The sequence below is a fragment of the Cibotium barometz genome, chromosome 37 (assembly GCF_041138505.1).
Source record: "Cibotium barometz isolate CiBa-2024 chromosome 37, ASM4113850v1, whole genome shotgun sequence".
NCBI classification, from domain to species: Eukaryota; Viridiplantae; Streptophyta; class Polypodiopsida; order Cyatheales; family Cibotiaceae; genus Cibotium; species Cibotium barometz.
The window spans coordinates 5,357,254-5,429,342 of record NC_141082.1 but is presented as its reverse complement, the minus strand read 5'-3'; the positions used below and the strand labels follow the sequence as shown (position 1 = coordinate 5,429,342).

General features: G+C 42.0%; 1 protein-coding gene across 5 annotated transcripts; it reads left to right on the top strand.

Annotated features, from left to right (window-relative positions):
• Positions 1-26,693: 26,693 nt before the first annotated feature.
• LOC147616855 (uncharacterized) lies at positions 26,694-69,429 on the top strand. 5 transcript variants are annotated; one of them, XR_015262339.1, is made up of 10 exons: positions 26,694-27,705; positions 27,852-28,341; positions 28,425-28,584; positions 28,664-28,754; positions 28,835-28,906; positions 28,980-29,295; positions 29,371-29,552; positions 29,717-29,747; positions 64,320-64,387; positions 68,658-69,429. XR_015262339.1 is itself a non-coding variant. In XM_086776495.1 (9 exons), exons 1-8 carry the CDS (start codon positions 26,884-26,886, stop codon positions 29,732-29,734), a joined length of 2,142 nt encoding a protein of 713 aa, XP_086632621.1. In that variant the 5' UTR covers positions 26,694-26,883; the 3' UTR covers positions 29,735-29,747; positions 62,052-62,448. The 5 variants fall into 5 exon arrangements, 2 of the variants coding, with proteins under 2 accessions (XP_086632621.1, XP_086632619.1); XR_015262338.1 differs by having other exon boundaries at positions 29,717-29,790; XR_015262340.1 differs by lacking the exons at positions 64,320-64,387; positions 68,658-69,429 and adding an exon at positions 62,052-62,493 and having other exon boundaries at positions 29,717-29,790.
• The last annotated feature ends 2,660 nt before the right edge of the window (positions 69,430-72,089 follow it).

Sequence of the window (72,089 nt, the reverse complement as noted above, 5' to 3'; positions counted from 1 at the left end):
GGGACCCAAACCCAAAGCTTCAATAACCATGGCCAAGCGGACATTGTTACGAAAGTGCTGCTGACCCCAGGGTGTTACCCTAGTTATGTCTTGATAGGTCCGCCATTTGGTCTGAGCTACAGAAGTTCCTAGGTGAGGAAAAGGTGAGCGCTCATACTGTTCTATAAAATCTTTCTTCACAGACTCGCTTGCGTCTTGAAGGTGAGAAATCATCATGGATAAAACTAATTCCTGTTGCCAAGCCATGAAGGAGATTAAGAAGAAGGGAGATCGATGGAAGTAAGATTACTGTGAGCGACAAGTAAAAGTTACGACTTATATAAAGAAAGGAGCTAGCGTAACTTAGAAGCCAACGGTATCTTGTCACTGAAGTTTTACCGTCTTTCCATGATTTGGGTTTGGCACATATTTCTATGAAATACATTAAGAACTTTGAGATGAGGAGGTAAAAGAAGCTTGTAGGCTAAGTCACCTACTTTCATTGAATTCAGATATAAGGCTCACAATACCTGGGGGATAACTTCTTATACTCCCCAAGAGATAAAGAACTTCTTTGGGGCCGTACTCGAATGAAAACCAAAACCTTAGTATCCAAAACACCGATTTTCACTTTTGAACTCATTGTTCTGAATCCTTAAAATAGGCGTGACTCCTAAGAAGTATTCTAGGGAAAGAGTCTTCCTTTTTTAAACAGAATCTTTTTTTTTTAAAGAGAGGGAATAATTATAAGATCAAAAAGGGAGATTCTTACTCCTGTATACCTCGAAGGCTGGGAAGGAATCTTACATTCTACCCCACTTAAAAAGTACGAGATGTCCTTATCTCGCCAAGTAGAGGACAACTCTTTTTCTTAAGATCCAATTTATTCTAGGGTTCCTTATATTCTGGTCAACCCAACAGAATACGGGGATAATTATCCCTTAAATAGAACTCATCATTAAATAACAATTCATTCAAATCATATCCTTCCTATCTTTAACACGATAATGGTCCATTAGACCGAAAAAATTCCCTTCTGAACATTCCTCTACGGGAATTTCAGTTAAGCTAGTCCTCAATTTGTCATCCCTTAACTTGATCCACCGAGTCAAGTATTAACAATAGCAATCTGGCAACACAATCTACTAATCTCATAGGGATTTGCTGAATTCATTATTATTATTCCAGTTATATGAATATCATCACAAGGACTTGTCCCATTCATCCTCATTGTGGTTTCGTTCCAATTATTATATTGCAACTAAATTTCAAAAATCATCATTTTTCAATCAGAATTTTCAATCAGAATCCAAATCAATTCATCAATTCTCAAACAGAATTAAAAATCATATCAACCACATTCGAAATCATTATCTGGATAGCATTAACGCTTATAATTTCAAGTCTTAGATTTACTCGTATATACTGTCAGTAAAGAGCTACAGTTATACTCTCGGTATATACGGTAGTCACGGCCCTTGGAATTATAGGGTAAATACCATCATGTCTAGGCCTCAAGCAAGTCAGAGATTCTATATAATTGCAGTACTTCCATCTGAAGACCCAATTACCAAATTATGAATTTCAGTTTGAATATCAAATTGTATGAATTATATCACACAATTATAACCTTTTTGTGTTTCTAGATAAATTTTTGACATATTTGTGTTCTCAGTTGATCTTTATTAACCAAACGCTCTGATACCAACTGTAAGATCCCTGTTCCCACCGAGCAACGGATTCAGGTACTAGCAGCGAAAGTAGCACTTCTCGCGCGGGACAGGGGTCCCACACTCGGGGCCTCGCCCACGGATATCCGGACAAGAGACTAATCCGTCGGTTTATCCAAAACCGAACCCGAAAAAACTTCCTTTACCCGGAAAGCACGGGCGATTCCACCAGGATAAAATTTACTCTAACGTAGTCAAAACCCTTACTGATCAAACAGATCCGACTGCATCTATAAAGATACTTGGTCAGATCAAGGAAGAAACTTGCACTTGGATCATTGGGATCAACACTTTTTTCCCCACCAAGGAGGCATAGCCGTTGATTCCTATCCATAGAACAATTACTATCCGGATCGTAATAACAGAAATTGAGTCTCGATTTACGGATCCATCAGTCCAGCCTAACCCCATCCAGTCCCATGGGTTAGCCAACCACCCAACCACTGTAGTGATGGGATCCAATTAAGAATTTGGTTAGGTTTTGTCCCGGGTACCAAGGAAAAGAGTTCCAAGGCCCCCTAGCCGGAAGTTCATGCAAAAATAAAACTAGTCACACCACTTATACACCTAATATGAAATTGCCTTTTCACAGATTCAACCAGTTTTAAAACAATCCTTTAATAAAACCATAGTATCACTGATCACCATCTTCCAATTTATCCGGTTGATTCTTAATTTCCCATCATTCCTTCATCAAAGTATCTATGGCATCATTGGCAACTAGAACGCTCACCACCTGTCCACTCAGGGGCCGTTTCTATAGTTCCTAGCCCATAATACTCGGCAATATAATCACTTATCAAGATGGACTCTCGTTGAAGATCAGCAAGATCAACCAACAGATCCATATAAAAAGAGCCATGGACTCATCCATTGAGGACCAGCAAGGTCAGTCAACCAGATCCATGCCCGGTTGCAAAAAACAACTCTTACTCCTTGTTCCAATATCTTCCTCGATGCACGCGTGGGTATCCTGGGCGACCCAGAGCCCGAGCACCGTATGGTCAGCACCCTCTAGGATCCTTCGCAGGTGACCTAGCGCTTCACTCATAGGCCGCTTCCTTGGCCCCTCATCCACCGTACCGGAAGCTCACCATTTTAATCGCACACACTGAGGGAGGCTGGTAAAGACCTCGGCCGACCTTGCTACGCGAGACGTCCTCCATTGACTCTTCGTCAGCAGTTGCAACTTTATCAGTTAGGTCTCCACGACCTTAATCACAAGATGGTCAAAATGCTTTCCCAGCATTCTTGACATAAAACAGTCATTATTTACAAACAGTCATAAAATACAGTTTCTATATTAACTCTTATTTTTCCACATTATCCCTCATCAATCCACATTGCTTATTCCACATTCCAGTTATATGTGTACTCATCCCATCCCATCATTTTCCATCTCATCACTTCAGATTCCTTCACATCACATATCATATATTCACATCCATATCTGTATCCACATTCACATCTACATCCATGCATCTATTTTCACATCCACATCTACATGCACATTCATGCATCCTCATCCATACATCCACATCTACATGCACATTCACATCCATACATCCACATCTATATGCTTACATTCACATCTACATGCATACATCCACATCCCATCCATGCATCTACATCGACATCCTCATTTCCATCCATACATCCACATTCACACTCACATCTACATGCATACATCCATACATACACATCCACATTTACATCCATATTCTCACCCTATCACAACCCATATACATCTTATCCCATCACATACATTTCTTACCTCATCCCATACACATCCTATCACTTCTTAACTCATCTTATCACATCCTAACTCATCTCTTATGCATACCTCTATGCATGAATTTCAATTATGCTAAAAGTAACTCTTTTATAATAAAATATTCATCTCTTATCCATACCTCTATGCATGAAATTCAATTATGCTAAAAGTAACTCTTTTATAATAAAATATTCATCTCTTATGCATACCTCTATGCATGAATTTCAATTATGCTAAAAGTAACTCTTTTATAATAAAATATTCATCTCTTATGCATACCTCTATGCATGAATTTCAATTATGCTAAAAGTAACTCTTTTATAATAACATATTCATCTCTTATGCATACCTCTATGCATGAATTTCAATTATGCTAAAAGTAACTCTTTTATAATAAAATATTCATCTCTTATGCATACCTCTATGCATGAATTTCAATTATGCTAAAAGTAACTCTTTTATAATAAATTAATCATCTTCTATGCATACCTCTATGCATGAAATTCAATTATGCTAAAAGTAACTCTTTTATAATAAATTAATCATCTTCTATGCATACCTCTATGCATGAAAATCAATTATGCATAATATAAAAATCAATTTCTCTAGGATTACAATGTATATCTTTCAATTAATCTAGGATGATAATTCTTAGAAAATGGTAGGAAATCCTCTTTTCATGCTTTGAATGAAATTATTTTATGTGTAAATTTTTATAAAATTTTGTCATAGCTCCGCTACTATAACTAATAAATCTCAATTATTTTAAAAGATAGGTTATCTTTAAGGGAATGATTAGAATGATCCCTAATTGGATCATTAACCCTTAATGGATTAAATCAAAAATAATCATAAACTAAAAGCATAGATAAAAAAAACTATTAATTTATTCTCAAGCATAGATTAATCTTGGATTAAGAAAAAGCTTTATGAAAAGCTTCCTTTGGATTAAGAATGGGTCATGAGTATGACTATTTCTTAAGTGAGAGAGAGAAAAAACCATTAGAATTAAACATAAATAAAAATTTATGTAATTCTTTACTATTATTAATCAATTAACTTCAATAGCATTCAAAAACCATACCAATTAAGCTTCTCAAGCTTGAGAGGGGTTGAGAAGAGAGAAACATTGAGAAATTATAGAAAAGATCAAAATTCACCATACTTACCTTACAATTTGCTTGATTATTTATTCACGGTAGAGGCCCCCAACCAATCAATTGGTTTAGTATGTTGATGGAGCCACCAATGGGAATTGAAGAAAGAGAGAAGTGTCAAAAACTAGTGAATTATTAAAGAATTCACAGTTCTTGGCTTAGGTGGAGAAGAGTAACAATGCATAAGACACTATATTTTTTTCAACAAGGGGAGGCTTCTATTTATAGGAAAAATTGAGCTCCTAACCAAACAAACTGATTCTAGAATTTTCCAAGTCAGTTTGGTTGAATTTGGACTAGATTTAGACCTAGTTTGGTTACTTTTTGATTCGGTTTGGTTCCATTTTGATTTGGTTTGGTTCAAGAGAGAGGAGAGATAAAAATATCACATTATTTTTGAGTTTAAAACTCATTCAAGCATGTGAAATATGCACCTCCTTTAAAGAACTTCCCTTCCTTACATATGTGTCAAAATGGAATGATTATACCCAAAATATCTCATATTTTTAATCTTGTTCATAGTTTTTTTACTAATAAACCTTGTACATTTTCAACTCTTCATCTTATGTGAGCATTTACTCATTTTTGGATACTCAATTTATCTCATTTTTTTGATATTACTCATAGTTTTTTACTAATAAACCTTGTATATTTTCAACTCTTCATCTTATGTGAGCATTTACTGATTTTTGGATACTCAATTTATCTCATTTTTTTGATATTACTCATAGTTTTTTACTAATAAACCTTGTACATTTTCAACTCTTCATCTTATGTGAGCATTTACTCATTTTTGGGTATCTTCTTTTACAAATAGGATTTATCTCCTCCCTACACATGGATTGATGCTATTGGCCCATAGAAACCTTAATTGGACCATAATCCAAAAATTTCTAAAAATCTAGACCCTTAGACTAAGGTTCTTTATACCTATTTCCAAATAATTCCAATTGCACATTGGAAAGTTCTTTTTGAATTTCTGTTTCAGGGGAACTTATTTTAATAAGATGAGATAATTTTATATCCAAAAATATTAAAAATCTAAATATTCTCTCTCTAGAATATTTTCTCTCTCTATGTCAAAACAGGCAGAGACGAGATCTCTTATAATTCTGAAGAGGGAATTGATTATAGGGAAAGATGCTGGATATCTTGAGAGGCTGGGGAGGAATCTTACATTCTATCCCACTTAAAAAATGCGAGATGTCCTCATCTCGCAAACTGGGGTAATTTTGCAAGAGAAAAATTTTAATCAAGATTAACCAACAAGAAAAGTCTCAAGAGAGCAAGATTCAAAGTAAGAACAAGATTTAAACTTTATTCATTCTCGAAACATATACAGTAAAGATAGAAGAACTCTTTACACTTCCATAAGCCCGTCCATCATATGGTCACAAAAGCAGCACTCACAAGCTGCGCACGTATAAGGTCACTCATTTATGGGAATAATTCTGTTGGTTATTGTCGCACCTATCTCAGTGGTATAAGGTGATCTAACAAAAGGACCTCTGAGAGGCAAGCCAAAAACGGGGTAAAGGCATATCTTCTGATGAGGAAGAAAACACGCCAGTAAGAAGACCCGCTCAGAAAACCCAAGATGTCTTGATCTCATGACGCAGTAGTATCGGGGACCCAAACCCAAAGCTTCAATAACCATGGCCAAGCGGACATTGTTACGAAAGTGCTGCTGACCCCAGGGTGTTACCTTAGTTATGTCTTGATAGGTCCGCCATTTGGTCTGAGCTACAGAAGTTCCTAGGTGAGGAAAAGGTGAGCGCTCATACTGTTCTATAAAATCTTTCTTCACAGACTCGCTTGCGTCTTGAAGGTGAGAAATCATCATGGATAAAACTAATTCCTGTTGCTAAGCCATGGAGATTAAGAAGAAGGGAGATCGATGGAAGTAAGATTACTGTGAGCGACAAGTAAAAGTTACAACTTATATAAAGGAAGGAGCTAGCGTAACTTAGAAGCCAACGGTATCTTGTCTCACTGAAGTTTTACCGTCTTTCCATGATTTGGGTTTGACATATTTCTATGAAATACATTAAGAACTTTGAGATGAGGAGGTAAAAGAAGCTTGTAGGCTAAGTCACCTACTTTCATTGAATTCAGATATAAGGCTCACAATACCTGGGGGATAACTTCTTATACTCCCCAAGAGATAAAGAACTTCTTTTGGGCCGTACTCGAATGAAAACCAAAACCTTAGTATCCAAAACACCGATTTTCACTTTTGAACTCATTGTTCTGAATCCTTAAAATAGGCGTGACTCCTGAGAAGTATTCTAGGGAAAGGGTCTTCCTTTTTTAAACAGAATCTTTTTTTTTAAGAGAGGGAATAATTATAAGATCAAAAAGGGATATTCTTACTCCTGTATACCTCAAAGGCTGGGGAGGAATCTTACACCTAACCCAAACAATTCAAGCTCCCATCTCAAACCCATGCATTCATGTGCTAATTTCAATCAACCCATCAACGACAATACTACCACTAAATATGCTAATGTCCAAGATGGTGGATTTACTAATTCTCTACTTTCACCACCAATAACTTTTAACGATTCTATTCAACTTCTTGAGCAACTATTTCAAGATAAACAACAAAAGTGTCTTGTCCTCGAACAACAACTTGATGATAATGAAGTCTTTGCTTATTTTGAAAATGCACATATCACCAAGATCATCAAGGCTACTTTCAATGCTCAACGAACAAAAAAGGACAGTAAGATAAGCCTTCGTACATTATCTTTTATCAAATTAATGGAAAAAAGGATGAGCGTGTTGTGCTTTTGTGGTTAAGTCAATTGGATTATTATTTTTATGAGGAGACCAAAGGGATAAGATAAAGTGTGTTGCCAACCACATGGTTGACCGTGGTGCATCATTATAGTAAAATGTTCTTTGTAAACATCGTGCAAACCACCTACTTGGGTGAAATTTGAACATAATGTGAAGTCAAGCTTTTTGCAACCCTAGTTTACTCTCAAGTCATGTCGTGAGAAGTACCTGAACATACAATTTAACGTCGTCACAAATTAGGACTCATATCCAAGTAGAGGTAAACATGTTCAATCCTACTTCACTTGATGAAGCTATTTCTTTAGCTTATGATGTGGAATGCAAAAGAGGTTTGCATAAACCCTCTCGTTAGTTCAATACTTCTTTATCTACAAACCTTAGGTTTCAACAATAATCAGCAACCCTTCTCTCGTCATTATGGTGCTCCTACTTTTGAAAGAAAATAAATTATATGCTAATCCAAATAAAATTTCTTTCTTTCAAAAGAAAATTGAATAGATAGGTCACATTGTCTCAGTTGAAGGTATTAGAGTAGATCCCAAAAAGGTTCACATTATTAAATCTTGGACTACTCCAAAGAATGTTACTAAGGTTCATTCTTTTCTAGGTCTTTGCAATTATTATATTCACAATTTTTCTATGATTGCATTGCCCTTGACTATGCTTCTTTGCAAGCTGTTTTCCGTTAGGGTGAACACCAATAAAAATCCTTTGACATGCTTAAGCATATTTTGACACATACACCCGTCCTTCAATTACCTAATTTTTCTAGATCTTTCTTTCTTATCATCACTAATGTCAATGGATCTGGTATTGGTGCATTCCTTATATGAAAGTCGTAAGCTTAAACCCTCTGAAACTAAGTATAACACTTATGATAAAGAACTTCTTGTTGTTATTCCCGCACTTCGTATGTGAAAACATTATTTAATGGGTTCTGAGTTTCTCATTAAAACAAACCAACAAAGTATATGACATCTATTTACCTAACCTTTGATATTTGATCGTCACATTAAATAGGCATTATTTATTCAAAGTTTTCATCCTCTTGTTCAATATCAACTAGGAAAAGAAAATATTGTAGCTGATGCTTTAAGTAAACATTCTACCATTGTAAATATTTATGTTCTTGACATGCATTCTTTTAATGCTATACATGGTTTAAAAAAACTGCATTCTAACAATTATTTGACTATTGATAATTATTCATATCATGATGGATTTCTTTTCTTTGAAAAGCGTTTATACATAATTGTTTCCTATAGACAAATGATTCTAGAAGAATTGAATTATCCTCCTTACATTGGTCATAGAAACATCATTACTACTCTCAAAGTAATAATTGATGAATTGCATTATCCTCCTTACATTGGTTATACAGATATCATTACTACTCTCAAAGTAGTAATAGATGATTTTTATTGGTTAACACAAAGAATAATGTTTTCAACTTTGTTCTAAATGTCTTGTTTGTAAATGAGTCAAGCGACATTATGGAAAACAGCATGGCTTACTAATGCCTTTGTTGTTCTTGATGGTCCTTAGGAAGAAATATCTATGGACTTCGTTATTGGTCTTGCATTTTACTTTTCTGCATGTGATGATTTGCTTTGAACTATTATGGATAGATTTAGTAAGCAAACATATTTTATTGTATGCAAAAACGCATTGTCTACTTCGAAAGCTGCACATCTTTTCATTGAACATGTCTTCACATATCATGTTCTACCTATTCTTTTTGTATTTGACTTTAGATTTTGTAATCATTTTTGGATTGCAAAGATTTTTAAGTCTTGGATCTAAAATTAATTTCACATTTGCTTTTTATCTTGAAAGCAATGGCTAAACCGAAGCAATTAAAAGTAACATTTTAAATTTGTTAAGGTCCTACACAATCTCTACATTAGCACTAATTAGGATGAGCAACATCTTCATTTAGTACAATTTTGTACCACACTCTACTACAAGAAAAGCTCCTTTTTGAAGTTGTGTATGGTAAGAAATTATCGACACTTGCTTCTCGACTTTTAAACACTATCCCTATAATTGATGATTTCACTATAGACCATACCCATATACTATAATAAGTACATGAAGCTATTGCTAGATCCCAAACATAATATACCAACCAAGCAAAAAAGAAACGTAAGTTTATCACTTTTATGAAGGTGATCGTGTTTGGCTCGTGTAGAAAAAGAAGAATCAAAAGTGTAGATAGATTTTTAGCCCATTCAAGATCCTAACAAAAATCGATGATAATGTTTATCATCTAGATATTCCATCACATTGGCATATTCATAACTCCTTTCACATTAGTATACTAAAACCATTTACAAGATCCAATATTATACAAAGATTTTGAAATCATCAAAAAAAAAATTTAAACCATGAGCAAATGACAACAAGAAAAGGTAGTTTTATCACATTGATATTTGGTCAAGCATAAAGGACACCCCATCAAAGATTATTAATGGCTACCTGATCATACCTTGCCTATCCTTGATTGCATCTTATATTCATACTAGCCCATGATAATTATTCATGATTTTGTGACAAGCAACTGAGGAGTAAATTCATAAAATATATATTCTTCAAATTTTATTATTATTTATGGATTAACTCCATCGAATATATATGGGACCTTTTCCATTTTTATAAATTCTCCTAGATGGGTTTAGATTGGGATGACTTTCTAAATCCAATCAATTATAGCTTACTTTATGCGTACATGGGTGAATCTGTATATGCATGGAAGTATTGATTGCATCATCGTCTTGATGATATGAGTTTTGTATGGTTGTTTCTTTTTTTAATTAATTTATTTAGTAATTGATTGCTTTAGTTGATGTAAGTGCAAATAATTGGATTGGATAATGGAGGTGAGATGTTGATGGTCAGGAATATTTTAAGATGATCAATTTTGAGTGTCGATAAATAATATTCGATTTTGTGACAACGAGCGCCATTAATTCATTTTTGGTGCCATCCATATTTATTGATGATATATATATCATTTGGGACATACGAAAACTCCCTTGTACATATTTGATTTTACAAGATATGTACACATCTAAATGATTTTAGATTCACATCCATTTTTGAAGTAGATTATTAGTTTGCACGCTCAAACAAGCTATTTTTTAAAAGCAAGCTAGTTTTGAAACAAGCTTTTCTTGAAGAAGTCTATATATTTGTAAAAGCACACTACTTTGAGTCCCAAAAAATTATCTCAAGAAATATACTTGAGCACACCAAGAGGAAGCGCGGGCTCACTCTTGTGTGGTGGAGGCAAATTAGACCCAATATTATGTTTTGAGCAATGGTTTATTCTATTTATGTTGGTATTGAATATTATGTTTTGAGCAATGGTTTATTCTATTTATGTTGGTATTGAATATTGTTACAATCAATTATCTAGACCCATGTCAGTCTACACTCTTTTCATGTGGCATTGACACAAAGGTTATCCATGAATACTTCAAGGAATTTTTTTAAATGCCCATTCATGCCTTGAGTCATTGTTGAGATGAGGTAAATGTTAATATTCTTTAATTTATCATACGCCCATTAGGATTATTTTTTATATTTCCAAAGACAATTAGTAACTTGTATAAAGCTCATGTCTATACAACATTTAGCAAGATGAATCTCTTATAACACCCTACATGTACCATAAATCTTTGTATATATATTTTTAGCTTAAAATCTTTGTATTTTTTTGAAAGCTTATCAATGGTGGAAGTTTCAAGATTGATCTAATTTTGTTGCCATCGAAAAGAATATCATCGTTGCACTATGTGATCTTTGTGTCCAAGGACACTATGTGATCTTGGGACACTATGTGCCTCAATATGACACCATGCTTTACATAGAATTAACATTATAATGGGTTTAACTAGGTATACAATTTGTACCTCTTGACGCAAAGGTTATCCATGAATACTACAAGGAATTTCCAAAGATAATCCGTGTAGGCTGTGCACATTAGCACTTCAAAAGTGGCACAAGAGTTAGCTAATATGAACGGCATAAGATGATAAGCATCAGAGAATGCATCCTAGAAGTTTTAAACTTCATTATAACCAGCACATAATCTATGTATGGTAACAATGAAATTGTAGATAGTAGTGGTACCATTAACCTTTCCAAAGTTGATACATACTCTAAATTTTTTGTTCCCAATGCCTAAATCTTTATACCACCCAATAGCATGACAAAAATTGTACATTGACCAAGGATGGATTAACCCCCAATGCCTACATCTTGAAACCACCGTATAGCATGACAAAATGCCATTTTTGGCTCAGAGCTTTGTAGTAGTAGCACTAGGGTATGCTAGACACTAGACTAGAGAATAAGTGAAAGTTTTGGGTGGTGAATAAGTGTAAATTCCCATAACTTACGTTGTCGATAAGTCGAAATCTCTCAAAGCTCTTCAATGTTATTTTGAGCTTTGGAGCTTTCACTTTCTCTTCCCTCTTGTTAATATTCTTGTTTTTCATGCTTGTGTGCACGTCATTGTACTTTCACATGTTCATTATACTTATAGCTTCTAGGGTTTCCTTATAGCTCTTGTGTGTGTTGTTTACGCTTAAAGAAAGCAGTACCAGATGAAATGAGAAGCTTGTGGAAGTGATGTTTTTCTTGAGTATGTGATTGTTTGGACTAAGAAATGAGAACATGCGATTCAATGTGATCCATAAGAGATAAGAAGAGGTAATGAACATTAATTTCTAGTACTCCCCTCCCCTCTCAAGGCCACCCAACATTAAGTTGATAAAGATTCCACCATGGAAAATCTCTCCCAAGAGCCTTGGTGAAGAGATATCTGGATAGTTCTCTGTTGTCGATCGTATACCATCTTGACCTCTCCTGAGATCCATGATAAAATGTGATATTCAATCTTAATGTCCTTTGTGTGCAAGCATGAAACACAAGATTATTTACAATAATCATGCAATTTTGGTTGTCACATTGTAGCACTATTGGATACTCTTAGATTGTGCCAATGTCCCTTTATATTCTCCTCAACCACATAGCTTTGCATTAAGCAAAGCATGTTGCTTTGTATGCAATCTTTGTAGGAGAAAGAGAAATTGGGGTCTGCGTACTGTGTGACCTAACATACCCAAGTTGTAGCTCATATCACACTTGGCTAGCTAAGGTACTACTTCTTGGGTATCTTGGCTACCCATATAGTTGCCTAGTTGGCTGTCTAATCAATCTATCCTCCTATTGAGGTGGGAAATCAGCTATATCCTTAAAATACATAATTGATTTGGGTATAATGATAAGACTACTGATGTTAGTTAGTGCTACTACCGACATTCGTTAGTTAAAAAGATAATGACTAGAGAAAAGTAATTTAGTGTGTTAATGGAATTGATCGCTTTAGTAAGTTATAAGTAAATGAATATGGTACAGTAACTTAGGTTAAATATATTTTACTCAATTAGATATGTTTAATGACACTTTCATCAATTAAGAGAACTCATTGGAGGTCAATACCTTAAGAGGTTCATATACAATTGAAGGCTAGAGAAATGGTTCCGCTGGTTTCATGTGAGGAAACGCAAATGAGAGGTCATGGTGGCTATCGTGGGAAGGCTCCCAAGAGGAGTGATGGAGGTTAGCTTGCCCATCCACCCCTCGAGTCATTGTTGATGAGGAAAAATGTTAATATTACTTGAATACTAAACCATGGGCAAGAATTATCTCTAGTGTTTGTATAGTTCTATTTATCCTTATTCAATTATTGGATGGAAAATCCCACATAGAAGTTTAATTTGTTAGCATTATGTATGTTATGTCAATTGCCAAGGCTGAAGCATCAATGTGGACATGAAATAACACGTCCCATCTTGCAGCTCTTAGTCTTGGCTAATACCTTATTTAATTTATCATATGATCATTAGGATTATTTGATCTTTCCAAAGACAACTAGTAACTTGTGTAAAGCTCATGCCTCTGCAACATATAGGAAGAGGAATCTCTTATAGCACCCTATATGTCCCATGAATTTTTGTACATGATTTTAGCTCATCAATGGTGGTAGTTTCAAGATTAATCTAACCTTGTTGACCTTAATAAAAATATCATCCTTGGACACTATGTATCCTAATATCACACCATGCTTCACCTAGAATTAACATTAGAGTGGGTGCGGCATATATAGTGTGCACCTCACGAGACGAAGACTTTATAAGATGAGATAGGCTCTTTCCATGTGGCATTGACACGAAGGTTATCCATGAATACTTTAAGGAATTTTTTGATAATATTCTTTACCATATGACCATTAGCATTATTTGAGATAGGCTCTTTCCATGTGGCATTGACACGAAGGTTATCCATGAATACTTTAAGGATTTTTTGATAATGTGAAATCGTATATAATAATGGTACCAGTAACCTTTCCAAAGTTGATACATGCTCTAAAGTTTTTGTTCCCAATGCCTAAATCTTGATACAACTTAGTAGCATGACAAAAATTTCTACATTGACCAAGGACAGGTTAACCCCCAATGCCTAAATCTTGAAACCTCCCAAAAGCATGACGAAAAGCCATTTTTGGCTCAGAGCTTTATGTAAACAAATATATGTACAAATAGGCTCCTATGGTAGCAGTTTGGTATGCTAGTGACCAGAGTAGAGAATAAGTGGCAGTTATGGGTGGTGGCGAATAAGTGTAAATGCCCATAACTTACGCTGTCTACTATAAGTCAAAATCTCTCAAAGCTCTTAGATGTTATTTTGAACTTGGGAGCATTCACTTTCTCTTCCTTGTTGCTAATATTCTTGTTTTTCATGCTTGTATGAATACCATTGTACTCTCACATGTTCATGGTACTTATAGCTTCTAGGGTCTCCTTGTAGCTCATCATATGTATTGTTTATGCTTAAAGAAAGTGGTACCAGATGAAAGTAAAAGTGTGAGAATATCATGTATTTTTCTTGAGAACATGACTCCTTGGACTAAGAGATGATGAGAACATGCAATCCAATGTGATTCAAAAGAGAGAAGAAAAGGGAATCACTAATACTTGGGACACGCGGATGTTGTGTGGGAAAACCAATGGCAGCATACTAGTGCACATCATCTCTGAAGTGTGAACAAGTAATGTTCATGGGTGATGGTTGTAGCCAAAGATCCAATGATGTGTAGCATGGGGGTACTAGCGGCCCGGGGACATAGGGGGCACGTGAGTATGGTGTGTGGCTGGTAAGCTACACACCAGATGCTCGAGGTCAAGTTTAAGTATGTTAATCGTAAGTGGATAGCTTGTTCTTTTAAAGGAAGGAAAAAGTGTTTCTACTTCTTCCTTGGAGAACTGAGATGCTTCGTGTAGGTAAATCTACTAAGTTATCACCTAGATATTATGAGTGGTGGAAGATTTTAAAACGAGTCGGAGATGTGGTTTATAAGTTAGACTTACCACAAGACTATCGTGTCCACCCAGTATTTCATATGAGTCAATTGAAGAGTTATCTTCACGATAATGATAATTTAGTTGATGGTATGATTGCTTTGTGTAGGAGCGTGATCTTCTTAGATCATGGACTAAAACAGATCCTAGAATGAAGAGGAAGACGATTATGAAATCATACTCTTCAAGAATTCCTTGTAAAATGGAAAGGACATCCCTTGAGTGACAGATGCAACTTGGAAAAAAAAATAGTTTTGTTAGTGTTATCCTCAGTTTGTCATCGAGGACGATGATTCTTACATATGGAAACATGTGGGACTTACACGTGGCAACACATGGGATGTGTACACACTTTTATGCAGGATTTCATGCAAGTACTGCGTGGGAAATCTGATGGTGGCATACTATTACACATCATCGTTTATAATAATAAGTGTGAACGAGTACCATTTTTGGGTGATAGTTTTGTAGGCCAAAGACCTATGATGTGTAGCATGGGGATACCAACGGGGGATACAAGGGGCACACGAGTACGGTGTGTGGCTGGTAAGGTACACACTAGATGCCCAGGGTCAGTGATATATATAATGGTTGGGTGGTTAAACATGGTATACCAAGCTAGGTTTCTTTTTGTTATTCTTGAATTCATCTTCTTTCTCTCCATGTGAAACTTCTGCATCGATTTAGTCCATCGACGGCCTCTTAAATCTGGCTAGTTATACAAAAATAATTTAGTGTATCATGATCTGTGTATCCTTTAATCTCAGCTCCATACATACAAGTAATGCCCACACCTTTAGTGCATGTATAACAATAATGCATACAATTCAAGCGATACAATTCAAGCTCATGTGTGGGCCACTTGTGCTGCAAATTATTGAGCTTCTTACTTTCAAAAGAAACTGGTCAGTCTTCTTGGCTCAACATAGCTCCAATGACAGAAGGTAATGACGGATCCATGATCTTCAACATAGGTGTAGTTGCAACCGGCTACTTTAACTTATCAAAACTTTACTATTGAATGTAGTTCCAGACATAAACGACATATAGAAAGTTTATTATTTTCTATTCTAAACTAGCGACTCCATACTGACTTGTTGCAAGTTACCGTTGTTTATGTCTATAACAACATTCAACACTAAAGTTTTGATAAATTAAAGGAGGTGGCTACAACTGCAGCTGTGTTGAAGATTATGGATCCGTCATTACCTTTTATCATGGAGACAAATACTAGTAGCATTGCCATAAGAGTTGTGTTGAGCCAAGAAGACCAACCAGTGGCTTTTGAAAGTAAGAAACTCAATAGTTCACAATGCAAGTTGCCCACACATGAGCTAGATTTGTATGCAGTTATATATCCACTCAAGATGTGGAGGCATTACTTGTATAAAGATGAGTTTAAGGTATACATAGATCATGATACAATGAAGTATTTGTAACCAGACGGATTTAAGTGGCCGTCAAGATGGGCATAATTGATTCAAGAGGTTTGTATGAAAATCTTATATAGACGCGAAAAAGAAAATGTTGTTATCGATACATTGTCTCGTAAATGTATCAGATGGGTTTCAGTATAGTCGAGAATGAGATCATTCATAGAATACATGAAGCTCAAAAGATGGATCCGTATGTTCAATCATTATGGAATAAAGCTGGCCAAATACATGAGGAATCAGCTCCGTCTGATTTATGGTCTAGTAAATGTAGATTTACCATTGAGAATGGAATTCTCAAGAGGAACAACAAGGTATGCATTCCGGACTCAAATAAATTACAAGTATTAGTGATGCATGCATGAATGTCACAATAGTTGTGGATTACAAGCTGGAGTTCCACTTTCATGCATGTTTATAACACTTGGAACTTTTTGAACCCAACCTAAAAAAAGAGACTTACAAGATATTCTTAGCAATTGTGTACTGGCAATTAATGCATTATTGGATAGATTTGGCTCACTTTTTATGTGATGTGTCCTCTACTCATGCATAAATTGATAGACATGCATTGCAAAGTGGATGAGAGACTTCTTCCATGCATGCCATTCTTTCCCTAGCACAACATCAAAATGTGCTAGTCGAGTAGGATTGAATGGTGAGATCAAGAGCTACAACCTGTTGATCCCAAACCTCGATTCCTTTGCCATCTACTAGCTCAACTATGTATTGATATGGTGAGGGTTGAGTTTTCAACTTTAACTTCTTGACAAGTTGAGAACTAACCACATTATGACTAGAGCCTGTATATTCCTAAACAATGAGATTCTTTTGAGAGAGAAAAAAACTAAGTATCAAGTGCTCTACTCTACTAAGGGAGAATGTGTTGTATGCCAATAAGCAAAAGAATTTTCTATGTCAAGAGGAAGTTGAGTATTTTGGACACATTATATTAGTGCTAGGTGTAAAGATGGATCCAAAGAAAGTTGCAATAATCTTGGCTTGGCTTGTTGCACAGGATATTACTCTGCTTAGATCTTTCTTAGGACTATCTAGTTTTTATAGAAAGTGATATGCAAGTTACCAGTGTTTATGTTTGGACCAACATTTAACAGCAAAGTTTTGATAAATTAAAGCAGGGGGTTTTGCAACTGCACCTGTGTTGATGATCATGGATATGTCATTACCTTTTGTTATTTTAAGACAAATGCTAGTAGCATTGCCATAGGAGTTGCCATAGGAGTTGTGTTGATCAAAGAAGGCCTATTAGTGGCTTTTGAAAGTAAGAAACTTGAGAGTTCATAACACAAGTGGCCCACACATGAGGAAGAAGCTAATGGAAGAGGAAGATCTACAAACAAACCTATCTAGCATCCATTCATACAAACAAACTTATCTAGCAACCAAGCACGATTCAATGGCATCCATTCATACAAACAAACTTATCTAGCATCCATTCATACATACAAACTTATCTAGCATCCATTCATACAAACAAACTTATCTAGCAACAACCAAGCACGATTCAATAGCATACATGCAAGCAATAATAGAGAAGAGAAGACCTCACAATATTTTATTCCAAGGAAATGATTGTGTATTGCTTCTTGAAAAAATGGGTTATTCAAAAGTGACTAGTTTTCATACTAGGCTGAACAAACTATATAGAAATGTGCCCAAACAACTATCTCTCATCATGAGACTTAATGCATGTTCTAGAAAGAGTGGTGTATCCATTACGTGCCCATATATATATTGTAGGTGTCTTACATAGGCATGGGGCTAAAGGTGTGCCTATGCAGAAGCTCCTTCTGATGAAAACTCCAACACAATGTATTCAAATTGTATAATTTCATTCCAAGCAAGCACTAAAATCTAGCATGTTAAGAGGGTACCCTTGGCATTGGTGGAGAGGTCAAGGGGGGAGCATGGCTTGAACTCTCCTTATCGTGAATGCTTTTGGAAAAGCGGCAAGGAGGGGGTTTAGGTACTTGGTGATCAAGACATGGCCTCAATACTTGCCATTGGATTTCAAACTTTGGTAAGGGGGTGAGAAGGCTTGGCTGGGAGATCGGCAACCAAAATCTCTCCATCACCTTCCTACATCAAATCAAATGGGCAATGGGTTTATCCATACAAGTGACAATGATTTGAAATGTAATTGATAATCAATGGCATTTTGCAAGGATGCATAGTTGGCATTATTGGCCACATTGGTATTGATATATAGAGATTGAGATTGGCTCATAAATGCACCAAGGTCATGCTAAAATTTTGTTAAAATGCCTTAGATGGATGCATTACAATGCTTTGGATATTTCAGAATGCATACATGCATTGGTTTACAAGTTTGGTTGCTTTGCAGACAATTTCACATAATCTGTAATTTTCAAAAAAGTTTGATTCAGTCTGAGAGGTTTTAGAATGAACATAAATTGAATATTGGGGTTATTCCACACAATCAAGGCTTTCCATAAAGCCCTCAATCACCCTGTTTGGTTTCCAAGTTAAGGAGTTATGCCCGTTTCTCTACCACATACCTTGTTTGAACAAAATTTGAACCAAGTCTTCGATCATAAATTTTGGCTCCACCATTGTGTTCTCCACTTTCCAAATACCTTAACCACCAAGTTTCAACTCATTTGGAGTATGGGAGTGCAAGCGGTGGACCAAACTATCACTATTTGACTTGCAAGAAAAAAAAGTCAAAACAAAGGCATTATAAGGGGGTTAATTGAACCAAATTTGATATCATAGGCTTACCCCTTATCCTAATACCTTCCCATAGAGACCTAGAACACCCAAATCGGACACTCCTACATCATCCTATTGCAAATTTACCAAAATAGTTCTACTATGGCCGGTAAGCCGAGAGGTAGACCTAGAAAGCTATCATTGGCAATGAAGGATATGGTGTATATATGTCATCATCAATACCACATACATCATCATCAATACCACATACATCATCATCATCATCATCATCAATACCACATACATCCTCATGTGCATGTGTCATCATCATCTTCATGTGTATCATCATGTGCATATGTGTAACAATATCATCGTGTGCATATGTACCAATATCATCATGTGCACGTGTATTAATATCATCATATGTGTGTGTGTGATACATCACCGTGGAAGCCTAGGCATGAGAGCTCTAAGAACACATTAAGTGATATGTAAGAAACGTCTAAAATATTCTAATATCCATGTGCCCTATGCCATTTATCTCCCAAGGCCTAGTAAACCCACTATGTAAATGACCCCAAGCCCAAAATACATAGGTCCATTCCCCATGTGAATGTGCACCCAAACCCTTATATTGCAAACCATCCCTTCCCACAATGATTTCATCCTGAAAATAAAAGGGTGAAGGTACGTACACACACAAAGTATACAAAGGCTATATACAAAAGACAAAATTGGTCATGTGACCTCATAGATGCACCAAGGCCACATGAGTCATAAATCATAATGGGTATCTACGAATCCATGATCCCATACAATAATCTATATCACCTCCTGGATCAAATGGGAAACTACATAAACGGACTCCCAAGCTGAAAAGCATAATACACCTGGATAAGAAATGTGGTGTAGCCATGTATCCTCTCGATCATCACCTAATCTCCTGGGTCAAATGGGAATCCCAAGTCCCATGATCCATATGCACATATACATGACCACATGTCTTGAAGCAAAGTCCGTGGTATGATCCACAATCCAAATGACTGCCTGAATCAAATGTGAAATACAAAGAATCCTCATCTCTTACAAAGCTAGTCATGTGTCTTCCATAGGCAATACAATCCAAATGGCATATGACAGATCCAAAAGTGAATGCCCCACATCATATTGACATCCGCAAGACCCAAAGATACACATCTCATAGTTGACATCCATATGGGCATGGGTGTGATCATTCAAATACACATGCCCGTTGTAAATGCAAACCCCAAGCTCACCATAAGTAACATGTGTACCAAGCATAGTTGACATCCATATGGGCATGGGTGTGATCATTCAAATACACATGCCCGTTGTAAATGCAAACCCCAAGCTCACCATAAGTAACATGTGTACCAAGCATACGAAAATATCTACTAAGCATAGAGCATGCATTATCATAGTGGGTATCTCCATCATCGAGACTACAATTACATGCTCCAAGCATAGAGCATGCAATCATCCACAGATTGATGATCAGACACTATGAGATTCCACCAAGTCTTGGAGGATAGGTTAAGAGCTTATATCAGAGAACGACAAAGCAAATGGGAAAAGTATTTGCCTTTATTAGAGTTTGCATATAATTCGTGCAAGCATTCCTCTACAAACTTTTCTCCATTTGAATTGAATTATGGGTATAATCCATTGATGCGAGGTAAAATTAGATTACCTCAGAAGACACCCAGTGTAGTTGAATTTCTATCTTAGATGTAGTTAAATTTAACTAGAGCTTGAGATTATATCCGTTAGACTATGGATCGAGTAGTTAAGTATGATAATCCCAAGAGGATAGCTCATTCTTTTAAAGAGGGAAGAAAGTCTTTCTAGACTATGGATCGAGTAGTTAAGTATGATAATCCCAAGAGGATAGCTCATTCTTTTAAAGAGGGAAGAAAGTCTTTCTACTTGTTCCTCGGAGAACTAAGACACTTTGTGCGGGTAAATCTACTAAGTCGTCGCATAGATATTGTGGGCCATGGACAATTTTGAAATGATTCGGACATGTGGCTTATAATTTTGACTTACCACAAGACTATTGTGTCTACCCAATATTTCATATGAGTTGATTGAAGCATTATCTTCATGATAGTGATAATTTAGCTGACGGTATGATTGCTTTACAAAAAGAACGTGATCAAGAAGATCATGGAGTAGAACAAATTGTGGAACGAAGAGAAAGTTGATTGTGAAATTATACTCTTCTTTGAGTTCCTTGTAAAATGGAAATGGCATCCTTAAACAGATGTAAGTTGGGAAACAAAGGTTCAGTTTCGTAAACTTTATCCTCAGTTTGTCATCAAGGATGATGATTCTGAAAAGGGGGAAAGAATGTTACGTGGCAACACATGGGGCACCTACACACTATTACATAGGATTTACACGCTAGTAATGCATGGGACAGGTGGATGTTGTGTGGCAAAACTAATGGTATCATACTATTGCACATCATCACTTAATAAGTGTGAATGGGTAACGTTCGTGGGTGATCATTGTAGGCCAAAGACCAAGTGATGTGTAGCATAGGGGTACCAATAGGGACACAGGGGGCACATGGGTACATTGTGTGGTCGGTAAGGTACACACTAGATGCCCGCCGCGCCGCCGGTGTCACTAATATATATAATGGTTGGGTGGATAAACATGGGATGCCAAGCTAGGTTTCTTTTTGCTATTCTTGAGTTCATCTTCTTCTCTACCACATTATTTGCATAAGGCTAGATACAGAGAACGTTTAGACCTCCATGTAAGGCAACCAATATCTCTGTATCTAGCCCGATAGATATAATCTCGAGCTCTAGCTAAACTTAACTGCATCTAAGATAGAAATTCACCTCCATTGGGTGTCTTATGAGGTAATCCAATTGCACCTCACATTAATGAATTATACCCATAATTCAATTCAAATGGAGAAAAGTTTGTACAGGAATGCTTGCACGAATTATACGCAAACTCCAATAAAGGCAAATACTTTTCCCAATCTCTTTATCGTTCTCCGACACAAGCCTTAACTTATCCTCTGAGACTTGGTGGACTCTCTCAGTCTGAACATCAATTTGTGGATGATCACCCCTGCTCATATAGAGTTTCCTGCCAAGTTTACGAAAAAAACACGCTGCCAACCGCGGATCTCTATCCAACACAATGGATTTTGGCAAGCTATGCAACACATTGGTAATAAATAATTCTAAGAATTTTGGAGCTTCAACTTTGTTTGTAGTAAGAATATCCACAATGACAAAGATAGCATTAAATCCTTTCGTGGTTCTAGGTAAACCCATAATGAAATCCATGGAAATACTCTACCATTTCCTCTCTAGAATAGGCAACGGATGTTACAATCCAGATGACTTCACACGCTCAAATTTAGTTGCCTAACACTGTAAACAATGTGTCACATAATGATTAACATGTTTCTTTAATTGTGGCCACTAGTAGAAACATTGAATGTGCTCAATTGTTTTCTATATTCCCGAGTGTCCAGCACATGGACTATCGTGAAATTATCGCATCACTAATACCCTCAAATTATCTAGCCAAGGACTATTTTCTTTTTTTAATGGGTGGTTATATTGTGGGCCCAGGATAAATTTGAAACGAGTTAGAGATGTTGCTTATAATTTAGACTTACCACATGATTGTCGTGTCCACCTAGTATTTCATGTGAATTGATTGAAGCGTTATCTTCACGATGGTGATAATTTATTTGATGGTATGATTGCTTTGCAAGAACTTGATCAAGAAGATCATGGACCAAAGTAAATCTTGGAACAAAGAGAAAGACGATTGCGAAATCGTACTCTTCACTAGTTCCTAGTTCCTTATAAAATGGAAGGACATCCCTTGATGGATGCAACTTGGGAAATAAAGTTTTAGTTTTGTAAGCATTATCCTCATCGAGGGATGATGATTCCTAAAAGGAGGAAAGAATGTTATGACCCTTACATGTGGCAACATGTGAGACACATACACATTAATATGATACTTCAGTGTATCATGATCCCTGTATACTTTAAACTCAGCTCCATATAAATAATGCCTCTACACCTTGAGTGCATGCTCATGTGTGGGCCACTTGCGTTGCGAAATACTGAGTTTCTTACTTTCAAAAGCCACTCGTTGGCCTTCTTGGCTTAACAACAGCTCCTATGGCAAAACGACAAAAGGTAATGATAGATCCACAATCTTCAACATGGGTGCAATTGCAGCCACCTTCTTTAATTTATCAAAACATTTCACATTTAAGCTAGTAGATGGCAAAGGAACTGACGTTTGGGATCAACAGGTTGTAGGCCTTAGTCTCACCATTCAATCCTACTTTGAGGAGCTCAATTTTGATATTACTTGACTAGCACATTTTGATGTTGTGCTAGGGAAAGAATGGCATGCATGAAAGAAGCCTCTTATTGACTTTGTAGTGCATGTCTATCAATTTATGCATGAGGGGAGGAAGCATCACATAAAAGGTGAGCCAAATCTACCCTAGAATGCACTAATTAATGTTACAAAAATGCTAAGAATATCTTGTAAGTCTCTTTTTTTAGGTTGGGTTCAAAAAGTTCCAAGTGGCAAAGATACGCATGAAAGTGGAACGCCAACTTGTAATGCCACAAAATCTTTGTAAGAGAAAAATTTGATGGAATTTTCTGATGTTTTCAACTTTGACCTGCCCTCTTGTTTGCCTTCGTGTAGAAATGTGGAGCATCGAATAAAGCTTGTGCCCGATGTAACTGCGGTCAATAGATCTTCGTATCGGATGAGTTTGGTCAAGAAGAACACGGTGTCTAAGGTGATTGATGAGTACCTAGCAAAAGGACTCATTCACACATCATTCGCTTCTCCGGTTTTGCTAGCAAGAAGAAAGATGGTTCTTATCGAATGTGTATCGATTCTAGAGTCTTGAGTAAGCTTACTATAAAACATCAATATCCAATGTCAAGGATTGATGATTTGATAGACGCTCTAGTTGGAGCTAAGGTCTTTAGTAAGGGACACCTGAGAATAAAGAAAACAATTGAGCTCATTAGACGTTTCTACTAGTAGCGGTCGCAGTTAAAGAAAACATGTAAATCATTATGTGACACATTGTTTATAGTGTCAGGTTACTAAATTCAAGTGCGTGAAGTCACCCAGATTGTTACATCTATTACCTATTCCAAAGAGGAAATGACTGAGTATTTCCATGGATTTAATTATGGGTTTGCCTAGAGCTAGGAAAGGATTTAATGCTATCTTTGTCATTATGGATAGATTATCTAAGATGGCACATTTTGTTCCTACTACGAAAAAAATTGAAGCTCCGCAAGTCATCGAATTATTTATTGCCAATGTGTTTAGATTGTATGGCTTGCCAATGTGTTTAGATTGTATGGCTTGCCAAAATCCATTGTGTCAAATAGAGATCCACGATTTCCAAGTAATTTTTGGTAGTATGTTTTGAGCAAACTTGGCACGCAACTCTGCATGAGTGGCGGTGATCATTTGCCCACAGAGTGATGGTGGTCAGATTGAGAGAGTCCACCAACAGTTGGAGGGATATTTTAAGAGCTTATATCTAAGAACGATAGAGTGATTGGGAAAAGTATTTGCCTTTATTGGAGTTTGCATATAATTCATGCAAGCATTTCTCTATAGACTTTGATCCGTTTGAATTGACTTATGGGTATAATTCGACCTCCGTATCGGATGAGTTTGGTCGAGGAGAACGAGGTGTACCTAGTGAAAGGACTCATTCTCCCCTATTTCTCAATGTTTCTTCTTCAGTTTTGCTAGTTAAGAAGAAATATGGTTCTTATCTAATGTGTATCGATTACTGTAAAACATTGATATCCAATGCCAAGGATCAATGATTTAATAGACGCTCTAGGTGGGCTAAGGTCTTTAGTAAGATAGTTTTAAAAAGTGAATATCATCAGATTCGTATTAAAGATGAAGATGTATCTAAGATTGCTTTTTTGTACTCATTTTGGTCATTATGAGTACCTTGTTATGCCATTTGGGCTTACTAATGTGCCAACCACATTTATGATTACTATTGCCCATCATCGCTTATAATAAGTGTGAATGGGTAGCATTCGTGGGTGACAGTTGTAGGCCAAAGACTCAATGATGTGTAGCATGGGGGTACCAGTGGGCTAGGAGGTTAAACATGGCATGCCAAGGTAGGTTTGTTTTTGCTATTCTTGAGTTCATCTTCTTCTCTCTCACGTTTTTGCATGAGGCTACATACAAAGACCTTGGTTGCTGCCATAATAACACCTATAGTACCCTAGCCACCGCCTTCGGATACCCATCCCTTGGGTAATCGTGAGGGTACTCCAGAAAAGAGATTAAAGCCAAAACTTGCATTAAAGGATTTGAAACCACCAAAGTATACTAGCACTTTACCTTCTTGCATAGCTGATGTAGTAGATCAGTGGCTTTCCAAGTGGGAGCAATGCTTTACTTTATGTGATATCACATATGAGCACATTAGAATCTAGCACCCTGCATAAATAAACCTAGCTTGCTAAACCATGTTTAACCACCCAACCATTATATATACCAGTGACCCCGGGCATCCAGTGTGTACCTTTTCGACCACACACCATACTGTCGTGCCCCTTGTGTCCCTACTGGTACCCTCATGCTACACATCATTAGGTCTTTGACCTACAATCGTTACCCGTTCACACTCATTATTATAAGCAATGATGTGAAATAGTATGTCGCCATTGGTTCATGAGTTCCTTATAAAATGGAAAGGACATCTCTTGACAAATGCAACTTGGGAAACAAATTTTAGTTTTGTAAGCGTTATCCTCAGTTTGTCATCGCGAGGACGATGATTCCTAAAAGAGGGAAAGAATGTTACGACCCTTACATGTGGCAACACATGGGATGTGTACACATTAATACGCAAGATTTACACGCCAGTAATGCATGGGACACGCGGATGTTGTGTGGGAAAACCAATGGCGACATACTACTACACATCATCGCTTATAATAATAAGTGTGAATGGGTAACGTTCGTGGGTGGTGGTTGTAGGCCAAAGGCCTAGTAATGTGTAGCATGGGGGTACTAGCGGGGACACAAGGGGCATGAGAGTATGATGACATTGAGATCGAGTATCACATTCTATGTGAGTTGATCATGGATGGAGAGGTCAGTTTGGTCTACTATTAACAACAGAGAACTATGTGGATATATCTTCATCAAGGTAGGTCATGGATGCTAAATTTTGAGTGAATGAAAGCCTCAAAGTGTTTGGAGACATGTTAGAGGTTAACAATCATAAAATAAAAAGTATAAGTTTGAAGTTGAAGGGGGCTTTTCTTAAAATTCAAGGAAGGACTTGTCCATTTTACACATTTAGTAAGGCAACATGACCTTTCATGTAGAGATATTTCAAAGGTACCCTCTCATGTAGAGTTAGAGAGTTTAAGTTTGCCATGTAGAGTCCCATTTCCACTCATTGCTTGCACATGGTTTCCATGAGAGGGATTTGTATACTTGCCATGTCACTGAAGAGGGGGAATATCTTTCTAGATGGAGATACAAGGCTTGAAGAAGTTCCCTAAATTAGCTAGAATAATATCCTTTTAATGTCTATATGGTCATTTACTCTAATTAACAACCTTAGACAACAATCAAATTTAATGAAAAGTTTTTAACTTGGAGAGTTATTATTGATTAAGGTTTAGCATAGAACCGAGGATAGAACATTGTCATCTTTTTCATTTCACGCCTGCTTGCACGCACATTCGACTGGGCCGACTTGGCTATGGCGTCACCTCTGTCCGCAAATCCTCTATAAAGCGGTTAACAGAGCCTCTTTGCACTCAGGTCTCTTGCCCTGCTTTGGCTATGACGTCTGCACAGCCCCTGCAGACCAGCATTGGTATTTCGTCATCACCATCGCCACCATCATCAGTGGTATCTCCCCCCTTGGATCCCAGCGAAAGACCGGTCCCCCGCTTGAAGAATGCTTGGTCTCAGATCGTGCGTGGGGATGCCGAGGCACTTCGAGCAAAGGCTGAGCCTTCATGTTCCAAAAGGCAGCTGCAAGAGCAGCAGGAAAGGATTCATCATCAGCATCGTGTTCCTTCTGAAGCAGATGCTAGGGTTAGGGCTAAGGCACATCCGAGCTCTATGTCTCTGACTGCCATAGCCCTAGGTGCAGAACCTTCCTCTTCTCCCGTTTCTCCCAAATCGCAGTTGCAAGAACAGCAGCTGCAGCAGCTTCTCTCTGAAGTCGACGCTAGGGTATGGGTTAGGTCAAATCCAAGTTCTGCGTCTTCGGCAGCCGTATCCACAGGTGCACCTGCTTCTCCTCCCGTTTCGCCTGGTTCTTATTCTGATGATGTTTGTTTGTCTTCGCAATTAGAGAGAAGTCAGCCTGCCTCTGATTCGCTTCTCAAAATTTCCATTGCGTCGTCTGATGGATCTGCGATTGAATCTGCCCCCGTGGAAAGCAAACCCGCACAGAGTCCGGCCAAGGCCCAGAGGCCTGCATGGGGGAAGCCTGCCACTAATGCTGGACGCATCTCAGAACCAGCACCTGTGATGGGGGCTCTCTCTTGGCCTGCTCTCTCTGAAGCTCGTAACACAAAGCCATTGGAGCCTTCTAAGTCAGCATCAGCTCAAAGAGCAGCTCCAAAGTCATCCTCTGCCCTAGGGGAGAATCAGGTATTGCCTTTGCACAATGCAGTTTTCGTTTGAAAACATTGGCCACTTTCTAAATTCAAGGTTTTTGTCATCTCAGTTTACATGTAATGCCACGTATGATGAGACAACATTTTACTTTGCATATATTTTCCTGCATGAGAGCACAGGCACCTTTGTCATCACATAAGGGGGCTGGTGGGAACATTGGAAACTACTCAACTGCAACAAGTCTTAAGCCATCCAGTCAGCCCAATATTGTTAAAAATGGCATGAGTTTACCAGCTCCCACGCTACCAGATACAGGTACTCCAATGGCGGTTGGGGATCCTGCAGATGCCAATCGTGCGGATGAGCCAGGAAGGAGTGGTGGCAGGGAGGCCGGAGTTATAGGCGTTCCCCACAATGGTGGCGGAATACTTCACAGAGGCAATGCAGCCAGTCATGTGTCCAACAGTGTGGCAGGAAACAGGCGCAACTTCCCGCGGGATCAAGGCAGGGGAAATTATGCATGGCATTCTCATGGGAGAGGGTATGCAAATGGGAGGGACAGTAATATACCATTCCAGCAACAACGGGTTGGCCCTAGGAATCTGCCACGGCCTTTTCTTCCATTCATGAACGCTAACCCGAGTTTTGTAAATGCACTTGGATTTCAAAGTGAGCATCCTTACCCATTTAGTATGCTTTTTATCCATTACAAAATCTCTTGCATTTTGTGTTGAAGGTGGTGGTTGGTGTAGGTGTGCCAGGCAGTATGTACTACATGCCAGTGCCTCCCCCAGACCCTTTACTGGGTGCCACGTATTTTGGCCCTCCTGGAGTACAAGGAGTGTTAATGCATGGCTTGAATCCCATGTCTTTACAAGGAGTGTTGGTGAAACAAATTGAATATTACTTCAGGTGTGGATTTTTTCCCCTTGGTATAGGATTGTTTTTTCAACAAGTGCGCATGAGCTGATGTATCCTGTTTACTGTGTAGTGTTGAGAATCTTTGTAGGGACATCTATCTAAGGTCAAACATGGACAATCAAGGATTTGTTCCGGTTGCTGTAATTGGGAATTTCAACAGGGTGAGCTTTCTTAGTGATACTATCATTTTCTGCCCTGATGATCAGGAGACTGGTTTGCTGATGGAAGTTTCCCTGATTAGGTTCGGATGATGACACAAAACCCCTATTTTATCTTGGAGGCTTTGCGAATGTCAAATGTTGTAGAAGTCCAGGTAAATGCTAGTTTCAAGTTTGCGTTAAGTTTTTTGTTTCTTCACAGAATGACAAATTATTGGAGAAATGCAGGGTGACAGGATACGAAAACGAGATGATTGGGCGAATTGGTTATTACCATCTGGTCCTCGATCAGCTGGCTCTAGTGTTGTTTCAGAAGAAAGAGATCAAACTGCCAGGCTTTCTCCTTCCTCTAGAAGTGCAGAAGATGACCATTCAAGGTCTGGTAAAGCCGATTTTTATAGCAGTGGTGCAGGTCATGCGAGCACAGGCACTCAAGTTGGGGAGAAATCTGGGCGACATCCTGTGTTAGGATCGGATGTGCCAAGTGTGTTGCAAGATTCTTTTTTGCAGCCCTTTATACCTGAAGACACCCATGGCTATGAAGGTAAAGGTGCAGGTGCAAGCTTCAGAGGGAGGTTTATCAATTCAGGAGGAGAATTAAGTGTTTTTCCTTCCTCAGGTGCTCTACGATTGGGTGCTGAATTCAATGTCAGCATTGTATCTGATGACAATAAAGGTGATTGCACAAGGTCAAGTCCACTTGAAGGAATTAGCAGGGTGTCTGACGAGAAACCAGGAAACATGCAAACCGGGGTGGCATTAACTCCTTCGGTTTCAGAGGCGCTTTCAGTAGACGGAAAGGTTGAATGCAAACATTCTACTACACAGTTGTGATATTGAAGACTCTTCCCTGATCCTCTTGTCCAACTTGTCATATACGTAATAGAGCAGTGTATTTTTTCGTTGTCTGGACTCTGAATGTTGCAAAGGTCTTATGCATTTCGACCTTTTTGTGTTATATGCAGTTGCAGTCACAACATTGAATAGGAGTGAGAGGTAAGTGTCAGACATGTACAAACTGCTCATCCTAATCACCCAGGTATATTTAGGTCATGCATGGTTGTAAAGGGCTTTCCTTTTTTAGAACAAAAAGCACAGGAATTTGCAGATTTCTGTATTTGCATCATGTGAGAACATAGTTAATTAATTGACAACTCTTTCACAAGCGTTTACGCTCAAGCATGTAGGTTGACAAGGAAGATTTTTCAAGTTGTTAAGCTGAAGCTTGATGGGGACCTACTATGCAATATTTTTTTGCATGTCATATTTGACCTCGTCAATATAGTTTTTCTCTAGAGAGTGAAGTTTTTACTCGAGCAGGGAATGCACGCAGCTGAACTGAAACTGCAACCACACAATCACCAAGTAGACCTAAACCCACTGTTAAGTAATGTTCAAGAAAAGGTTACAATAAATGTCCTCAAGCACAAAATACACATGCAGATAAATGTGCTGCGGATTTGAACCAGCTCTCATGCATGTGTTGGCAGTAGAATTCCTCAGTTACAATCAGTGATCCCAATCGCTCTTTATATACTAGTTGGAGGGGCAAGTCGTCTTCTCCATGCAGCCGGCCTGTAGTGATCAGCCCATGACCTTGTATCAAGGCCCTATATTATAATCGACTTTGTAAAAATACCTTAGGCCAGCCACGACTTCATAGTTTCCATAAATCTTTATTATGTGGAGGACGACTTGCTGCCCGACCAGCTTCAGGGCTGCCCACCGCATGGCCCAAGTTACTTGCCTGGCTGCTTATAGTGCCCATGCAGGCTCCCAGGGCCTGCTAGACCTGTTTAGGACCTGCTGGGATGACATGAAGGTGTGATACACGCTCCCCCAATTGCATCGCAGTTGTCCCAGCTACATTGCCCCCTGGTAAGTCGTTAGTCGTGATTCGTTTGTGAACTGATCCTCATTATAATAAGAAAAAAAATAGCAAGTGGATGAAAATCACCTTCAGGCTGAGGTACGCTGGGAAGAAAGGACAAGCTCAACGGGTAGCGGAATTGGAAAGTCGCCTGTTGGATTGGATAGCCCCTTGACTTTGAGCCTTGAGGAGGCACTAGAGCTGCTTCTGACGAGAACCCCTCTTTTATTGGTGCAAAACAACTTGCTCTGGCATTAGCACCTCTGTAGTCCTCTATCATCGGGTTCATCCTCATTCGGCAGAGCGTCCGTGCTGGCTCATGGTACTCCACAAGATTTCTAGAATGGAACACCAGATGTAAGCTCAACGGAGCGTGTAGTGACAGATTCAACCATGTGTCCAACAGAGAGAGATAGAGAGGAGGGGGAGAGAGCGAGGGGTATAGGGGTTGTACACAGTACACCGCATTTAGCGGGGAACAGGCCCCGCCCCCTTTTCATGAATGTATTTTAGGAGCAATCCATGGGCTTTTCCAAGCCAGGACCAATACAAGCAAATGAATACAATATTAAACAAATATGTTGATGACGAGGTTGGGCTGGTGTCGGTGTCGAGGCACAGGATCTCCGATGCCGAGCACATGACGAGGATGACCCACAAGAGTCTGACACCGGGCTAGTACTAGAATCCAATATCCAAACCTAGACCAAAAGGTCTCCAAGTTTGTAAACAAGTCACACAGTAGGTGTGTGTATTTGATGAAGTTCTTGATGTTCTGATGTAGGGAAGGTGTCAAACTTTGGTGTAGGAACAATCCCCAACAAATCTGTCCAAACACTGGGTGGCGATGCTGGAGGAGGGGCATGGGTTCCTTTCAGAGGACAGCTGACACAAAAGTGGAGAAGATGCTGTCGACACAGAGGGCAACCCGGTGGTTATGCTAGGCTGGCGGCTGGCGGGCAGCAGAGCGTTGGCGGTGCTGCTATCTGTAGGCAGTGCTGCTGCTGGCAGCTGAGCAAGAGGAGGCAGCACAAGTGGCGCAAGGCGGCGTAGATGCAGCAGAACTGGTTGCTGTAGGGGCGGAGCTACAGGCCAGTACAACGCAGGCATAGGGTGGCAGCGGCTGCGTTCACAAGCAGTAGGCGACGGCGGTGCTTTAGAGCTGTGCGGGCACAGCAACCGGCGGCGGCGCTGTAGGAGACGGCGGAGCTGCGATCTCAAGCCCCATATACAAATCTTGCTCTTTGGGCTTTCAGGCATCGTTGCCACCTAAACTAGAGCATATCCAATTGACCATTACATAAGCAAGATAATGATCAATTCCATTTCAGTATAAATATATACAATGAAGAGGGCTTAGAGGTACAATCCTTCCCTCTTAAATCTATCTTGATCATCACAAGATGTTTAGGCGTGCACTTCAAACACATCGGTTCCAACTGCTGCCTCATAAGCTCGAAGAATATCTTGGTAGTCATCGAAGTACGCTTTTGGCATCCATTTCGCATCCATAGGCTTTTTTTCTCATAGAATGGACTTGAGCACGCATCTGGCTGTTTCATGATCGTAGCCTCAAACCTAGCCAAAGAACAAATCCACAATCTAACTGTCATGTGCACAGTGTGTATCTACCGTGTGCTATATGCATGCAAGACTAGTTTCGAGGCTTGGGGAAGCTTGGAACTAGGCAGGCTGATTGACGAGCTGAGTTAGGGATATACTAACGGGCGGGCACCCAAGTATGGACGGGCGGACGCCCAAGTGTGGACGCCCGATGACCGGCCAAGAGCCTATAAAAGGGTGGCCAAGGTTAGTTATTGTAGTATAGAGAGTCTCGCGAGTTTGTGAGAGCTCTATGGTCTTGGAGCCTGGATCTAGTGCAGACGTGCACCTGCTTTACGCAGTCGAGGCCGACAGCAGTCTCGAGGCCCGTGAGGGCAGCTTCGTGGCGGTATGGGACGTCGCGAGGAGGAGATTGGTCGGTACGTCATCCTAGTTAGCTCAGCTCGTGGCTCGGTGGGGACAGCCAAGACTGTGGGCTCGCCCACGGCTGTCATGGTTGGGAGGTGAGTCAGGCCTGCACCCCCTTGCTTGTTTGTTTGTTTGTTTGTTTGCAGGATTCGAGTTTCGAACCAAGATCGATCACGAGGGGATCCGTGGGGATTTGACAGTGGTATCAGAGTATACCTCGTGAGCGAGCAAGTCGGTAGGTAGAGAAGATGAGGTCGAAGAACGGTATGTGTTAAAAAGCTTGCTGTTTTTTCTGTGCATACTGCAGATTTCAGATTTAGTATGTGTTTTTTCTTCATCAAAGAAACCCATGTTGATGGGGGGGATGGTAGTTAAGTAGGGTCTTTTTGCTTTGCAAGGAAGAGGTGAATCGTTGTGCGGTCGCATGAACTGCAGGGAGAGAAACAGAAAACGAAAAAAGCAAGTTTGCTTTTCGTTGATTGAACGAGAGAGAGAGAGCGAGAGACGTGCTGGAACGCTTATACGCGGGCAGATTGATGCGTTGGCACGTTTGGAGGCAGTGGTTACCGGTGGGCTGAAGGCGCCTAAAGGCTAGGCGGCCAAGCGACCAGGCCACGTGGCCTTGTGGCCAGACTAGCGCAGCCAGCCCAGGCGGCGCCTAGGCCAAGCAGGCCGGCGCCCAGGCCAGACTGCGTCGCCAGTCCGGGCAGCACCCAGGCCAGCCCAGGCCTACGCAGGCGCTCCAGCCAGGCAGGCGGCCGATTCTGTGTTGGTAGGCGGCCCAGCGCAGGTGACGCTAGCAGCAGCCGCCAGGTGAGTTGGCCGACGGGAGACGCCTGTAGCCCAGTGGGTGACGCCAGCAGATTAGGAGGGAAGCGGAAAAAAAAAAACACAAGAAAAGCATTCGTTTTTTTTTTAGTGCTTTCATTTTTTTTGGAGAGTTTATTTTTTTTAATAAAAAAAAAGGTTTAAAAGTCCTCTCCTCTCCAAGGTTTCCAAGGTGTTTTATTTTTTAAGACAATAGAATATATATATCCATATATATATATATATATATATATCCATATATATATATATATATATATATATGGATATATATATATATATATATGGATATATATATATATATATATCCATATATATATATATATATATATCCTATCCATATATATATATATATATATATATATATATATATATATATATATATATATGGATATATATATATATATATATGGATATATATATATATATATGGATATATATATATATATATATGGATAGGATATATATATATATATATATATATCCATATATATATATATATATCCATATATATATATGGATATATATATATATATATATCCATATATATATATATATATATCCTATCCATATATATATATATATATATATATATATATATATGGATAGGATATATATATATATATATATGGATATATATATATATATCCATATATATATATATATATATATATGGATAGGATATATATATATATATATATCCATATATATATATATATATATATATCCATATATATATATATATATATATATATATATATATATATATATATATATATATTCAAGAAAAAAAAATCACAAAAGCTAAAGCAAAAGCTAAGCCTAGCTTTTGGAGATTTTTTGGCTTTTGGGAAACCTTTATAAACCCCTCAAGTGGGCTTCTTGCCACACATCTCTCAAGTTCTCAAGTTTTCAAGCTCTCAAGCTCTCAAGTTCGCTCGCACTTTTGTTGTGCAAAGATCGAATTTTCTCTCCACGTACTCTCTTCATGATGTCGACCCAAGAATCTGAGTTGGAGCCCCTCGTGGAACACGAAGGCTTGCCGGCTACGAAAGGTACCAATGCCGATCTTTTTGACGATTTTGTGTCAAAATTAGATTTCCAAAAGATGAGTTGGCTAAACAACTTGAAGATTATATGAGGATGGGCCAGATCCGTCCAAGTAAACCACCTTGGGGTGCACCTGTGTTGCTTAGGAGAAAGAAGGACAATACTTGGAGAATGTGTATAGATTACAAGAGATTGAACAAGCTGACCATTAAGAACCGTTATCCCCTCCCTAGATCAGATGACCTGATTGACCGGTTAGCAGGAGCGAAATATTTCACGAAGATAGATTTACGTACTGGCTATCACCAGATACGTATTCATGAAAGGCATGTCGAAAGAACCGCCTTTCGGACTAGGTATGGCCATTACGAGTTTCTCGTATTACCTTTTGGGTTAACCAATGCTCCAGCCACTTTCCAGCAAATGATGAACGATCTTTTTCGTGAACATTTGGGGAAATTTGTGGTGGTGTTCCTGGATGATATTTTGATTTATAGTCGTACTCTTGAGGATCATGTCAAACACCTCATGATTGTCTTATCTATTTTAAGACAGAATCGACTATATGCTAAGTTAAGTAAATGTGAGTTCTTTATGACCGACATCATTTACTTGGGACACAAGATCACTAGAGATGGATTGAGCATTGACTATGACCGAGTTCAGAAGGTTTTGGACTGGCCTATACCACGAACAGTGAAACAACTTCGTTCTTTTCTCGGTTTTGTTGTTTTTCTTCGAAAATCTGTACGGGAGTACTCTCAGCTCACACTACCGATGACCGACTTATTGAAAGGTCGTGGACGTAAGTCAAATCAGCCTATCACTTGGAATAACGATTTGGATATGGCCTTCAGACTTTTGAAAGATAGTCAAGGAAGCACCTATCTTAGCATTGCCTGATCCTAGTCGGCCTTATGTTCTTGAAACTGATGCCAGTGACTATGCTATCGGGGCTGCTTTATTTCAAGATGGTAGACCGGTTGCTTTTGAAAGTAAAAAGCTAGACGACACTCAATCTCGTTGGCCAACCCTTGAGAAAGAGCTTTATGCCGTGATTCATGCTCTCAAGGTTTGGAGACATTATTTATATGGCTCCAAGTTTGTGGTATTGACTGATCATCAGTCAATCAAGTATGTGTGTGATGCGGATGATTTGAGAGGAAGGAAAGCTCGTTGGGCAGAGTTAATGTAAGATTTTGATTTTGAGATCCGTTATCGGAAAGGGTCCATGAATAGTATTGCAGATGCGCTTAATCGGATTAGAGAGGTGAATACTTTGTCGTTCACCGAGATTTCTACCGACTTATTTTAGTCATTGAGAGGGCTTTGCAGGACTGATAGTTATTTTGGTCCATTTTGGCAGAAGATCCAGGACGGGAGCTCATTGATTGACCAAGACTCGATGACTGAGCAGTGTACAGAGAAATACCTTCAGGCAAGGGCAGCAGGCTTGGAGCAGACAAATTGAAAAAGCTTGGGCGTTGGAGAGAGTCGTTGCAGCTGGAGACTCAACAATGAGAAGTACACGGAGCTGCAGGCGGGTGCGTGTACCTGGCAGCCAGCGAGGTGTGCAGAGGATAGATGCGCTCTGGGCGGTGTCGGGCCAGCCAGAGGTGGGCGCTGGGCGCTGCAGTCGTGATTCGTGAGTTGACGGAACAGCTAGAGGTGGGCAGTGCAGCAGCAGTGAGTCGACGGCGACCCGAACAGAACGGCTGTCCACGGAACAGCAACGGGCGACGGCGACTGGAACGGAATGGAGGGGCAACGCCCGACGTGGTCGGCCGGAATGGAATGAAGAGGGCAGTTGGTCGGGACGGCCCGTCTGTGAGCGGCCCGACAGGAGCGTCGTTGGATGCTGGCGCCGGCTACAGGAGCGGTGCCGCCCGCAAGGCTGGGCGGAGGTGGTGGGCTCCCCACTAGTGCCGCCCGTTTTTGGCGGCCGGACGGTGGAGCAACGACGGACCTGTCGGACGGACGGCGACGGAAAAACGCAGCGTCGACGGAATTTCGCAGGTTTCTTCCAGCAGCAGAATTTCAGGGCCAGCTCCCAGCTCCCAGCTTTGATACCAAATGTTGGGTGTTGGACTCACACACTCACACACACACAAACCTGCACATTAGGGTTAGGTGCAGGGTAGAGAAGCTCACACGCAGAAATGAGAGAGAGAAAGAAAGATATATTAATGTCTACGAGAGGCCAAAGTCAGTCTACGAGACAAAAAAATAATACAACTGTGTTCTTCCGGTCATCGGAAGAAAAGAAACAAAAGAAAAAGTGTGCATGTGTCTGGATACAACTGTGAATCATCATGGATCGGTGGAGCCCATATACAAACAATATAAGGGGGGTGGGGATGTAGATGGAGTGCTAAGGCAAGATGCATCTCTATATGCTGAAGGGGTAGTACAAGCATGCCATGCAGATCTATGTCTAACTCCATCTAGTGCCATAAGAGGGATATAAGATATCATACATCGCCGATATTGAGGCTGTGAATGGCATGAACATGTACCCTGAGTCTGAATGAAAGCGAGCTAAGCCTCTCTTGTGTCTCCATCTGGTGTCTCATTCGGATAGCTGCTATCTCTCGGTGACGGAGTCGGGGTGCTCTATGTCCAGTCTGTCTAGGTCTCCTCCTGGCTCTCAATTCCTCTGCTCTCTGTGCGGTCACCCCAGTGGTACATTAGCTGGCACTGGCATAGCTCTCTGGAAGAAATCTGTGAGCTGGGACTGTCTCCCACCCCTAGTGGGAGCGGGTGTCTGGAGGAGTCTCTCTCGAGAACTATGAAGCTCTAGTAGTAGTCTGCCAAGCTGTCGCTGGTCTGAGGCCTCCATCAACTGATGTAGTGAAGAGTGCTCCTCAAACAATCCTGCATATCTATCTCTGACCCCCTGGTGGGCTCTACATCTACATACAAAGTGATCCTCAGTCTCCACCTCCTCGCGGCACAATCTGCATATCCGCTCAGCTCTAGGAACCCGTGCCGCTCTCCCAGCCTCTATCTCTAGCTGATGTGATGAGACTCGTAGCTGTCCAATAGCAACGCGAGAGCTGTGTGGCATGTATACATCCATGTACCGCGGTCGATGTATAAACCCATCCCCTGAGATGCTCATAAAGTGGTCTCTGTAATACAGCATCTTCAGTGGTAGTGGGCTCTCTGGTGCTGTCCATGTCTCCTGTATGTAGTGCTGCCGTATGTCCTGTCTCATCACTCTGTTCCTCTCATTGAGAGAGAGGTAACCCCGTGGAGCAGACTGATCATACTGAAAAGGTGCCCTTGGTTAAGCCCTGTTCACACATAGCACTACCATAAGTGAGCATATGTCTACAGTGAAGAGGTCCACCGCACTGTCCTCCGTTGAACAGAACTCTAGCAAGATGTCACCAGCAACAATCTTTTCACGAACAAAATGCCTCTTGATGCCAATCCGCCAAGTAACCTCTGCAACCTCACCACCGCGCAAGCAGCACCACAAGCAGCCCGGTACTCTGTCTCAAGGTTCTCGTGTCTGGCTCTCCTCCCCAAGCTGAGTCACTCCGACTTTGGAGTTTGACTCCATCCATCAATCCCCCTCTTGTGTAAAAGAGTCCAAGATCCTTCGCATGCTGCAGAAACCACAAGATACGCAATCTTGCCTCCCAAAGAGTCCTATGCAAACATGAGCTCAACGGCCTCATCAGGAAGCTCCCGTCCAATCTGGTATGCATCAACCAAGACAATGAACCATTCTGCTTCCGAGTCAAGGAGGCATCATACTGCTCACAAGGATCAATAACTGTTACGGTGGGATGCCAAGTCCTGGAAACATGTTGAAGAAACCTATGCTCTCATGTCTCGTAGCATTCTGGACAAAGAAATTCCTATAATTGAAGAAGCTCTTTCCACAAGGACCTATCGGAAGGCCAGGCAAGTGGCAGTTGATTACTTGCAGGAGGAGGTGGATGTTGCACATTCTCCAAGCTTTGTGGTTCCGGATTCAGAGGGGGTAGTTTACAGGTTTTCGAAGGCCTTGAGTGGACCTGTAAAGTTTCCTCTGACTGCCCGACGAACACATGAACTACCAACATCTCTATTGGACAGTTCCTGCCAACTGCTGCCATCAACTGGCAAGCCATCCACCATCTGGTCCGGGAAAGCCTGCACCTGCAGGGTATCCACACTTAAGTGGCCATTATGAGACTGCCACTCTTCACAAAACTGAGGACCTGGGAGAGAGTGTTGAAAGTTTGTGAACCCCATTCTCCACTCCGCCTTCCCAAACTACCTGGCCTATTGCTTTGTCCTGGAGAGCAACAAAATGCTCATCAAACTCCACCCGTATGCCAGCCTTGCAAACCTGATGCACTGACAACAGATGAAAACCAAGTGATGGAACATACAACACTTGGGAGGAATGCTTCCCCCCTCTGCCATCGGGAACTATCTCCGACTTGCCCTCACTATGAACGGGGATAGTGGATGTATCCCCAATAAGGATGTGACCAGAATACTTGCAGAGATCCTGTAAAGCCGTGCGGGAAGGAGTAATGTGCCTGGAAGCACCACTGTCTAGAATCCACTCCCGAGTATCCATAGCAGAGAGTCCTCCAATCTCCCCCCTGCACGAAGAAGATGAAACACCGGTGTCCATAACCTTCAGGTGCACAAAAGCTGGAGTCTTCATGGTTGCTGCTGATGATTCTTTTTACCCTTCTCGGTACTTTGCTTAGGACACTGCCTCCAGTAGTGGCCTTTCTCGCCACAATCATTACAGGTCCTCTCTGCTTTCAGTTTCTCTTGGTCTGAGTCGGGCTTCTTCTCATGAAAGAACGGACTCTGGCATTGACACAATCCCATAACTGTGCCGGTGCCTCACGTTCCTTCCAAATAGAGGGTAACTCCCCTTACTCTAACTCCGGCCGTGGAACCCCAACAACAATGAAATCAGCAAGGTCGTAAGACTCCAAAATAGATTCCATCATTACCTTCCATATGCCGTAGTTGTTCCCATCCAACTGATGGTCCACTGGGAACGTGGGGAGTGTCGGGATCTTCATGTGCTTCTCAGCCATCTCAAGTAAATCTGCCATTGTGGGGGTGTAACTGAAAAGGGAGTGTGGGTGTGAAAAAATGAAGAACTAAACCTGCAAGTGGCTGTCCAGCAACAAGGCCCCGCCTTTCGCTTGCTTCTCCTCTTCCCATACGGCCCAAAACAGTCCTCCAATCAGCAACACAAACAGCCCCCCTCTTGAGCCTAGTGCTCTGATACCATGTCAGAATATGCAGCGGAGATGAAGATGATCTGAAAACACTAGAGCAAGTGCACAGTAGAAAAACGCAGAAATGAGAGAGAGAGAGAGAGAGAGAGAGAGAGAGAGAGAGAGAGAGAGAGAGAGAGATGCGTATAACTCTACTATATACACACGATAAAATCCTGGATACAAGATGATAAGTGTGGGAGGGCAAGGGGCCATTTTATATGGCCCCCAGCAACCAGACGGCCTGCTGAAAGATAGCCGACAGGCAGCAAAAGAGCCACGACCTGCTCCTTCCTCCAGTTGGCTAGCAGCAGAGGAAAGTCGGGGGCAGCAGAATCCAAACGGCCAGCTTCAGGAGCAGCCGACAGGCACAGAGAACAGCCTCCCACACCAAGGAAAAATATGGAGAGGGGAAAAATGAGAAAACACCTAAATCGGGCGGGCACACCCACAATAGAAGCCCTGGTGTAAATATACTGACAGGAGATGACTGCTAACACCATCTCCCCACATTGGAAACATTTACCTCTTTGACAATCTTCAAGTTGCTTGTGGGATAGCTTCTTTTGGTATAGTGGAGGTTTATCCTCATTCTTGTTCTTCTTTTCTTGTGGCTCGTTCTTTGATTGAGATCCTCCTTTGAACCTCTTCTTTTGGGATGGATCTCGACTCTTGTTCTTTGATTTGCCCACCATCCAAGGCACATGTAGGGCTTCAGCTTCCAAGGCTTTGTCTTGTGCTTCTTCCAAAGTTTTAGGTCCCACCAAGTAAACCGCTTGCGTAAGCTTTGGTGGCAATCCATTGACAAACTTACGCATTTCCATCAGTGATGGGATTGGGGTATAAGAAGTAAGTTTCAATGAGACGGCTGATGTAAACCGGCCTCAGGCCTTCAGACGAAACCAAAGGGCAGTGCAAAAACAAACTTGCACACAAAACACTTCAACACCTTTGAAGATTTGGAAAAGGAAAACAAACAAGGGGAGCTAGAGTGCTCTTGCAAACAGTACACGGACACCAATTGGCCCCAAAACGCAGTGGCTCCCTTGCGGTATTTCTTTAATTGATTATATGAGCTTTAATTACAATAAGGCTGGAAAACTCAGTCGTCACAGTAGAACTCCAGAAGCCTGCGAAGACCTTGCATCATGGCTTCTTGTCCACTCGGCTTCCACAAACAAGTCCAGCCATTGTTCACATCAAAAGACTCTTTCACATGGAGTCTTGCATACAGAAGCTTTCTCCCATGATTAGGGCTGCCAGCAACATCCATAGCCTCTCACCCTATGAACATCATCACACCCTGACACATCCAGTGCTTCTGCATCACAACAAAGACTCCCAAACTGTTTTCCAAAAGAGAACTCGCATCAGAGCACAACATACCATATAGTAGACACACATGTACACTCCCTCTCTACCTTCCAAGATTTCTGTCATGGTTTCCCGAACCCTCGTCCAATCAGTAGAGCAAGGCTATACCAAACATGTTTCCACTCTTGTGACCGCTGCCTACATGTGACCCATCTCCTGGAGAAACCCAAATACATGTTTCCACATGAAACAAAGACCTGTTTCAGCAAGCATCGGGTGACCTGTTTTCCCATGAAACATCTAGTATGGCCCAGCTTGAAACACCCATGTCTTGTTTCCACTTGAAAACATTCTCGGCAACACTCAAATGTCGTGCCAACACAACACACAAACAAAAGAGAGAGCTCTTACTGAAAATGTCTGGCTGTATTTCTGCCCCACAACTATGTTACATAGGTATGCCCAAAACTGCAGGTCCCTTTGTCCCTTCCAAGCAGGAAGAAAGCAATTTGCTCCATGGGTATGCACCCATGAGAGCTTGCGTCGCTCCCATGCCAAGAAACATAACCAGGTTACCTTGTACTTGCAGCCAATAACCCATGTACACAGTGTACTTGCAGCCAAGCAAAACAGCCCATAAACAGTCTCAAAACAGCCTCGGAATTGCTCATGTGCGTAGCCACATGCACTGCCACGAAACAATCTATAAACCCTTTCCAAAACAGTCTGAACCAAAGCAAAGAGAAGCTGAAAGTTCCATCAGTTGAACGCCATCAACATGATGTCTATGTTCCTGAGGAACCAGCCCTTGTCCGCCTGTATGTCCAGAGAAACCAGCCGCCTGGCCACCTGTATGTCCAGAGAAACCAGCCCCCTGCCTTCTGCAAAAACACGCCCCCTCCAAAAAGCACCAGGGCTGCTGGGCGTTTCATAGCAAGCGAGGGAAAGAGAAAGTACATCCTCTTGGCTGCCTCTGTCCGACCAGGAAGAACACACACACACTTCTCTGCTGCAGCCCGACTCCTGCTGTTCAGCCAATAGAGAAGCGCATCCAGCCCTCTGCTTTCTGCAGTCCAGCCAGCTGGCGTGTAAGTGCTGTCCAGTGCTCTGCTTTTGCACCAGTCAAGAGGCGCCTAGCTGCCATGCCATCTGCTCACCCCTCTCCAAGTGAGAGAGAGAGAAAAAGCCCCAATGCATGTGTAGTCCCCTTGTTTTTCCACCAATAAAGAGGCGCCTACAGCAGCTCACCAGTCCCTCCTTAGAAAAAGCTCACATGTGGCCCCCAATAATAGCATATGGGCCATGTTTTCTTTCATAAAGAGTATTATCAAGTTTTTAAAGGTTTTTAAAATCTTTTGTCCCCTCCTCCCACATGGGGTTGTGAAAAAGAGACCTTTAAAAAAAACCTTGAGTCCTTTTTGACTTCCAGACCGATGCCATTCACACTGTCCACCATGTCCCCGTGCACACTTGCATACTGTCCAGAGAAAAACACAGGGTCGTGACATAACCCCCCTCTTGAAAAATAGCAAGCGTCCTCGATTGCACTCAATGGCACAGTAAGGCATCTTATGAGCAAAGACTCCCCATAAGACAAAAGCAATGACCCTCAAGTGCATCTGGGTGATAAAACAATCAGCCTGCACAATATGGCCACACCGTCACGTGAAAGTGACAAACAACCCTTGCTTGTTCCTTCAGAACCTGCAACAAAAGTCTTAAACCAAGTGGAAACACGTAACATGTGTTAGCCAAAAACAAAACCATGCATCATTCTACATATGGCACACATATGCATGACACACATGCATTCGCAAACAATATGCTCCTCAAGATGCTCTACCTACTCTAAAGTAACAGTCTAAGGGCTGCTCGCAAGCCTTACGCCCATGGACATCTTGCGGGACCCACGATTGGTGGTACAACATGAGCATATGAAAGCACTCAATGCATCCAAACAATACATCCACTAAGACCTTCCACATATGTCCCTCTTGATGCTTTACCCATTCTGCTCATGGCCATCCCGCAGGAGCCACACCCAGTGGTGCATCCATGAACATAATAAAGTACCTGATGTATCATACCAACATACATGTCTCACACCACACAATCCAGAGTATTACCCATGTATTCCCAAGGGTACCATGATCCAATGGCACCAGAATACAATAATACCTCAGAAAGTGTATGAATACATGCACAAATAGAGTTCGATCCATATATCTATGAACCAAACCAACTCTAGGAGTGCTCGCAAGACTTATGCCCTCCATAGAGTCTCAAAGTGTTAGCTCAGGTTGTCGCAGACTTTGAGCTCAACCAAACCATGCCATTCCAAAGGAGACCAACTCCACAAATAGCATCATCTCAATATCCAATTGACTGATCCTATGGTCAAGAACAGCTAGAACCATATGACAAAGATCAATGTCCCAATCTTCCTCAGTCATACCTTAGTTCCAAAGGCAAAAACCGTCTTTGTTAACCATAAGTGTAGACAGAGTTATCCATAGTTGCAGTTATAGTTCATTCTGCGGCCGACTGTGAACCATACCCAACTTTACCATCTCATGTGACTAGTACACAATATCATAGAAGTCCCATAAGCAGATGTATTGTCAGCTATCAATACCTTCGGGTGAATACAAAGATGTCACCAAGCGACTCCTAGATGACAACTGAGCTTGTCTGTAACAAGGGAGTGGAGGTGCTACCCCCCTCTTGAGCATCAGGCAATGCTCTATACCCCAGCTTTGCTGAACTTGAATGAGCGATCGGTAAATAGTTCTTGAACTTCACAAGATAGCGACGGGAAACTTTACCTCGAACCTTTCTTTCCTTGTGTGCCAGTATCTGCTCGGGAATAAGAACCTCATCAAGTTCCTCCACTTCTGTCTGAGCCTCATCTGATACATGCTCAGGCACCCAAAACCTGCTTGCACTCCACCCAAGTGGTAAGCACAAGTCCCTAATGAAGCATAGTAGACCACCATTGCTAAACATAGAAAGAAGCTGCCTTCCGAACCTATGAAGCCTCTGTGAAGATACCACCGGTGACAAAGTGTCAAAAGCCATAGCCTTCAACCCATGTTTTGCACCATAACACTTCAACTGCTTCTTGTTCTTGGCTGACTACTTCTTGTCCTTGGTGTCTTTTCTCCTGAGCTTCATTTTCAGCTTTTGTGCTTCACCTCATATAGGCAAAGACACACAGTCCTGCACTGCCTCTTGCACTTCCTTTTCACTTTCCACATGTTGAAGCTTTTGATGTGACTCTCAAGAGACAACCACGAGCTCGCCCCCTTGGGAAAGTTGGTGATTGTCCCGACGAGAGCAACCACAGGCTTGCCTCCTTGAGAAAGTCGACGATGTCCTGGCAACTTAACCTTGTAAACCGGCCTTGGGCCTTCAGACGAAACCAAAGGGTGGTGCAAAAACAAACTTGCACACAAAACACTTCAACACCTTTGAAGATTTGGAAAAGGAAAACAAACAAGGGGAGCTAGAGTGCTCCTGCAAACAGTACACGGACACCGATTGGCCCCAAAACGCAGTGGCGCCCCTTGTGGTATTTCTTTAATTGATTCTATGAGCTTTGATTACAGTAAGGTTGGAAAACTCAACCGTCACAGTAGAACTCCAGAAGCTTGCTAAGACCTTGCATGATGGCTTCTTGCCCGCCTCGACATCGACACGAGCGACATATTTGTTTGATATTGTATTCATTTGCTTTTATTGGTCCTGGCTTGGCAAAGCCCATGGATTGCTCCTCAAATAAATTCCCGAAAAGGGGGCAGGGCCTATTCCCTACTAAATGTGGTGTATTGTGTAAAAACCCTATACTCCTCTCTCTCCCCCTTCTCTCTCTATCTATATCTCTTGGACACGTGGTTAAATCTCACTGCACGCTCCATTGGGCTTACCGTGGTATCAGAGCAAGGATTTCCTTTGAAAAAATCTTTCTTGGGGTGATAGAACCATGTCAAGAGTAGAGGGAGAACCAAGGCCTCAAGAAGGGAACAACTATGAGGCCAACACAGAACTTCTAGGAGGGAACCTAGCTCATCAATCAATCTCTAATAAGACCGCGGCCATGACATCAGCAGAATATCGAGACTTTCAAAAGTTCAAACAGTTTCTCCAAGATGAAGAGTTCCTAGCTTGGAGAGCCAAGAAGGAACAAGATTACATAAGAGCTCAGATGTTCAAAGACTTTATCAAAGACCAAGACACTGAGGCCAAAGGTTTGGAAGCCACCAAAGCTTACCTACGAGCCAAAGGGGTTACCATGGCAGAAGGATCCAAAGCTTCCCGAACCATTACCCATGAAGGACATAGAGAAGTTGCCCCTAGACCCGCTCTATCAAATGCAACCTCCTCAGGTCTGGTAAGGGAGAAGAAGGCAAGGAGCCTTCAACCGGCAAAGTGGACTTCAAGGGAGAGAAAAGCGTCAAGTTCAATACCTTTTATGGAAAGCGGGACACCCAGAAAGCCTCATCTTTTATCAAACAATTTGATGCCGCCTTTGAAGGCGAGGACTTCTCCGAAAAGTCCCAATTCTGCATGGTCCATACGCATATAAAAGATGCCGCCTTGAATTGGTGGCTAAAAGTGGTACAAGATGGGACCGAGCCTACATCATGGACCGAATTCAAAACCTTGTTCAACAAGAAGCTCCTTCCAGCAGGCTCCAAGGCAAATGTGCAGAAGGAGTGGGATGAGGTAAAACAAAAGGCCGGCGAGAATATGTCAACATACCTAATAATTTTTTAGCTGTCATGACCCTGTGTTTTTCTCTGGACAGTATGAAGGAGTGCACGGGGACATGGTGGACAATATGAATGGCATCGGTCTGGAAGTCAAAAAGGACTCAAGGTTTTTTTTAAAGGTCTCTTTTCACAACCCTGTGTGGGGGGAGGGGACAAAGGATTTTAAAAACCTTTAAAAACTTGATAATACTCTTTATGAAAGAAAACGTGGCCCATATGCTATTATTGGGGCCACATGTCTGCTTTTTCTAAGGAGGGACTGGCGGGCTGGCTGTAGGCGCCTCTTTATTGGTGGAAAATTAAGAGGACTACACATGCGCTGAGGTTTTCTCTCTCTCTCTCTCTCTCTCTCTCTCTCTCTCTCTCTCTCTCGGAGAGGGGCGAGCAGATGGCATGGCAGCTAGGCGCGGACAGCCATTGCAAGATCTCAGGATAAGCATAAAATGGTTGCTGACAAGCATAGAAGGGACATGGAAGTCAAAGAAGGTGATTGGGTATTGCTGAAATTTGAGAAGGCTAGGCTTCGGAAGAGGCCAGGACGAGAAGGATCATATCCTAAGCTTTCTCCTCGCTATTATGGACCCTTCAAGGTGATTCACAAGATCAATGAAGTGTCCTACAGGCTTGCTTTACCTAGTCATTGGAAGATTCACAATGCTTTTCACGTGAGTCTATTTCGGAAATATGTGGGGCCAGATCCTGATGAGCCTGTCACAGAAGATCCGCCAGAAATTGAAGAGCTTGAGGAGATCCTCCAGCCAGAACAGATTGTTTTTCACAAGGAGAGAAAGCTACCTGCAGGAAAGCTTTCCAGGAGATACCTTGTGAAGTTTAAGAATTATTTGCCTATTGATGCCAAGTGGGTAAATGAGGATTATTTTGCAGATTATCCGCAATTGTTGCAGGCATATCTTGAGGCTTTTCAGTTGAGGTCAACTCTTTAGAAGCCCGGGGGGATGTCACCAATTGGCCGACCATTTGGTCCATCTCCAGTTTTTGCGTCTCGTTCACTTGAGGCCAGGCCGGTGTCTCATGTGAAGAGGCCAATATTTTGCTGACATGGACGGGAGGCAGACTGGTGCCACCCGTGTGTTAGCAGGATGGTGTCGTATGGACGGGAGCCAGACCAGTGCCACCCGTGTATGACCTGGACTGTGTTCGACCAATGGGACTGTCACGCCATGGAAGAGCCAGTATTCGTGCCGTGTTTTGCCTATGGGACTGTCACACCATAGGGAAACTTGTGCCTGGAACTGTGTCTTACCTATGGGACTGTTACTCCATAGGAAGACCAGGTTTTTATGTTTTATGTCGTGCCAGTTTTGTGCCGACAGATATTTTGTACTTGTTCCATGAACGGGAGATATGTCCATGTTACTATTTGCACATGCACACATGATTTGCATGCTTGAAACTGTTTTCGCATGACATGTATTTGTGTGTTTGCCTGCTTGACGTGTTACTTACTGAGCGGGGACGCCTGCCAGTGAGTCGTGAAGTCTGCTCTGTATTCTGACGAGTTTTAGTGCATGTGAACAGGTGGTAAGTATGTTACACATGTTGTTTTAATATTTTATTCTAACCCCTTTGTTTTATAAGGTTAGGTGTTCACATTTAATTAAAAGTGGGCACCCCCTTTTGGGCACCCACTTAGGGGCCAAGGTGGGGAGCCCCACTTTAAGTGAGTGTGGGGGTGGGCATGGTCACCTACCCAAACTCCCCACCCACATGCATGCGTGGAAAAACTCTAGTTGTAACTCCACATTAATTTTATTAAAAAAGCATCAATCGTTTTCTCTCCTTCAAGCGTGGGCATCCATCGCTTCCATCTAGCGTTGAATTCATCAACCGGCGATCACCTTGGCGGGCGGCTCTTTCGTCTATAGCACCTCGCGGCTGCTTCACCATCCATACAAGCGGCTGCCATCTCTCCTTTTACTACTGCACGTATTCTGTCCCCAGGCGGCTGGCTGCATCAGCACTACAGGCGGCTGCCATCTTTCTCTGCACTGCTGCGCATACACCCTTCAAGGCAGCTGCATCATCACAGGCTGCGCAGGCTGCAGTTAGGCGCCTATCATCCATCAACCGGCTTCATCAAACTGACGGCTGTGGTGACTGTGCGCCTGTTTTCAGCCAGCAAATCCCTTTCCTCTTGCAAACAACAGTGGGTGAATGCTCTCTTCATAGCAGGTTGCTCCTCCACACAGCAGCAAGGTCTCTATCCTTCTTGCAAGTGGATACTTCTTCTCTCACAGCAGGCGGCTGTACCCTTCGTGGTGGTGCTTGTCTTGTTAGTTCTACACGAGGCAACTCTTTCTTCAACAAGGGTGGCTTCATATTCTATGCAAACACCACAAGTTTTGGTCTCCTATCAACCATCTACAAGTAAGTGATTTTCAGATTTGAGTAAAGCATTTAATGTTTAAATCTGATAAGGGATTCATCCCTCTACGGCCACACCCGTTCGGTGCCGGGTTGTCCAAGCTATATTGGCGAACCTCGGTCCAAAGGTGCTGAGATCGGGAGAGCCAGGCGTTAGTACGAGAGCGCCTGTTTGTGCGTGGTCTCGGAACACCAGTGAGGCGCTCTCCGCGGAGTCCAGTGAAAGCACAGGACCGTAGAGATTGGACCACACTAGTGGTCGTTCTGCTTCGAGTTTTCTACATCGAAATTCGAGCCTACTTGTTTGGTACTGTTTTCATATGTACATGGACATTATCTGGTTCTTGGAACCCATGGAGCATTGTATTTATTAAATACTCCCAATAAATATATCATATATTGAGGGGGGGGTCGGCCCGTTCCGGCCCCAGTGCTGGTGTCCATTTTTCCATTTCATTTCATTTAAATTTCAAGTTGTTTTAAGTTGTCCATTTCATATTTGTGGTTTTAAAGTTGTGCTATTAAGCGTGTGGGTGTCCAACGAAGTCTTTCCCACTTGACGGGATCGGTTTCACAAGCAATGCTATAGTTGATACTTCTAATGACAAAGCAGAGCAGTCTGCTAATGTAGTCCATGAGGAGTGGAAATTTTTGGTCACATGTAATGGCGACACACCAAGTGCTACAGAACAAGATATATCTATAATTGCATCCCATAGTAAGGATGTAAGTTGGTATTTTGGTTGTGGTTCCTTGAGCCATCACTTCTTGCAAAGATGTATATATTTCAGCACCTGGTTTATGCTTCTAATGGCCGCATTGTATCATGTGCAGATCATTCTACTTATCCAGTGAAAGGGATAGGCAAGGTCATGCTTGTTGCAGCCAATGGTGCTAATGTGTACATGACAAATGTATTGTATGTTGCAAGGATCAAGAAAAATCTCCTCTCTGTCTCAACCATAACCGATCAAGGTTTGTTTGCAGATAAGAGGTGTTTAGTCAAGGATCCTTCAAGGGGTTATGCTATAGTCACTTTTGGAACATGATGCAGTGGCTTGATTAAGTTGGACAGCTATAACAAGTGTTCATATGATGCACATACAATGGCTGCCCACACTCTTGCTATGCATGATGCAGAACCATGGCACGCTCGTTTTGGGCATGTAAACTTTGTGAGTATGATGCTTTTGTGGAAGCATGATATGGTTGACAATATGCTGCCTCTTGAGTCTCCAACAAGACATGTATGTGAGGGGTGTATTTTGGGAAGGATGCATTGCAAACTTATTCCCAAGAATAGAGCTATTAGAGCTAAAAGTAAATTACAGCTCATTCATAGTGATGTATGTGGTCCGATGCAGACACTATCCATGGGGGGGCATCTTTACTTTGTCACATTCATTGATGAATACTCAAGGTTTGCTTGGGTATATCCTTTGAAAGAAAAAGCAAATGTGTTTACATGTTTTCAACACTTTGTTGCAATGGTTGAAAATATGTCTGAATGTAAAGTACAAACACTTCGCTTTGATAGAGGGGGAGAATACATGTCTATGCATTCAAGGATTATTTGCTTCAGAAGGGCATCAAACATCAGTGCATTATGCCTTACATACCACGACAGAATGGTGTAACTGAGAGAAAGAACATGTCTCTCATGGAGATGGCAAGATGTATGGTGAAAGCACAGAAGTTGCCTCATACTTTTTGGATGGAAGTCATCATGTGTGCAACCCATGTGTTGAACAGAGGTGCCCAACGAAAGCTTTGAAGACCATTAACACCATTTGAGGCTTGGTACAATAGAAAGCCAAAAGTGGATTATATGCGTACATTTGGGTGTTTGGCATATGCTCATATGCAAGGGCAACTCAAAACAAAGCTAGATGATAAAGTAATAAATGCATCTCTATGGGGTATAGTAATGAGAGCAAGGGATATCGTCTATATAATCTAGTGACACGCCAGATTTTTGCTAGTAGAGCTCTGGTATTTTCTGAAAATTCAGTTGAGTCCATGCTCATCTTGTATAAAAGTCATGATACAGGGTCAGAGGACATGTTTGATGGGCTTTTACCCATAGCCATTAATTCAGTTTAGCCAGTCTCTATTTAGGATATGCCTCGACTATGCGGATGACATTGGTGTGCTCTTGCCAATACGGGTTAGTTGGCTTAGGCATGATGGCTCTTGAGACTTTTGTCTGCACCTGCCAAGTGCGCAGCACATATGCAAAGGACTCAGGAATAACTTATAAGCGGCAAGTCAAAGGTCTTGCGTGACGCGGAGAAAGAGATAAGACTCAAGAGGGAGAGAAAGAGAGAGAGAGGAAGATGCTCAGTTTACCTATACGCACGCCAAAGTTCCAACGCTGTGGTCGCGTGGTCTTTTTCGATAATTTTCTGCTCTCGCCTCTCTGTAACGCACGCTCTCTGGAGTCTGCAATAAGTGTATACAATACAAAGCCCAATAATCAAAGGCCTAGTATGTACCCAAAGGCCAGCCGCCAGGCGGGCGCCCAATCAGACAACGCATGATGATTTTCAGCCAAAAAAAACCTCACGTACGGATCGATCCGTACACGTACGGATCTGTACAGCACGTCCGTACGGTACGGATCAGATCCGTACGTACGTATATGTCAACCATGAACCAGCAAATCAGCTCCCTTCTATGGAAGAGGTGGAAGATGTTGTCAGGGAAGAGCAAACAGTCATGCAGGGAGCCAAATTTGTGCCTAGAAGGTTGTTGAAAACCTTGCAAGGTAGCAAAATTTCAGCTCCACTGACAGGAAGAACAAGGGCTAGTTCCAGCCATGGATTAAGCTCCATTGATAGGGAAAACAAGGGCTAGTTCTAGCCATGCATTGAATGTACATCATGTGGAGTCTATATTTGCCATGGGGGGTCTCTTTGATTCAAAAGAGCCTTTTTCTTATGAAGAAGCATTGGAGAATGAGCACTGAGTGCAAGCCATGCAGGATGCGATTTCTTCTATCATGAAGAATAACACATGGGATCTTGTGGACTTGCCAGAGGGCAAGAACGTCATTGGAACAAAGTGGGTGTATAAAGTCAAAAGAAAGTCTGATGGTACCATTGACAGGTACAAGGCAAGACTTGTGGCTAAAGGCTATTCTCAGAAAAAGAGAATAGATTATGAGGAGACTTTTGCTCCTACTTCCAGGATGACTACGATCCATTCAGTGATTGCATTGGCTTCACATAAAGGATGGAATGTGCATTAGTTGGACATCAAGACTGAATGGGGATTTGCAAGAGGAAGTTTATGTAAATCAACCCATTGGTTTAAGTTCTTGGGTGGCGAGAAACATGAAGTATGTAGGTTAACAAAGCATTGTATGGATTGAAGCAAGCTCCAGGAGCTTGATGTGATAAGATACATGCTCATTTGACCAGCCAAGGTTATGTGATTAGTCCAATTGAAAGCACCTTGTACGTGAAGAAAACTGGTGCCAATATTCTCATAGTCATCTTGTATATAGATGACATGCTCATAACAGAGACTCATGAAGAAGAAATTTCAGTTCACAAGTGATTTGAAAGCTGAATTTGATATGTCGGATTTGACATTACTATCTTTGCACTCAATTTATGCATAGAGATGATGGCATTGTTATGTAGCAAACTAAGTACATAAAGACTTTGCTGAAAAGGTACATGGAAGAGTGCAAGCCGCATTCTAGTCAAGTAGAACTAGGTTTATGGCTCAACATGCATGACATTGGTGAACCTTTGGAAGCCGGCATTTACAAGTAGGCAGTGGGATGCCTCATTTACAAGTAGGCAGTGGGATGCCTCATTTACTTGTGTAACATGAGGCCTGACATAGCTTTTGGGTGTCTCTGTTGAGCAAATTCATGCACAGCCAAGGCACAAAGCATTGGCAAGCTTTGAAATGCATTTTTTGTTATCTATAGGGTGGTTTGTTCTAATCTTGGAAGGAGCAGCTTGCGGCTTTATGCATAGAGTGATTCAGACTGGGTTGGTGATTAAGATATCTGGTAATCCACCGATGGGAATTGGTTTTTTCTTGGTGGTTCATGCTTATCTTGGTTGAGTAAAAAGCAACCCACTGTTGCCACATCTACTTGCGAGGCTGAGTGTAGGACAACCTTCACTACTATGGTAGATTGTGTTTGGCTGAGGAGATTATTGGCTGATCTTCGTGAGTGTCAGCAGACACCCACTACTATTCTCAGTGATAGTCAGAGTGCTATGACTGTGGCACAAAATATTGTATTTCATGCATGCACCAAGCACATTGAGATCCATTATCATTATGTCAGAGAGAGATTACATGTAGGGGAGATCGGTTTATCTTATTGCCCTACATAAGATAACGTTGCATATCTATTTACGAAGGTTTTGCCTGGAGAGAAGCATGAAGCTTTCCGAAAAGCTTTAGGCTTGCTCATACAAAGAGTCATCTGCGACCTTGTACAGGTTCACACTCACACTACAGGGAGGGTTTGAAGGCAAATGCACACTTATGGTAGTGCTACGTGTGAACAGAACCTAACTAAGGACACTTTTTCCCATGTGGGTTTTCTCCTTGGATATCCAGTGTGAAAAGACACTCTATCTATTGCTTTGTACTTTTATATTATTATTATGGATGAATATATGTGGAATGTTGACTCTTATCACCAATTCTCACTCTCAACATGTGTACTTTGTCTCTGTGGCTGTGAGCTGAAACCCTAACTCTCTGGTTGTGGCTTTCCAACACATCAACAATCAGAAGTAGGAGACCTTGCGGAGGTGGAAGCTATACCAAAGGCGCTACCAGGATAGGATCCCTTGGGCCAATGAGGGGACTCGCATAGTTGTCAGGTACGATACCGTACCGTTCATATTATACGGTACCGTAGAGGAAAAAATGGTACGGTATAAATTTTTTTCTTATCGTACGATAAAATACGGTGTTTAAAAAAAATACTTATAAACTTACGTATTTCCAATTCCAGATATGGAGTATTTTAAAAAGGAGGGAAGCATCATAGTATAGAGGAAGCTCAAACAGCCATAGATATGTTTTTTAAAAAAAGACCATTACCTTCCAAAAAAATAACTTTTTTTGGGAATTTTTTTTGAAAAAAAAATCCAAAAAATTTATTTTTTTGAAAAAGTTCGTACGCGTCCGTACGGTATCGTACTGTACGGTATTCTGTACGATAAGCTGTCGTATGCCGTACAGAAACAACCTTGGAGGGGAGGGGGTAGGGGTACCATCAATTTGCTGTAAGAGGATCTGACACCCTAGTTTAGCAGTACTCGAAGAAGGGAGGTTTGTGGAAAGAGTAGTAGGGTCACATTAGCTCCACTCAACGGGGTCCCACTGGGGACATGCACCAAAGGTCTGTTCTCCCAAAGCTAGATGCCCATGACCTCATCAAGGAGGGGATCAATGTGCCACTCCCTCTTTTGGAAGCCCACAATGCAGAGTCTTTGGAGGGGAGTGGGGGTAGTGCCATTAAAAATCTGTCGTGAGTGGGTGAGGTTCCCATGAGGACCCAAAATGACACCCCCACCAAGCCGAGAAGGTGCTCTTGCTGGGTCTGCTCAGGAAGGCGATGATGGAAGTGCCTCCAGGTTCCCAGAGTTTGGGTGGGACATGAACCATGCGGGGAGGTGGGGAGGGGAGGGGGGGGGGGGGAAAGCCAAACATGTAGCAAGCTTGTAGTGGCAATGACCATGCCCTTCTTCATCAAGAAGAAGGGGCTGGTGCTCCAGGTGTGTGGAAGAAGGCTTACTGTGTTCTCTGCATGCATAGAGAATCCCCTGCCAGGCACTCGAGATGTCCGTGCAGGGTGTGAATGAGATCAACCCATGTAGTTGTGAATGGTCTCCATTGGGGGAGTGGGCTCTCCTGCAATAGTCTCGTTGTAGCGGGCTCGCTAAATGTGCCAGGCAGAAAGGCTACAGATGAGCTCCCAACACTGGCATCTGGGGTCCAATGTCAAATGAGGGCCATGGCCACAATTACCACTGAGATGCGGTGGTGTGAGAGCAGGAGAGCTAGGCCTCCTCGGTTGTCCTTACAGAAGAGTGTTGGGCAGGCCTCGTTGCCAGCCCTCAAATACCGGTGTCGGCAATGGCAGGGTTGGCGGTGAAAAGGTGGAGAATGTGCCACCAAACCTGTTTGCCCTTTGGGCAATCTCAAAGGCAGTGTTAAAGGGAGGTCTGCCACATCCGTGATAGGCCGCCGGTCGTTCTGAAATCATGACTCATGAGTCAATCGCCCATCGCAAGGCTTGAGTGAGCCATCAACCATCAGAAGTAGGAGACCTTGTGGGGGCAGAAGCTATGCTAAAGGCGCTACCAAAAATCCTCAAGGACGGTGAATGGGATCCCTTGGGCCTACCAATGGGGGGGTACCATCAATCTGCTGTAAGAAGATCCGACACCCTAGTTTGGTGAGTACTCGAAGAAGGGAGGTCTGGGAAGAGCCGTGGGGTCATGCTAGCTCCACTTAGCCATACACCAAGGGTCTATTCTCCCAAAGCCATAAGTGCCAGGATGTGACACCCATGACCTCAACAGGGAGGGGATCAATGTGCCACTTCCTCTTCTAGAAGCCCACAACGGGGAGTCTTTGGAGGGGAGTGGGGGTTGTGCCATTAAATATCTGCCGTGAGTGGGTGAGGTTCCCGTGGGGACCCCACCAAGCCGAGAATCAAAAGGGGAATCCCTGTGTTGGAGGAGGGGGCCATCCACATGTTGTCCTGAGGGTCGGCAGGGGGGAGGAGCCTGTTGGGGGGGGATGAGAGCCGAGAAGAGATGCAACTCAAGTGAAAGTCCTTCGAGGGCTCTGTTCTTGGCTGGAGACCATGAACTATCAACTTTCTATTTCTTGTCCGCTTGCAAATCCTTGTAACTAGTCCAACTTCATAGCCTGGACATACAACATACATGCATGATCACCTTTGTGCATCATATGCTTCATGGGAAGGGCGCTCACAACAGCAATACGTCATTAGAGACGGCAAGGACTCTCTGACATCTCCCAGTGCCAGTCGGGACTATTATGAAATGTCAACCTGTGCTTCTTGTGATAGATCACACAATGATGAGACAATCATGGGTGGCCTAGAATGACATCCACCGAATCCAATGCCTTGGGACATACTATGGCAGAAAAATATCCAAAAGCCAATGGGGAAGCCACAATGTCTCTGAAATTCTAAATTGGTTGGGCTTCTTCCACTTGTCCGTCATAGGAATGGCCAAGCCTACTCCACTGATATCTGCCATCGTTGGCAGCTTCAACTGCTCAACCAAATGGTCCCTAATGATATTCTCATTGGATGTCCATGAACTGTCCCTCTTGGTAGATTACTGTATCATGTAGGCCGAGGACAATTGAGATTCTTCCAGATTGGGTCAAATGAAGAGCAGGGGTGGTACTTGTGGAAGAATGAGAAAAGGGGAAGGGGGGGGGGGGTTTGTTTTGGTACAATCTGATGCCTACTGTCACCATTTGGTCCCTTCACGAGTCTTGACCAGTGTTTCACACATTGAGCGGAACCAAGGTGTGAATGGGGATTTTCCACATAAGAAAGCTGAAGCATTCATTGGCATGGATTGGCCTAAAAGATGGCCACACATCATGCGCAGCAAGGGATTTTATCAATAAGGTGACTTATAATGTTTATAAGTCGGTGTTTTCACACATCTTTAATGAAGGGCTGGATTATTATTATGGGCATCCTCAGGTGGACAAAAGGAGGCGCCTACTTGAAACTTGGTCAACAAGCTTGGGAAAAGCACAAAAGTTGAAAGGGAGTGCTGCAAATATTGGGGCCGATTTTATCATGAAGCATCTGGCCAACTTGCTCCATACCTCCTACAGGGCTGGCCAACTTGTTCCATACCTTCTATAGAGCTGGTCCACTCCTTCGAGGACAGCCAGAGAGCTGGTTGACTCCTTCGAGGGTAGCCACAGAGCTGGTCGACTCCTTCCAAGGTAGCCACAGAGGTGGTTGACTTCTTCCAGGCTGGTTGTTTTCTCCCAGAGCGTGACAGGGCTGGTTGACTCATTTCTAGGCTGATTTATGGACTGTTTATGGAGCTGTTTTTGGGGCTGATTTGAGTCCCTCTTCTGGGGCTGATTTGGTGTGGAGTTCGGGGTTGTTTTTTTGGCTTTGTACCAGGTTGTTTCATGGACGGTTTGTCAGCTGATTATGGGGCTGTTTTGAGACAGTTTTTCGGATGGGTTTTGGTGCTGTGTTTATATCTTGGCATTGGATAGATATCTGGGCTAGAGTTGTGCTGATGCTTTGTGGAAAATTTGGTGTTGTATGCACCTGCACCTTGGTTTGTTGTAAAAGCTTCTCTCTGAATAAAGTTGTTCCTACAGGGGGCCGGCCGTTCCGGCTCAGTGCGGTGTTATTGTATTATTTATGGTTCTTCCGTTGTGTTATCATGCTCTGTGTGGTATTTGAAGTGTTGGTCTATTATTGTTTTGGGTCCCCTACTTGTGACACCTACCATCGATCCGAATTGTTCTTTTTATACTGGTGGGAGGGGCAAGTCTGCTTCTCCAGTTGGCCTGCAATCAGTTTGCCCATGACCTTGTATAAAGGTCCAATATTATAATTGACTTTGTAAAAACACTTAAGGCCAGCCATAAGCTGATAATTTCCATGCCGGCCTGGTCCTAGGCTGCCTACCTGCCATATGGGCTTCCCATGGTGCCCACACAGGTACCCGGAGCTTGCTAGGCCTGTCCAAGACCTGCCCGGATGACGTGGAGGTGTGTCACAATGCATTACCTTAAGTCAATTTAAGTTTCAATTGCTGGGTAAAAACCATCAGATTTGGCGGAGGCAGCCAGCGGGATCAGTCCGGCACCTGATTCACCACTTTTCCGAGCCAGTGGAGATAACCATTGCCGCGTCCCTGGTGAGGGCTCTACCGCCCGATCCCCTTTGTTGGGGGGGGGGGGATCCTGGGACTGTCTGTGGATATAAGTTTCTTTCGGTGTTTGTTGACGGAAGGGATCGTTATTTTTGAGGGGACAGTGGCCCCTGTCCGGGTTTGTGTGGTTTTTCACCACTCCAAGCCCTCTACGCCAGATAATGGTGCGATGATTTTCTCTTTCCCCTTCAGTGTAGCCCCAAGGAGAGAGTGGGATCCTGAATTGGTGGCAGCTGCCATCCAGGGTCAGGCAGTTGAGCTCTCCCACCATCTCCACGATCTCCGCATCACCAACATCCTCACCCATTTTTGGCCTCTGGCTAGGATAGAGCTTGGAGGTTCAGCCCATTGAGGCTAGGACGGGAAGATGGTAGTCTCTAGTTTGGAGGTGCTGCTTTTTGTGTTCATGCATACTTCTGTTGTGGTACCTCTTCTCCCCTCTTACAAATACCTCTACTAGGATCGATGGAGTCTGGAGCATGCATATGCGCGCGCTCGTACAGAGTGGCGTCACATGGAGGACAGGATTAGTGCCCACCTGGCACGCCTTCGCCCCTGCACGGATTCTGATTATTCCCTGTCTAAACCCTCACCCAAGACTCTTCGAGTGGAGGGCAGTTCCGCTAGTGCCGCATCACACCGAGATTGATATGCGGATTGTTTCATGGAACATTCAGGGTTTAAGGGGGCCTTAGTGCTTTCATAGACGATGCGTCCTACGTGGCAAGCTTGAGAGGGCCACATAGTGGGGGGACCCATAGATGTTTTGTTCCTCTAGGAGCATCATCTCTCAGAGGGGCGCACCCGCAGATTCGAGAAGATTCTTTTAGGCAGGTGTCACACTTTTTGGTCCCCATCCTTCGGCCCCTCAGGGACGAAGGGAGGGGTGTGTGTATTTGTTAGTGTGAGCAGCTTCCGCCGGCAGTGACTGGCTCAGGAGTCGTCGACCCCGAGCATGCACAGTGGATTACCATTACTACTGGAGAGGATAGCATTGGCTTCCTCAACGTTTACGCTCCGAATGTTGTTGCAGGTAGAGCCCTCTTTTGGTGCACAGTATGGCATGCCCTCCCTCAGGCTAAGTTTTGGTGCTTGGGCGGTGACTTTAACATAATAGAGGCAGTAGAGGATAGATTTGGAGGTGGCACGATCACAGTTTCAGGAGCAGAGTACTCAGACTGGGAGGAGATGATTCTTGCAGTCAGGGGATAGGACCCTTGGCACCTCCTAGAGTTTGGGCGTAGCCTCGTGAGCTTTTGCTCCTCGAGGTTGGATAGGAGGAGCACTGGCCCCAACCTCTCCAGACTCGATAGATTTTATGTTGATGAGTGGGCTTGCAGTCTAGGAGGTATGATTGGTATTTTGGCAGGCACTTTATTTTCAGACCATGCTCCGGTTATTTTGTCCTTAGAGGACCCCTGGAGGCATGACAGGCATGTGAGCTCGAGGATTTCGGACAGCCTCATTCAGGACCCTGAGATTTGCAGCAAGATAGAGCACATACGGGCGGGATTGGATTTTATTTCAGGCTCTACTGCACGCACATTGGATGCGGGCTTAGGAGAGATCAAGTGTTTCTTGTAGGAGGCAGCCCAGAGTTGACTAGAGGGGGGTTTCTGAGAGCAGGAGAGGAGTATGAGGAGTCGTCTTGCCTCTCTACAGAGGCTTCAGGAGAGGTTCCCAGATAGTCAGTGGATCGAGAGTGAGCTTGCCGCCGCTTGCACGGAGATTAGATCCATTGAGGAGAGGAGGGTGGAGTATAGGTATCATGCCAGGGCATCTTTTTGGACTCAAGCAGGCGATAGAGTCATAGGGGGGGATATCTTTGAGATAGCCAGGCCCCACAAGAGGAGAGATGGTATTCGTAGGTTGTGTGGTCAAGATGGAGCTATTGTTTCAGATCCCTCCCAGGCGAGAGCTTTTTTTTGATCCCTCCTCACTGATGTCCCGGCATCTCCAAAGGTGGTGGAAGCACGCGAGAGGGCCTCGCGGCATACGAGGGAGGTGGCTCCCCTTTCTCTTCAGTCATTCTTATTGACACCATTCACTGCTGAGGAGTTGGCAGAGGCATTGACTGCATTACCCAAGGGAAAATGCCCAAGGGTGGACGGGCTTCCAGTCTCCTTTTTTTTTTCGCCATTGGGACCTCATGGAAGGTGGCCTTCGAGCTGCCTTCAATGAGATTATGATCACAGGTGCCATGCCAGAGAGGCTCTCAGGGGGCTTGATTCACTTGATTTCCAAGGAGGGTGGTGACAGATTGGAGATCCAGTAGTGGCGACCCATCACTCTTCTAGGGAGAGCCTATAAAATCTTGGCCAAGGCCATCAGCTCGAGACTTCAACCGTTTCTCCCAGACTTGATCCACGACGCCTAGACTAGCTTTGTTCAGGTTCGGTGCATCTGGACAACATCTTTACCTTTTGGGAGGCAGCTTCGGCCAAGATGCGGCAGCAGGACCTCATTGTGCTACTCCTAGACTTTGAGAAAGCTTATGATAGGGTGGATTGGAGCTTTCTGGAGGGTACTATGTGCTGGATGAGATTCCCCATGGAGTGGATTCGTGGAGTCTCAAGACTTTACTCAGTCTCACATAGCGTGGTTCTCATTTAGGGAGCTTGTGGCGAGAGATTCCCCCTCTCCCGCTCACTTAGACAGGGCTGTTCTCTGGCACCTTCCCTCTTCCTATTCGTCGTCGAGGCCATGAGTAGGTCTCGTGGAGATTGGATCGCCCACAAGCAGTTACCCCCGGACTCCGGAGGTGCAGGAGAAAGGCTTGACAGGGATACGGGGTAGAGATATGCTCAACATCGACATCGACTCAGCTATCCCTCAGGAGTGGTTGACTTCCCCAAACCCGACTCCCCTAGAGTGGCTAGGCTCAGCATCGATATCGACTCAGCGATCCCTCAAGAGTGGCTGACTCCCCCAAACCCGATTCCGCTAGTGTGGCTAGGTGTTTTTACTTGGCACGATATCCTAGCGGTGGTCCACGGAGCAGATGAGGACAGTGGTCTAGTCACTTTCTTGATTGGCAGACTAGAGATCTTCCTTTGGAGGATTTTAGTGGCTGCACCTTGCAGAGGGTGAGGGTGATTGGTTTTCGGGCACGGGAATGGCATATTGATCGAGCACCGACCAAGGTGGCCAGGGAGAGATTATGGCGGCTATGGATATGGGAGTGCCGCCCTCTCACGCGCCTACAGTGGGATCTGGGAGAGTGGACTTGGCATGATCCAGCGGATCGAGAGGAGACTCTGGATGCCGCCCTTCTTCGCATATGCTGCGCGGCTAGGCCGCAAGATCCAGATGCCGGAGATAGATGGCACACCGGCAGCAGCACATTGGCAGTCTCAAGGCCTCTCACAACGTTTCCTTTCAGATTTTTGGAAGAGACTGTGGGACAGCTTTCAGCCAAGAAAGATCTTCCTCTTTCTTTGGTTGATGGTACATAGGAGTTTAGCGGTCGGTACTTGGCTGGCAGTTGGTGGGTGACCAGCGGCTTGCCCGTGGTGTGGCCACCCCCAGGAGGCTCAAAGACATTGCCTTTGGGATTCCCCGAAGGCTCAGCAGATTTGGTAGAGGATTCTCCGCATCTTTGCTATGGATAGGGCATCGACTTGGATCATCACATGGGGCACTGTCACTTGGGCCATAGAGGCTGGAGTGGTCAGGGCTTATGATGAGGATGGGGGAGGGCTAGGCCTTTAGATCTTTCACCATCGTATTGTAGCAGTACCAGTCCCAGCCCCACCTACAAGCGACTGGCAGCCAAGCTCATGCCAGAGATGGGAGATTTGCAGTAGCATAGCAGCCTGGCACATTTGGCGTGCTAGATGCAGCGAGGCCATCGAGGGTACCCACACCCCACAGGTGGAGACCATCAGGAGCATATGGCTTGATACCATTCACACCCTCCACGGTCAGCAGGGGAAGTTACAGGGAGGTTCAGACCGCATGCGGAAGTGGCGGAAAGCTTTCTTGTGACTTTGGAGGCCCGGTCCTTTCCTCACAGATAGAGGAGGAGACCCCACTTGGCACTACAGACCACCTGTGTGGTTGTTCCCACCCCCTCCCCCTTATGAGATAGCCTTCTCCTCTCAGAGCGGTCAGCTGGAGGAGAAGCGAGTTTGTATGTAGCCCGTGGTGGTTGTATCTAGCCCTTTGTGGCTGTTTTTCTTTAACTAATTGAAGGATCTTTTTCCCCCCCCCAAAGAAAAAACCATCAGAGTTGATATTTTGTATTGTGACATGTTCACAGCACAAGGGTACAAACTTTTCTGGAACCAGTGAATAGAGAGTAGTAAACAGAGAGTACATGCAACAACTTGATCACTAAAGAAGCTTTTTCCTAGCATCTCCTTCCGCCTTCTGGGAGTGATTGTGCTCGGCAGTACAAGCTGTCTTTTTGAGGATCACAGTCATGGTGTAAGGAGATATATGTTGTCACACACTGCCCCCTCATAGATCACCATAGCCATACCTCCCTTGCACCTCCTCACTTCACCATTGTTTGCACAAACCCGTCTCACACACTTCTATGCTGAGCCATTTTCTTATAGGTAAGTTTGGAGCGGCTGAAGCTAAATCCCAGTTCAGATGGTTTGTGTTGTTTCCTGAGGTGTTCACAAGAGGTGGGAGGATTTCATAGTTTGATGAGGTGATGCACATTCAATTCATCCTTGTAGTTGTATCAAAGTTTGGACATCCCAAGTTTTGTTATATGATTTAAGTGAATCGTTAGAACTAGGGTGCTCGATTCATTGTAGAAAAGGTCTGATGTTAAGAAGAGGTTTCAATAGAGAAGGAAACTTAGGGTGTGAAGATAGAGAGCAAAGAGTTGGAAGGAAACAGATCTTCGTGATAATTTTTATTGTTTGGCGAGCCTAAAAATGGATCTTAACTAGAGTGAAATTTTGCAGGTGCGACTTTTGTAATGTTTAGTCCAACACCTTGTTGGTATATGGTTGGACTTATTTCTCGTGCCACTTCAAATCTTGTCCACACACTTTACAGGCTTATAAATAACAGACATGGAATGTGCTAAAATTGGGCATTTTAGTGCGTTGGTAATGATGCAGTGCTATCAAGGATAGCTGTAATTGGCAGTTGATGCAAGGGGAGGAGCATTGGTTAGCTCATGATGGGTTCAAGACTTTGGAGATTGGAAATTGAAGCCATACGGTTTTGATGCAAATTTTGTGCTACTCGGGCTTGATCACTCTCATTGTGAATCAAGAGCGTATATTCATTTCTTTTTGCACTTAAGTCATATTGTCAGGCCTATTCTCAGTAATGTGAGTGGGGGCAATCTTGCAATTAGTTGTACAGATTTTGTCATTTTTATTGCTGATTATCCTGTTTGTTAGAGCGTAGCACAAGCAAGATTGACTTGAGTACTATTGTTTAATGATTATTTCATAGTAATGTGGCTTAAGTGTTTACAAATTGAAGTGAGATGTTTTGAAATTGCCAACGGGATCTCCATTCATATTTTATTGGGATTATAAGGATAATATTTTAAGCCAATATGTCAAAAAGGGTCAATTTTATGCTTACTGGATGGTGCTTCACTACTTGAAAGTTTGCTTGAGAACTTCACGGTAGCTAAGTACTTAGTCGAACTTCGTTAGAAATCAATATCCAAATCCACTTATAGACCCACATATAAAAGAAATTATCGGAATTGGAAATGCCGCTTGTACTTCTTGATTTTGGGTCCTCCCTAGTCCCAATTGCCCACTTCACATCTTCGAGCTTTTCCAGATTATGGTTTTCATGTGTCTTGAAAAAAGAATGAGCATTTGTCTTTAAGATTTAGTATATACCGGGGATATATATACGGTATATTCTAAATCCACAATGAGAACCTAGGTTCAATGCCTAGGGGTTACACGATGGATGGCACCACACACAGCACGCACAAATCCACGCTTGAATTTACAGTTGCCCAGGTTAGCTATTTGGTCAAGGATTTGTTTTTACTGAGTAGCATTGAGTGCGCTTCCTATCTGCAAATATTCTTGTGCAACTATCATCACATGAAAATTCTCATCACCAGATGCATTAGAATTGGCAAGATTTTGTTGTCTGCTACATTTTCTGTCCATTGCAAGGTCTTTCTCCTCTGATGTATTTTTTATGGATCTCTCTCTCTGCTGGGGGGAATGGGTACATAGATCAAACCTAAATCTTCAAGCATTTGGAGGAATTCTCCTTAAAGACCTGTTTGATTATAGGTTAAAGGCTATTTTTATGTTTCATATAACCTACTGGCTTTTACCGTATGGCAGACCTGTTTGATTATAGATTAAAGGCTATTTTTATGTTTCATATAACCTACTGGCTTTTACCGTATGGCAAAGGTGTGTGCTAGTGGAGATGTTTTTGCTTCTTGATATAGCGTCTGAGATAGATCATAGGACTTTGGTTATGCCATTCTTGTTTGTGCTCTTGTGAGGGTTTTTTTCATTAGTTGATATGGCAATTGAAAGTTTGCTTGGAAATGTCATAGGTGAGGCATTGAAGATAGCATAGCCACTTTGGTTGTAGAATTTTTAAAGGATCTGCAAGATTCTGTTGATGGCAAGATTGTAGAATTTATGCGAATTTTAAAAGGATCTGCAAGATTCTGTTGCATGGCAAGTTTGTAGGATCCATAGTTGTCTCAAAACGTTTTGGAAACGGCTAAAATATGAAAATGGAGACAGATCCCAACACCAAAGGATTAGCCGTATTCCATAAACAGTTTATTTACTTTGATGGATTTGTGAGCTTGTGAGAACTTAGCTGCTGGTTACACGTTTTTTTAGAAGGCATTTTTTTCCTCTACTGAGGGAGGAAGAATAGCACCTTTCACCTGGAATGGGTTCAGAATAGCTTTTTAAAGCTGAACTGACAAGCAAGAACTGACAGGCAAATATGTTTAGACTGCTCTTTATCATGGACATTCCTAATATTTAACAGCCTCCTTAAAATGTAAATGTTGCTTATTGGGTGTTCAAGTTTCAAATATCTTGAAATCACAAGTACAGCTTGGCTCCTTTCAGAACTGTCGAGGAGTCACAAAGCTTCTTTCAGTGGTTCCTCTCTTGCCATCTCTTTCAAAGTGCATCTTATTTTGGTTTCAAATTTACAAGCTGTGATTGTTTTTTTTCAGTTACGACAAATTTTATTTGTATGTGTGACAGGTGTATCTGGAAACAAATTTTAGGACCAACTCTGCCTGCAAATTACAAGAAGTTGCAGAAAAGAGAAGGTAGAACAACACTATCATTACACGTTTGGCAATGTGGTGGTATTTACATCTCAAAAATAAAAATCAGGCAGTTTTATTGGTAGCTAAACATCAATTTACATTTTGTAGAAAGCTTGTAAAGCCTCTAGAGACTGTGCCTGTTACTGATTTTTTGTGGTAGTTTGGTATCTATTAACCGGACAGTTTAATATCTGAGTTGAGTGAGTGATGGCTGTCTTTGGCTTCCTATGAACAAACTTGGTCAACAAGCAAGACTTTGTTGCTAATTTGTGTATACTTGCTTATGCCATCCATGGAAAGCTTTTGTACATTGAGTCATTTGTGCACCTCAAGTCCGTCTCCATTGGCAAGTTTAAGCAGCTTTGCTTGGTTTTTTCTACTTGTGCAGCTAAGCTCAACTTTTTCTCTCAGACTTGTATTTCTGATCTCAGCATCATGAATTGACCTGTTAGGTTAACTCCCTTGCCTCAGACAAATTGAAGTTCTTTCCCAATGCCACTACGTACCTCAGCATCTGTGGATGCCAAGCTGTCCTTCCTCCAAGTGCTAAGGTATTTCAATGGTAAAATTGAATGGTTGTTGTCAGTTCTTGGTGCTGAATTGATAGACTTAACTTCTTCATTTGAGTTGTTCGACAGAATTGTTCATTTGTATAGCTGCCTGCTCCCCTGGTGTTGTCTAGGTTGCTCCATAGAGCCTTTCTCGTGAGTCAGTGTGTTAAATATGCATTGAATTATTTGATACACTGTTTTTTCTCAAAAGTAATTTTACTGGCAGTTCCTTTGTCTTGTAAGGCTGTTTCCATTTTAGTTTTGAGAGAGAATAGATGAAACATAGAAGTCTTGTGAAGCTCACTTACATCAGGGCAAATACCTAAACCCACAGTACTACTGAACAACAAATGATGTCCAGTTGATTATTTAAGTGCTGCAACACCTGTGCAGGCTGATAACTAGAAAATACAGCGAACCTGCACTGCCATGTTGGCTTCAGGAACATGCTAGTAGTTCTCCATTTGAGGACTACAGGCTGCAAGTGTGTCATATTACCTGCTAGAATGCAGCTGGCCGTGGCCGCATGATGCCTTATAGGCTTTCAAGTGTGGCAGTAAAGTGACTCTTGCGGTTGAAACTGGTGGCCCTTTGTCGCCAGCTGGCTTCACAAAGATCCGTGAGATTTGGCTATGAAATATGCTCATAGAATATTGGATTGCACCACACTAGAAATCACCCGTAAGAGCTGCAAGACTTATAAGATCTTTTTTTTGTATGAAGGCAGAGAGCATCTTATAGATGTTGGCACTTCGGGAGACACTATCCCAATTGTATCTCATGTACAAATTAATAAAGTAATGAAAAAGAGTGTTTCTTGGTACTTGGTTTTTATACGTGGTGATGATGTGGGACATAGCAATGTGCATGTAGATTCTCTTACTCATGATACGCTGAATTTTTAAAAGGAGTATAGAGATTGCTTTGCAAATATATTGCCAAGTGAAATGCCTCCCAGAGGAGATTATGAAGTAGGCTGGTGAACTATTAAAGAAGAGCATAGTGCAACCAAGCTCTTTGCCAATTCGTTCACTTCTTCTTCTCATGCAAAAGGAGGATGGTTCATTTTGCATGTGCGTGGATCACGGGGCATTAAATAAGATAACTATCAAGAATTTGTTTCCCATTCCGAGGATTGATAATATTTTGGACAAATTAAGTTCATCATGCTTTAGTCGCATTGACCTCAAGATCGGCTACCATCAAGTGAGAGTGATGCCTTAGGATGTATTGGACAACTTTCCACTCATATTTTGGTCTTGATGAGTGGTTGGTTATGCCATTCGGTATCATGAATACTCCGGCTATCTTTAGCCGAATGATGGACTGAATTTCAAAAATCATAGTGCCTTCATGGGTTTCTTTTTGGATGACATTTTAATGTTTTCGAAGAATGAGGAACATCGTAAGATGCACTTGAAAGTGATCTTTGATGAACTAAGCAAACATAAGCCAGCCGATGATTAATGGCAAAAAGAGTGAACTTTCGCTCAGAGATTCACTATATAGATAGTGTGTGAATGGATCTTACAAGGATCCAAGCCATTAAATATTGTCCAAAACTCAAACCTATAGATTCATAGTTTTCTTGGTTTATGTTTATATATTACAGGAGGTTCATATTTCACTTTGCAATGATTGCCTCACCATTGCATGACCAAGAAACGAGTTGTGTTTAGATGGGCAAAAGTTGAAATTGATGCTTTCCATAAGCTCAAGAATACCATTATATTGGGACCACTTTTGGTGATTCTTGATTTACAAAAGCCACTTAGTGTTGAATATGATGCATGTGGCAGTTGCATAGAAGCTGTTCCAAATTGAGGAGGACATACTATTCCAAATCATTCATCTTATCTATTATCTAGTAGGTAAAGTCAGAAGATGGCCAGGCCCAATGAAACCGGTGGGGGTTTCAGTTGGTAGCAGAAGCTAGACAATTGCTAGCGGCGGATTGACGTGGCCGTAGTCATTTAACCTCCCCATGCTATCGTATTGCATATGAGATCAGAAAAGTTGCATTATGCCGAGCTTTCTCTTTTGGCATTTTATGAGAAAGAAATGTTGGTTGTGATTCATGCCCTTACAGTATGGAAGCATTACTTATTGGGAGCTGAATTTACAATCAAGACCGATTTCTAAAGCTTGTGGTAGTTTTTGATGCAAACCAAGAAATGTCTGAGGATGGCCAATTTCCTCTTCATGTTTTGTTTTCCAGATTTTGCACACTCTGGCAAGAATGTAGTTGGAGATGCTTTATCAAGAAATCCATATGTGGCTGCAATTTCAGATGGATCTCATCAGAACTTGTATGGGATGTGAGGCATGCATCATTTGAATGTAAAGTAGGGTATGTGTGAAAAGTGAACAGAGTGATACACATGGAAGGATGCATGCGTTGGCTGATAGATGATCAACTGGTTATGTGGCTAGAAGAAGTGCAAGTGTACTTCATGTTTAGGAACAATTGCGAGATGGGGACTTTGGTTTCATCTTGGGCAATAGACTTGTAAAATTGTTTCCTTAGATATGTGTCTGGGATTTGGTAGGACCCTAAATTGGGTTAGCAAGCATCTAAGGGTGGCAAGCAGCCATGTATAGATCTCAAGATGAACATGATATGTATTGCATCTCCTAGGAGGAGATTGGATGAACATGATATGTATTGCATCTCAAGATGAACACGATATATATTGCATCTCCAAGAATGAACATGTGTACCATGTAAATCCTTGTTGAGATCTCAAGGGGTGGTGTTGCCAAGGTCTCAATCTGCGAGAGGTGTAGTAGTTAATGAGAGGTATGGAGACTTGATGCTAAGTTGGAGATGGTTAGTGCCTAAGTTGGGACAAGAGAGACTTCTAAGTCGGATTAAGAGACATTTGTTGAGACAAGAAGCCTCTTAGTTGAGAACAATTGTTCAGAACCAAGATGGTTGTCACTATGCTGGAGACTGCCCATAGTAGGTCCATGGACATTTGATTTATTGGATGAAACTATGTTGGAGATTGCTCAACGGTAGTCCATTGATATTTGGTTATTGGACCACCCAATGTCAGAGATTGCCCATAGTTGGTCCGTTGATATTTAGTTTATTGGACAGCACTATGTTGGAGACTGCTCGTAGCTTGGCACACGTATCCCTACAATGCTAGCCGGCCAGTTTTGCGGGGAATTGAGCAGCAGTGTGGATGACCAGGCCGGCAGGTTATGGGTGTCCAAGTGTGGGCTGGCCACCTGACATTGATGTGTAGCCTGTGTGTACCTGAGTGTGGGTATTAATGGGAATAAACAAGTCATGGAGTTGGTTGATCATCCTTACACGTTGATCAATCCCTTTTGCATCTATTTAACGGGTGTTTGGGCTCCTTTCTAGATATCTCACATTTTCTTGAGAGTTCTTTAGCAAAGGAGCATTTGACTCCAGGCAAGGAGGAGCTCAAATCAGGTATGTCATTATTGTTTGTTTGAGCACTCGCTTCTAGCAACAGCTTTAGGGATGAGATCTAGCGAGATCAACCTTTTGGTTACTTTTTGTTTTGAGGAAACATGCAGTTGTATTTCTTTTATGGTACACAGTATAAACAGTAGAGTAGGATACTTGTGAATGCTTTTTTGTGTCTTGAAGTCTGCAGCTGTTCCTTTTATCTTTATTCACACTTGCATTGCACCAATAGTGTTGCATTGCCGAACGTTGCTTCAATTGGATTTATGCGCAGGTGGTTCGAGAGTGCAAATAGGGCATATTGCATACAATTTTGGCAACTGATGTGGGACTGTTTAGAGAAGAACAAAGCTGCCTAAGAACCTTTAGAGGCTGCCCAGTTTGTTCTTCAGGTCATTTGGAGGACATGTACCCTGGTGGAACGTTGTCCACACTATTTGAAGGCTTTTTGGCTATTTTTGAAGAGTTTGGATCATTTGGAAGACTTCGAACATCTCCAAGATCTTGCCCATGTGATGGAATGAATGTAAAATCTGAGAGGACTGCATATGTGCATTGGGAGTCCTTTGAACACCATTGAAGGCTCTTGGTGAAGATCGTAGGTGTGACGACTGGTTGCAAGAAAGCGGAGGGTCTTTTGGTCACCTTGGAAGGCTTTTGAAGAGAGATTTGGGAACTCATGGATCTTATTCGGTTTATTTTTTTTTGGCAATCTAGGGGTCCAAAGGATCACTCACAAGTTTGTATTACAAATCCTTTCTTTTAACGCCTAAACAGAGGGGTTGGCCATCTTTGGCCCCCAATTTGGTGTTGGTCTTGGTAGTTTTGTGGCGTTTTCTTTTGTGGATAATTGTGTGTTTAATTAAGTGAATAGTTTAGTGTTTTAGAATCCGCGCTTCTGGTCTTTTGGCCACCTTGGAAGGCTCTTGAAGAAAGAATTGGGAACTCATGGATCTTTAACAAAGCATGGTTTGTTCAATGTACTCAATTAACTTTGTTGTGTTAGCAATCTAGGGGCCAAGGGACCACTCCCAAGATTGTATTACAAATACTTTCTTAAAACATTTAAAGAGAGGGGCAGTCCTTAGGTTTTGATTGTCTTGGTATTTTTGTGGCATTTTCCGTCGTGAATAATTGTGTGTCTAATGAAGTGAATAGTTCAGTGTTTTGTTTCAAAATCTGCGCTCTTGGTTACAAACAATACCATTGACAATAGCTGCCTCGGGAAAAGTATATTGCTATGTTAGCAAGGGTAAGCTAATGCTTAAAGCTGCTTACATCAGGATGTGTCGTAGACATACAGCATGGTTTAAAAGGTGGGATGCACAATTGATGTAGACGCACCTCTTGTTTAATAGGTGTGAGGGCCGGTTGTAAGAACTTTTGGCCACCTTGGAAGGCTCTTGAAGATAGATTTGGGAACTCATGAAGCATTGTTTGTTCAATGTATTCAATTTGTAGTTAGTTTATTCAATGTATTCAATTTGTAGTTTTGTTTCGGCAATCTAGTGGTCCAAGGGATCACTCGGGAGGTTGTATTACAAATACTTTCTGTCGGTAATAAAAAGCCTGAACAGAGAGGGGTCGGTGACCTTAGGTCGTTCAATTTCGTGTTGATGGTCTTTGTATTTTTGTGGCATTTTTGTGTGGATAAATGTGTTAAATTAAGTGAATAGTTAGTGTTTCAAAATTGTTGCAAACCATACCATTAAAATATTTGCCTTGGGAAAAGTATGTTGCTATGTCAGCTAGGTTAAGCCAATGCTCAGTGATAGCTTAACAAGGAAAGTTGCTTCCATCGTGATGTGATGTAGACATATACCATGGTTTAAACAATTGCTATAGACATAGGTGTGAGGACCCAATTGCTATAGACATAGGTGTGAGGACCGGTTGCAAGAGTATTGTTGTCCGAGGGTCTCTTGGCCACCTTGGAAGGCTCTTGAAGAGTTATTTGAGAACTCATGGATTTTCAATCTAGGGATCCAAGGATCACTCACAAGTTTGAATTAGAAATGCTTTCTTTTGGTAATAAAACACCTAAACAGAGGGGTCAGCTATCCTTCGGTGTAAGGTCTCTCCCAAGCCATGTATGTATGTGTCTCTTTTAATATAGATTTCAATAAGAAAAGAGAGTGTAATTAGAGAAGAGTGAGACAACAAGGCTAGAAACATTAGGAAAGTGTTAGAATAAAAATATTAGTCCCAAAAATCCTAAAAGAAATAAGAACATAAGAATAGTTCTATTAAGAGATAAGTATTCCCAAAAATAGAATTTCGAATTTAGGTGATAAGAGGTCATATTTATAGTACTTTTACACATTTAGAGTCCATGCATACTAAAAATGTGAAAAAACAACGCGTTTCTAAAGATGGCGCGTTTGTGGCTATATACAGATATTTTTGCCTATTCTTTCCGCGTTGGCTTGTAGACCAGATGCCTTCCCGTTCTTTTGACCAGTTATATGACCATATTCTGAGTTTTTATCAGAGAGTTATGGTCGAAACAATTTGCTCTTTCTGTCAGGGTCTCTACAAAGAGAAAACTGTGAGAAGACAGCAAGTAGCCTCAAGGTAATCCTAGAGTTTGAGATGTATATATCCCTTCATTCTTATCTAATATCTCAGAAAAGAAGCTTAGATTGCTATGGTCTTTCGGAGAAAGAGACCAAAAACTCTCTAGCTTTTCTTTTAGAGAAAGAATAGTATGCCGTAGTCCTGTATAAGAGAAGGCTATTTTGCCATAGACCTTAGAAAGAGAGAAGAGTCACAGTACGAGTAAGAAGAGATAAAGCTTGGAGATTATTGGATAATTTTGATCAAAAGATAAGGTATTAGAAGACTCTATTCTCATATGTCAAGTTCTAAAGCTCTTGTTAACGAGCAAAGGCAACGATAAACGATAAATTTCTATAAGGTATAAACATATTTTGTTTTTCAATTATATATTATTCTTAGGGGTTGAGGTATGGTCCCGGCTTCTCTATTAATTGTTAGTAGTGATCTATTTGATTGATTTACTATTTAAAGTTTGTATTCTTTTAAGCAATAGCATATGCCTTAATAAAGAATGTCTTATCGCAATCTCAAGTTAAAAATGCTAAAATCTTTGTGAAAAGGATTGTTTTCTTAAAGAAGGTGACATGGATTCTAGTCCTATGGTTTAGTGAGTAAATGGATTGTTATCTTGGTTAAATTAAGATACAGGTACAACTTCTCCCTGCCTTGACGTTGTCCCGTTCTTGTGCTTGTGTAGCCGGATGGCGGAGACGTTAGTAAGGCCCGGAGTTGGCTCATGGTATCCCTCATACCATTGGGAGAATGAGGTTTGCCGATTGAGGCGAGTAATTGTGATGCTGCCTATTTCTGAGAGCCCGGCTAGTGCGGTGAATTAGCCCCCCCTAGTGCGCAGACATCCCTCTGTTGAGGGGCGGGAGGATCGAGCGATGGAGCCTGAGAGGGCGACAGGCCGGCTTGAGTCCTCGTCAACGGCCGCCGACGAGATGAGGTGTATGGTCTCGTAGGGTTTTGCCCAGCATGTAGAGGCTGGAAGGCCGAATTCTAGATTATCGGCGGTATAAAGGAAAAGAATAAGAAAGCCGGTTTGGCTTGTATGAAATTGATTCATGTTTAAACTTTGTTTTTATAAATCTTATCTTTGGATTTTTGTATTGAAAAAAAAAGGCTGTTTTAACAAACCTTGTGA

Excerpts from the sequence above, each read along its gene's own strand:
- LOC147616855 (XM_086776493.1), top strand. The coding sequence starts at position 26,884 with ATGACGTCTGCACAGCCCCTGCAGACCAGCATTGGTATTTCGTCATCA. Across the intron at positions 27,706-27,851 it reads CTGCCCTAGGGGAGAATCAG|GCACCTTTGTCATCACATAA; the intron begins GTATTGCCTTTG and ends ATGAGAGCACAG. Across the intron at positions 28,755-28,834 it reads TAATTGGGAATTTCAACAGG|GTTCGGATGATGACACAAAA; the intron begins GTGAGCTTTCTT and ends TTCCCTGATTAG.